At 38.9% G+C, this 60,948-nt stretch overlaps 3 protein-coding genes across 4 annotated transcripts; 2 read left to right on the top strand and 1 right to left on the bottom strand.

Moving 5' to 3' along the window:
• Positions 1-358: 358 nt before the first annotated feature.
• Positions 359-1,746, top strand: LOC137286388 (uncharacterized). Its single transcript, XM_067818226.1, has 2 exons — positions 359-1,013; positions 1,658-1,746. Exons 1-2 carry the CDS (start codon positions 359-361, stop codon positions 1,744-1,746), a joined length of 744 nt encoding a protein of 247 aa, XP_067674327.1.
• An 11,249-nt stretch (positions 1,747-12,995) lies between these two features.
• On the bottom strand, positions 12,996-13,779 carry LOC137287396 (uncharacterized). The gene has a single exon (XM_067819659.1). The coding sequence runs from the start codon at positions 13,777-13,779 to the stop codon at positions 13,069-13,071; it is 711 nt and encodes a 236-aa protein (XP_067675760.1). The 3' UTR covers positions 12,996-13,068.
• Positions 13,780-17,657: 3,878 nt separating this feature from the next.
• On the top strand, positions 17,658-51,366 carry LOC137287170 (17S U2 SnRNP complex component HTATSF1-like). 2 transcript variants are annotated; one of them, XM_067819339.1, is made up of 8 exons: positions 17,658-17,701; positions 18,720-18,888; positions 19,295-19,766; positions 19,972-20,174; positions 21,349-21,518; positions 22,808-22,901; positions 46,354-46,443; positions 48,926-51,366. In XM_067819339.1, exons 2-8 carry the CDS (start codon positions 18,748-18,750, stop codon positions 49,472-49,474), a joined length of 1,719 nt encoding a protein of 572 aa, XP_067675440.1. In that variant the 5' UTR covers positions 17,658-17,701; positions 18,720-18,747; the 3' UTR covers positions 49,475-51,366. The 2 variants fall into 2 exon arrangements, with proteins under 2 accessions (XP_067675440.1, XP_067675441.1); XM_067819340.1 differs by lacking the exon at positions 17,658-17,701 and adding an exon at positions 17,724-17,779.
• The last annotated feature ends 9,582 nt before the right edge of the window (positions 51,367-60,948 follow it).

Here is a 60,948-nt window from a genome sequence, read left to right as displayed (position 1 = left end):
GACTGGTTTATAGTGCCTGCATTTACAAAACATTTCACAGTCTTGTCATTAGATGATCTCTTTATGTCGATTTCACATTGTGGGTAATCTAAAATCCGATACGTACTTTAAATACATGGTAATTTCCACTCTAAAAAATAAACACACATTGAAGATGTCAAAAACAACACGAAAAGAAAGCCCCATTATCCACTACATCACATACTTTCACTTCTCGACTTGCCATTGTGTCTGCTTAGACCAAGGTATGGCGTCTTAGCCACTTCCGCCAACGAGTTACGTCACAATGCAATGACGTCATAGACTGTAACCTAGGCATAGTTGCTGAAAGACAATCAGGTGTACGTAAACTTGCAGGATGATGGAAAGTTCACTAGTATACGTTGAGTTTAGACTCTGGAATTTAGAGAACCGAAGCGACGTTGAACTTGTGTTAGTGGGCAGCAGCCCTGATTTAGGTCTATGGAATCTTGAACACGGAACCAGAGCAAGATACATGAAGAAACTGGATTTCTGGTCTGTGGAAAAACGCCTCCCTGTTAATTCCTCCCATGAATGGAAATGGGCGATGGTTCGTAAAAACGAAGGCCAAATTGTTTGGGAGGAATGCCCAAACAGAAGACTCGAACTAGGAGTTATCGGAGGGATTGCTGATTGTGACTGGAACAGCGGGGGAAGATTCCAGCAGTCTGAATGTCTCCTATTCGCTGCAACAAACTACAAGACAGACAACCCTTCTGATGCCTTAGCGCTCATAGGTTCCACTCCGTCCCTTGGGGAATGGAATCCTTTTAGCGGTGTAGTTGCTGTAGAGTATCCCCTGGGATCTGGGTATTGGGTGGCTCGGGCTGTGGTTGAGAAGGGAACACGACATCAGTGGAAGTGGGCGGTGATTGATGAGAACAGGACTGTGAGGAGATGGGAGGAGAGAAGCAACAGGGAGTTCGAAGCGTCAGACGATATGGTGGAACTCAACGCCCAGTGGAACTGTTATTCTCTTGTAGAGGATTTTGGTAAGCCAGTTTTCACGTTCTTCTTGACAGCCTCTGGAACAAGGGCTTTTATGTTGTTGGACTTGGCACATGACTGAGAAAGTGATGCATGATTACGCAACAGAGACAGAACTGTTTAATCATGGCATCGCCGTTTTACTCCGTTACTAGTTACCCGTGAAGATCCTTGCTTGTCTTAAAAGGCGACTAATGGGATCAGATGATCAGGCACGCTGACTTCGTTGACACATGTGATCGTATCCCAGATCGATGCTCATTATATTGATCATTGGATTTCTCTGGTTCAGACTGGATCATTTCCAGACCGACGCCACATAGTTGGAATAAAATTTACAATATACATCCAACCAACTGAAAGTTACTGTACAACATGCACCGGTCGATAATGAAGAAATAACGATCGGTGCATGTTGGATGGTAAAAGTCGAAAAGTGAGAAGCAAAGATGATTGTCGTTTGAGGCGATTAAATGGATTGGGTGGCCAGTTTCGATGACGTGAGTGAATGCGGACCATACGTTTACATGCATGGGTATGTCCTGAAATATACATCATGGAAAACAATACCCACTCAGCACAGTTCTGTTGCAAGGTCAAGGAAGTTACCTGGCATATAACTCACTCACTCACTCATTTATACTTCCAGAAGGTGACGTGGAACCGGTTACAAGCTGCTACTACAAGGGAAAGGAAGCTATTGACAGCAATGAGCACATGCAACAGTACGGGTACTGATACGGGTAGGGCAGCGGGTACCCAACAGAACTGATTCAGAAGAATAGGGTTATGTTATGTCAGCTGTTCTTGAACTTTGAAAGATTACTTCCGGTGGCCACGCTTTCGCGCACATTGTATGCGTGGTTTTCTTGTATCATATATATCATAGCGTTGTTTTGTACAATTTATGATAACATATGATAGTGGTTTTGTTTCCCGTTGATTGATTATGTTTCTTTTTTCTTTTCTTTTTTTTAATTTTTAGGGTAGGATATATGTTTTATACAGATGTGTATTGTTATACCATCCTATTTGAGAATGTTGTTTTTACGTTTATGCAGTATTAAATATAATACATTGTTTTTGCAACTCGTTGTTTAATACATTTTGAGAGATTCTGAACATGGCTTTAAAGGGAAAGGGTGAGGTATAAAATTTCCATAAACTTCCACCAAGAATATGAAAATCGGTATTCATAGAGAGTTAGTGATTTTGGTCCAGCTTGGTTATTTCAGTTTGAATCGGAAGAAGCACGGAAGAGAAGGCATTTACACCGTTTTCCTACACAGGTTGATGAATGGATTTGATTTAAACATATTTATTGTCAAGAAATGGACGTGATAGGGTGGGCAAGTTCTTCTAGCTTACATAGGTGAGGTGAGTTGAAATAAGGTTCAACGTCGTACTTTACTTCGCTAATATGACGACGCGCATGCGTATATGTACTAGCCCAGACTGATTTTTAAGTGCTAGCTCACTGAGATACCATTCCGCAGTTAAGCATGAACACTCCACTCAGAGACATTATACTGACTCCGACCGACCTGTCCTTGTTGTTCCCATTAATGCCGAGCGCAAGACAGGGGGCAACTAGTTCCAAATTGTAATGTCTTTAGTATGAGATCGACCGGGCGTCGAACCCATCTTCCACTCTAACCACAACACTGCGGAGACGGTCTTCCAGCTTACAATTATATTAGCGATATATAAAGGTATTAGTATGCATTGTTGAATAAACAGTGTCACATCCGACTGTGACTTGCACATGGGCACTGCTCCTCTAAATGAGATAAGTTCACGCCTTCTGCAAGCCAGGCAGTGAGTTTGACTTTGCGCTGCTTTTAGCAATATTCCAGCAATATCACTACTGGGAGGACACCAGAAATTGGCTTCAGACAATGCAAACATAGGATAGGATATTTACATTGCGCACATATCCATGCAAGTTGTGCTTGCTCGAGGCGCTGGTATCTGTTTCCTCGATCATTAGACGTCAGTCTCAACATTACATCGTATTATCAATCTCAACTTCAAGGGTGGTATACAATTCTTGCTGCACCGAGTTTATTGTTGCTCTCTCGTCCTAACGAGGTACCTCATTCACGGCTGAATGGACTGGGGCAAGGTCACAGCATTTTGTCCAAGTTCACGACTCGTTGTACCCGCAACTAGGCGTTTGCACGTATTCATGCGGCCACCATCTGGTTGTACTGTACACTATGGGTTGTGACAACACGGAAAGACTATGCAGCAAAGTTGACTCCAAGGTTTTTACACTCGTGCACAGGTGGGCTTGATCCCATCACCTCAAGCTCGTTGGATCACTAACCTAGTGCTTAAGCCAGCCGACATAGCGCATACCCACTAAACTACCCTACTAAGCTACCCCATCAGCCAAAATGATAAGTCTAAGCACTCAGATCGCTTAGAGGAATGCCGTTTTTGTGATTTTTTCTTGGATCCCCCACTCCCCCAACAATCGAACACAACATACTTTACACATTGCAATATAAGACAAAGAAGAAGTACTTTTATCCCTGTCCTTTATTCTTTAAAAACAGATGTGAGCAACAAAATATAGTAATGGGTAGACAAATAGACTTTGCATGACACAAACAATTTCACAGCAAGAGTTGGCACTGCATAGAAAAAACAGATGGTCTTCAAAACAGGAAATAACATGACATCTAAACAAATCCAAATTCAAATTGATGTCAAATGATGCACACCTGTTCAGAAAGAAACATATATATATGGACATCAGCTTTGAGCTGCTGCTAATATATCAAGAACGTCCTTCCTCAAAATTACATAAGGCCACGAAAAATATAAATTTGTTGTTTGATATCTGTTGTTCAATTCTCAAAAAATCTCTTGTGGCCGAGTTTGTGGTAAGGCACATTGCTGTATTTAACTGACGTCCTGTTATGAGATCTGAACATTCTGAAAGATTTATTACCCCTCATATACTGATGGAAAGGCATATGAGAACACATGAATGTATTCCTCTATTCTTTTCCAGGTTTCTTCATAAGCTATGTATTGCACGGTGGGCGAAATTCTTGTACTTGTACTTTCATGTGTTCCCTTATTTGTTTCCATGAGTATATTTTCACAGACAGTATACGGAGATAAAAGAGACAAAACAAAGACCATTTCTTCGATGTTGATTTGAAATAGTTTCCTATATACCTATATCGTAAAGATAACCAAAGGTGAAACTATAAACAGATGATAAACACACACCTATGACAAAGAATTAACTGATTTCATGACAATTCTTATACTGCCTTCATGACCAAATATTAACAGATTTTATGACAAAGTATTAACTAATTTCATGACAAATCTTATACTGCTTTCATGACAAACTATTTATTGGCTTTTACTGACAAACTATTCACTGATTTTATGACAGATTATTTCACCTATGTCACATCACAATCATCTTCAGAAATCAGGGGCATAACTTGGGATTATCTCTCAGAAAGACTTTGTACACACTCCATCTTCATGGTGCTGTCACAGAACACAACACATTTACCTCCCTTTGATACAAACAGGGCACTAAACTGTAAGTAACAATGGATACCTCTTTCAAGAAATAGGCCATTTATTTCATATTATCTGTCTGATCCATTGATATCTTGAAGCCACAGTCTTGTGTCTGAGACAACCAAGGTACAAACATTTTATACTGTTTGAAAAACTAACAGTTTTAAAATGCCCTTCAAGCCGTTAATAAGAACATCTAAGGTTGAGGTTTTGCATTCAGAAAAAGACAGCTGGTACACTCAGTTGTATGTTTAAAACCCCATCAAAGAAAAAGGTGAAATAGTAATCCTTGGTAATGACGTAAAACATGTTACCATGCCAATAATGCCAGAATGGATTTCTCACCATTGGAGTTCCCAGGATTTATGCATAACTAATACCACCACCAACATTTCTTGGAACACTAAATACTGACTTCCATGTTAATGCTGATTTCCTATGGTTCCACTGCTGTGATTAAGCAGCTATGCACTATGCATATAAAAAAATAAGTTAGTCATTAACCTGAGATAATCCTTCTCTGTTCTACGCTATCTGTTTTAAGTGCAAATGTGTCAAATGTGAGTCAGTTTTGACAGACTAGAAATACATCCCTGATTATAATGCCAAATCTTCCCTTCACAAATGTAATAACCAAAGTATACTATATTGCTGGGCTGGCTAAACAGACTGATGATCTGATAATCGATAACATCGTCGACAATATTAAAGATTACTTCTATGAAAAAAGTGTTATTGATATTATTGTTTTGAAACTTTTGTGACAGAATAAAGGTTAAATTCACTCACACAATGCACAAAGTCAGGTTTTTAATCACAGGCTGCTAAATTATGTTTAGGACAGTTTTGTTGGTAAATCTTTGAATGAGCATTTGGAATTTTTGCTCAAAGTAACTTCCTGATAACTGATAACTGATTGATATGTAGTTAGTGATTATCAATCTCAACGATCTGTATAGACAGCCAGCCCTACTGTAGTGCATTGTTACATACTAAAGAAATAAGTTAGGTACCGTAAATATTTACATTTTGTGAGTGTTTATACTATTTTATTTTTTGTTTAATGCCATACTCAGCAGTATTCCAGGTACACGAACATGGTCTGCAAATAGTCCAATGTGGACCAGACATTCCAGTGATCAACAGCATGAGCACAGATCTACGTAATGGGGATACCATGAAATGGGTCAACCAGGACAGTGAGTCTGACCACCCGACCCAGTTAGTCGCTTCTTACGACAAGCATGGTTACTGAAGATCAGTTCTAACCAGGATCTTCATGGGTCATTAACAGAAGAAGACTTATTACTGAGCTAATGTACAGAGTGCATTCAAAATATATATACAAATACATAGCAATATACAGTGTACTAGACATGCAGCTACAACAGAAGTAAAACTGTTACAAAACCATACCATCCAAAACACAAGCACCTTTCAGTTTAAAGAAAATTAATAAATACATAAATATGTAAAATTAGACATCCCTTTCACTGAGATTCACAGGTGGACTGTGTTAATGTTGGGTTTCTTATCAATCAACATATTGCATGAGAAAATGTTTGCACACATATATGTAAAAATATACATAAACCACAATATAAATGAAAATATTTGATGTATTGTAACAAAGGATCCCTAATGAATCCTGTTTCCGAGAACAGATTTAGAGCAATATCATATATGACAAACACATATGTTGTGCTATGGCAGAGAAGTATACTACTCCAAAGTCTTGTTTATCATAATTATAAATTGACGGAATCTGGTGTCTGTAGACACCTTTGTGAAGCATAGATACTCACATGTCCTCACAGGTACATTATAAAGTAGTTGTAGTCCCTATCTACAGTTGATCAGTATAGTTGTACCACTGTGTTTATTTTGATGTTCTGGAAGCCACTGGACTCAGATACTCCGTTTGATTTTGGTTTGTTTGTTGTTTTATGCCCAATATCCCAATATCAGCAATATCCCAGCTATAAGGTAACCTTCTGTGAATAATCCAGTCTGGACCAGACAATCTAGTGATCTCCTTGCACAGCATGAGCATCGATCTACGCACTTGGGATACAATGACATATGTCAGCAAACCTGACATCCCAAGATATTTCGTTTGACAATCTAACACATGCTAAGATCATCGCTCACTATGAGATGATGAACACTCTCCTAAAAAGTTTCATTGTAATATTCCCCCTTCATCACAAATACCCTGAACCATTCATCACGACAGCTTCTTGTAGTTTACTCTCTGCTTCCAGGGAAGTATCTATTCCAAGGTACCCGTGATATATAAGATAGCTGCTGGTCACATTACACTTACATCCCACTTGGTACCCACTCTCTGCTTGGTGAGCTGATCACTGGATTGTCTGGTCCAGACTTGATTATTCGGTGAACAGGCATATTTCAAACCAGCAGATATTACTGCAGAACGTTTATATATTGCTTTTCAGGTCAGGCCACAAGCATGACATGTGCTTCATTGTGGAGCAGGACTAAAGTCCTAGAACCTACCAGGAATCCATATGTTGCACATGGTCACCCATTTAAGTACTCTCTGCACCTAACAGCTCCATGCACAGGAACACATGTCACAACAGTACCAGTGTAATCCAGAGTTTCTCTTGCTCAAAAATTTCAATGGACAGTATCAAGTACAATTACAATTCTGCAAGACACAGCACAGACTTACATTCTACTATGAACATTAATTCACAAAAAAAACCCAGAACACTTCACAAAAGGATTTCACTGAGGAATCTGTTTAACAAACATCAAGACAAGGTCCTTTTGTTACCATGGTTACTGGTTGCACTGGAAATGCTCCGAGACATGTTAGATATCACAGCTTATTTGATTCATTAAAAGACAGAGTAATTAGATTGGATAGCTATGTTTTTGCGTTGTGCTATTTGAACATGAACTCTGGGCTACATTAACATCAAACTCTTGTGGTTTGAGATTTTGCTTCACAATGTCACCATTTCAACGCTCCAATAACTGTTACACAGCAGCTGATATTGTCCTCAGCTCTACTATACAAGGAGTCTAGGACTATCTGTTTCCATGCTTCAGAGAGTTTGTATCATGTTCCAGACCATGAATATGTGTGCATTTTCATAACCAGTGAAGCAAGATGAGGACCGATGACTGCATGAGTGAAGCAAGCCAGAGTTTAGGGCAGTGAATTCACATCAAACAGTACAAGCATCATGGGTTACTGATTTGTTGGCTTTAATCTCCATATTGCTTACATGACAGCTGATGGTCTGCAGCAGTTCATGTCATTAGATGACATACGTCACAACGCCAGTGCGATGTGGATGTGTGTAGGATGATGCAGGAACAGGTTGTTTATCTGAGAAGTACTGATGAGTCATCAGGAGTAGTTTGATTAGATAGATGGTCAGTGATGAGTGAATAAGTGAGTGAGGACAGGAAATACTTCTACTGGCACATAGATCCAATGCCACAAATGCCACAGATCTTTAGAATACTGTTAAAAATACAACAATTCTAATAAAGAATAAAAACAATCAATAATATCAGAAATAACTAAAATCAATCACAAAACCTAGACAATAAAAAGTGTCTGAATAGAAATAATGAACAAAATATCAGCATTATTTCAACAAGGGTATTTCCATTTGAAAACCCCAGATATTTTAAGAAGAAATCAGATGGTTTAGTTGTCTAAATGCAAATCAACTTGTATCTAACCAACCAAACGTCCAACACACTGCAGCTGTATTACCTACCATATCATACTGAGGTGAATGATCATATTCCATCAATATCAAAGGATACCAGAAAGTGTTCCTCATTTCCCAAGCTGGGGATCAAACCTTTAGCATGACAAGCAACTACCTTAACCTCTGGGCTACCTCATCAAACAGAAGGAAGGAAGTATGAGGGATTTATTTCATTCAATACGTAAGCAACTTTTCCTATTTGAGGTTGCTGTCTTCGAGAGATCTAGCAATAGTACTTTTAGATATATACATACTTAATTCTTCTAAAGGCCACCATTTCTTCCTGACAGGGGCAGTGGTATAGCCAACTGGTTAAAGTGCCACTCGTCACGGCGATGCCCTGGGTTTGCTTTCCCTCATGGGTACAATGTGTGAAGCCCATTCATGATGTCCCCTGCCATGATATTGATGGAATACAGCTAAAAGTGGCATGTAACCATAGTTTCTAGAAAAGGTGTTTCTAGAAACTGGTTGATGAAAATATTAAATGTAGTAGGACTAGCAATAATATTTCTACAAAGACCACCATTCAGATAATGTTTCATAATATGAGACGCTGCATGTAGACATTTTATATACAGATGTGTATTCAGGCATATTTTAATATCATATAGAAGTAACTTTTATGTAGACAATGATAGACATCACAGGAGTGCCTTTGGATATTTCTGTATAGAATTGTCTTAAGGGAATAATTCTACACAGAAGCGCTTTCAGGTAAAGTTTCTATACTGAAGAGTGAGATCAACTAATGAATGCCCAGCTAGCTATCCTCGAAACATTCATAGCCCTACAAACTTCTTAAGTCCATACTTAACACAAAGGCTACAATCAAAGGTAAGAATTCTTAGGGCTATGAATGTTTCGAGAATATTTGCCCTGATGAAGGAGTTGTCAGTCCTGATGATAACAAACCATTAAAAGCAAATATATCGTAAGCAACTGCCCTGGAGGACACAACCAACAAACATGACATCAACAATGGTTTTGGATCACCAATAGTCACATGACATCTGTCTACCCTGGATTCCTTGAATGTCTGGCCTCAGTATTGAGCTATTCAGCTTCCTAGTCTAAATAACACTGAGAGTGAAATGCGGAACAGTGCAATAAAAAATACTAGCACCTGCTACGTCATTCGTGTCAAAGTAGGCTTTGGCTCAGTGTAATTCGTCACACTACTATACTAAATCTAAAAAAACCCTAAAAGGTCATGTCAGGTAACCTTTTGTATTGACCAATCAGAACACAGGTAACCAAATCACAAAAGTTAACATTCACACATACTGTTTGAATTTTTACCTAAAAAATGTTTGTAAAGGAATAATTCTGAATACTATTTTCCGCACAAGGATGTGCCAAACCAGGGTTTGTCAGACTCAGTAAAGCAGTGTAGTGAATAATACTGAGTCTGTTAAAGTTTCGTTGGACTGTAGGCTACTCACAGTATGATAATACTGATTAATTGTTTCACTTCGTACATCTGCTATCTATCAAGCATTTGTAATGTTATATTTGGGATTACACTTTCTCAGTTTCATGCAGAATTCAAGAGTCACTGACAGATAAAGTTAAAAAACACAAAATACATCAGAAGTATGTAAACATGCAATGAAAAGATACAACATTTGCTTTTTGTCTACTGCTTATCTGTTTGTTGCATATTTTCTCCATGAGAAATATTGATAAACACAAGTTATTTTATTCCCATTGTACGATAGTAAACCTGTCTGGGTTGACAGATTAACTTTAACCATACAAAAACGTTAGGGACGTCATTAACTCATTAGCATAACAAATATTCATAGCTTGGCCTAAGGTGTCACTGAGCATGACTTCAATATGCTATAGACACAGATTGGCCCCAATTTTGAAAGTATAAATGACTTTACAGACTGGTTCATGTCAGCTTTGCACTGCATCATCTTTGAAACAAAGTTTTCTTGATGTATTCCACTGAATTCACAGTCACATGTTACATGAATTTGAGATCAAATTGTCCCAACAAAACTGAAAAAATTATTTATGTGAAGTCCTTAAATGGAACATAGAAGTGATATAAACAAAGGTAAGTATTTATGGATGTCAACATTCATATCACAAGATTTCAGAGTATATTCTAGCCTGTATTTAAGTGAACTGCATATAGAAAAGGCAGTTTGCCAATGATGAGTATCATCTGCAAAAAGTGACTTGACTGCTGAGATGATGCAGCTCTGATATTTTAAGATAAACTCACGGCAAGCATAGCACCAAGAAATATCATGAATTAAGGACAAATATAGATTATCTACCAGTACATGAAAATTGTGGGATCAATAATATCTCCCCGAGACTACTTTGATGAAATAAGCTGCTATTTTCACAATCAACATGCAGTGTTATGTCTATATTCATTTGACGCTTAAGTAAATTGCAAACACTGTTTTTTGGTGCAATCATGCAATAACATCATTAGGACATGTTTTTTCTTTCTCTTTAACATTACTTCTCTGATATTCAGCAGTTACTGGTATCCATTGCAGGGGTTAAAAAATCCCATCACCCAATGTCCGGGACAAGTCAGCTTTCATTTCGGTCAATCAAATAATGGTATCCATCTTTTCTGTGGACTACTAGATAATTTCAAAATGCAAATAAACTTGGATTTCATTTCATATCTGCTCATAATGTAGCTATTACATTTCGCAATAATAGTGAAATTTATCACTCTTTGATAAATAATCCAGTAAAATATTGTGTCATAAAATCAGGACAAGTGGAAAATTAGTCAGGACAAGTTACTTTCTTGAAGTCACTTGCCCTGAGGCAAGTGGCTTTTTAAAATAATCGAACTGAGGTACAGATTAGTGATCTCCGTGATCACAATCACCTATCCTGGTATCACAGACACACCACCAAGATGTGATTAATGACTATATACCATGTTTTCTCATATGAAATAGTTGTACACAATATTGATTGCTCTTGGAGCAACCAATTCAAATTACATGTTATACATTGTTGATAATGTGTCCTAAAGTTAGTATGCATAGAAACAGTTGGTTCTGTGGGAAACACAAAGTTCATTCTCTGAGTATCAAAACAAATATAGTCACAACAGACAAAATGTGGCAAATTCAGCAGATCTCAGGTTTAAAAAAACCTGTAAGGTGCCTCAAAAATGTAGACATCCTCCAGACATCCCCCAGAGATCAACATACTACTCCCTTCAGGAATACTCTCCCCAGAACATGAAGTCATTCTATAAAATGTCTGTTCAACCTCTTATTAACCATGAACAGGTCCATAACAATTAACAAACATTCTAAAAGTAACAATGTCAACACATAATGATGTATATACTGCTCAAAAGAAGTTAAGGCCCACAGCTTCTTTCAAACTGATTCAATTAATCTGTAACTACATGAAAGAGGAACAGTAGTAACATGAAAGAATCACATGTCTTTACCTCTGTTGGAGTGTTGCACATGGGCAAGTTTCACAGCTTTTACTGCTTTGAAATTTTTCTTAGTAAATAAATACTATAAGACAGAATATGTTGAAGACCATGAATATTACAAAATGTTTTTTGTTAAGAGTAGTCTCTACCTCAAGGTGAGTATCTCTCAGAGTAAACACAACCTGGGCTCGATTTGTGAGATGTTAACCTGCTTGCACTAGGTGCAACCAAAGACCAAAAAAAACCAGCCAAATTTAGGTTGCGTTGCTTTTATTGTAATATATAGATGCAATTATTCAGGAGTATACCCACTTAAAAATTGACTTGCACTCAGTTCAAGTTAGGATAATAACCGGATTGCACTTTGTAATACTGGGCTGCACCAGTGCAATTAACAAAGCACTTAACCTGAGCCGTGACAACAATAACCAAACAATGATATACAACCCTAATCCAGCATATATCCTGATAAATGTTTCAGGGATGGTGTTCCAACACATAACCTATAAGATTCAAATCTATGCAATTCAAACCAAAACAAACTCTTGTCTTGTCTCTACAGTTTCACAAATGTAACTGTTACGGGACCTCTGAGTTTTATTTATCAAATTAGAATGTTCACTTCAATGCTAAAATGTCAAAAATTCAAATTAATAAATGTTAATGACATTCAGATTCTTTGAAAGGCATTTAAAGTTGAGGCAGCAAGGAGGACAACAATGTAAGAATGAACAGCTTCTTTATGACGATGAGAGCAATGTTGTGACAGTATCAGTACCCAGTGGGCCATCGCTGCAGCCTGCAGACATCTACCTCTGCAGACCCTGAATGAAATCTGCACCCCCATTTTGTTAAAGTCATACCAGTGAAAAACATAATAGACTACACTGTACACAGTTTCACACTGTTTCTACAAAATCAATGAACAAATCCTATCTCACAGAGAGAAGTTTTTCTCTACAGAACACTGATGCGGACATTCCCATACACAAAGTGCTGAAATACTAGGAAGTGAAATTGTAAGTTATCATAACATGACGGATCATGAATGATTCCTGACCGTCAAAGAAGAAAAGATTATGGGAAAGAATCCAGTTAAAAAGGGACTGCAAAATATTTGAAACTACTGGCCCGAAACAAAACCAGCCAGCACTGGGCTAGCAATTATTTCGTATGCTGTTGGTACCTACCACTGCAATACTGCACTCTCTTTAATAATGAAGTTGTTCATTCACACATTGTTGTCCTCTGTTAATGACATTATTCTAATGACAATACTGTAAAGAACTGATAACATATTCCCCACTAACATCCAGGTGGCTTAACCTCAAGCCACCAGTCACTGGGATACAGGTATTTCAGTATTTCGATGTTTTCGTGTGGCACAGGAACGTCTTTCCCATAAAGCTTTGCTGTGGGAAAAGGTGCTTCCAAAAGTTGTGATGGAAAGTTAATGGATTTTTTCTCAAACAACCACATGATGTTATGAACCCAACCTGTACGATACATTTCTCCGTTAATATTAGACAGGAACGTTGTTATGAATCCTTCTGCACTCTTGTATTTAATTTCATACATCCCTTGCTTGGAGTTATACGCCATTGTCATGCCACTTCTTCGGAACATTTCTGCAATTTTTCGCCTGTCGAGTTTCACAATGTCTATTGCGTTGACACAGAAGTCCACATTGTTGTCCCATGGAAGGATTTGCTGATTACGTAAAGTTCCCCAGAGTGTTCCATAACAAACTGCATGCGGAACATTGAGAGTGTTGAGGGTATCATGGATTTTAAACACCAACTCATTCATGTCGTTCATCACGCCAGTGTCGGTTTTGCATGGTGCAGAAAATTGATACCATTTTTTGTTGTGGAATTTCAACTCTGTGAAAACAGAAAACGAGAGCCAAAACATGAGAACAAAAATGGCAAAGATGGTAGCCACCTTTCTCCACGACATGTTGACCCATCTGTATGCCGTGGAGATGGCTCTGTTTTGACAGTCATTTGACACCATGGTTAGCTGATTGAGATAAGGCCAGTGAGAAGTCAGCACAGCTGTCACATCTTAAACATCTTCCCTGACTGAAAAGTAAATATTATGTCATTCTGAATTATGGTTAGAAAAATAAACGTTTTGGCAACAGACATGATTTTAATACATGAATGTGTTATCAGAATTTCATGGCGTATCATGTATAGATTTAAGAAGTATGTCTCCGTACAGATCTTCATGCGCAAACAAGTAATAAATCTCAACAGCTGTCATCCAATCGACCACAACCTATCAACACAACCTGCACTCTTGTCAATCAATGGTCGAGAAGCAATATTGCCTCAAGTTAGTAGCCTAATGATGCACACAAACTTCTATCATGTTTGACATTTATAGCTTCTTGTTAGTGAGCGTCGACCACACAGTGTCACGTCAAACACGTTACCTGCATTACCTTAGTCGTGAACATTGTGTGTATATACACCAAGGATGGGGCATGTCTGTGAGGATTGTGTCCTCAGGCAGTCGGGGATATTAACTAGAGTTATCTTCTCTTGAGGATAATGTCGTAAAATAATGTTTAGATTTACTCGTCGGCATCAAAGCCTACAAACCTACAATACACTTCCTACATAAGGCTATCTAAGTTAATCAACTAGTATTATATTAAATAGTTGTGTTCTCGTAATTTTACAACACATCTACAACCATTTCCGTTAGGGTCGTAAACGGGGAAATGCTTTTAAAATCCGGGAGGCACGAGTATTCCTGCACAGTTCTTATCTGTAGAGGAATCGAACTATAGTGATACTACTGAGAACTTGTTCAGCATTTTTAGCAATAAATTATGTGTAAGACGGGGTTTTCTTATATAACGGTAGCCTTGATAAATTACTACCTAGAAAATACCTGTATCTTTATATCGTTCATGCTAATGGATTTATAGGTCACGTATGTGAGTGAGTGGTGGTGATTTTACGCCTCTTTTGATGATCAGTATGTGCTGCAGGACAATGTGGATAATCACCGAACGAAGGGAAGTCATAGATTCAGCCAGGGAGCCTATACAGAGATAGCCGAAAGCCGCGATGCTGTCCTATACAGTCAAGACATGACCCTGCATCGGCTAATACAGAGATTTTTGAAGATTTTCCCTCATTCAGCGCACCCGCCCCACCCCGAACGCGACACGGGCGGTAACAACAAACGAAGCCTGCTTAAGTGTCTAGATTGATCCTTTTTTGTCAAAATACAGTTCACCAGAAATGAACATACACGCACGCACAGACAAAGGTGTGAAGCCCATTTCTGGTGTCCCCCGCTGTATCATTGCTAAAATCTGCGTAGAACAGAACTAAACCGCTCATTCAATCACGGTTTCAACGTTGCAAGCAGTCTCCTGTGTACTTCCCGGATTCTTGGACAGCTGAGTCGATGGAATAACCCAGTGGTTAAGACCCGGGTTCGACGCACCACATGGACACAATGTGTGAATGCCATGTAATGCAGCTGGAATATTGTTAAAAGCGCCGTAAATCTAAACTCACTCACTCACAGTCTTGAACAGCACGAGGGGCGGTGAGGTAGCCGAGTACTTTGGGCGTCACGAGGTTGATTCCGCACAAGGTGCAATGTCTGGGAAGCTCATCTCTGACGTCCCTGGCAGGCAGCGAATATACCGGGATATCGCTAAAACCCTTCTCAATCATTCACTTGAACAGGACAAAACATTAACACAAACTCATTCCCTTTCAGATCCTGGTTGTAAACCCGTGGAGATCCAGTCTAAGTAAACGTATGTCTCAATGTATTTCGTTACAATCCACCATAGTCTGTCGTACAGACCCTGAAGTATAAATATCCAAGAAAGCCCACGCAAGTCTAGAAAATGTGACAAGTCTAGATTTCCATAGCTTCTGAAAATGAAGAAAGTCTCAGGGCTCCATTTGATTATATTATTTTTTGTTCACTATGGACGTTTTTTCAGTAAAATATGTTCATTTCAGAGACTAGCTGTTAGTCTAACTCCACCACTGAGTCTAACAAAACATAGTACAAGGTCGCGTCGGTAACCTTTGAGCAACCAATGACGGTCCAATCAAATGCGAGACGGTTAAATAGATTTAACCAGTCTGACAACGGCTACTATTTAGGGATCGGAGGGACTTTAAAAATATTGAGGTCACCGACACAGATCTCTCCACAAACAAAAATCCGCATATAACACAGTTATTTGACCTGCAGTATATACGCTTTTGGGTTTCTGTTGACATGGTTACCATTAGCTAATATTTCCGCAAATAAACATCTTTGAATATTGTCAAAAACACTATTTTCAGCGAATGTTTACTCGCCGTTGTCATGGTCGTACGTACGCCGTGTGCATCACCCAGAAGCGATCGTACGCTAAATAGCATTCGGAATCGTTCATGTACGAACCTTTTCGAGATAAAAAGTTCATAAGGGATGTGCGAATGTGCCCTTTCGCGATTTGGTAAGGTGTGTTCTGACTGGTCAATCTCAAAGGTTACCTGACGCGACCTCCCATAAGGTTTTATTAGACTCAGTGGTGGAGTGTAACGAAAAGTACTGAGGATAAGTTTACTTAGACAGGTGGAGATCCGGAGTAGAATAGGTCTTCAGCAATCCATGCTTGCCATTAAAGGTGACTATGCCTGTCGTGAGAGGCGACTAACGGGATTGGATGGTCAGACTCGCTGACTTGGTTGACACACGCCATCGGTTTCCAGTTGCGCAGATCGATTATCTACAGACCATCGCCATATATGACCGAGATCTTTTATGGATATATCTTCTTTATTTTTTGTTTTAATTCTTTGAAACACAACGTTTCGGGGGTCATGCCGCTAAAAGACACCACCGCCATATAGTTGGAATATTGGTGAAGGAGGCGTAAAACTAACTTAGGCTCACTCACTCACTTTTGGTTGCAAGTGAGAGAACTGGGAGTTCCGAACACTCAAAAAAGAGACTACATTTTTATGAACATATACCGATTTGTTACACCGAAGGTTTGAAATGATAGAGATAATAAAGAATTCCCATATGACAGTAGGTCCCATATTATTCGTGTATATAGATGTTACTGGTACCTGTGGAGATCGGGATTAGAGTGTTGAAAATGGTCTTAAGCAACCCACAGGGGCTTGTAACGCTGAAAACTGCCATCAGTGTATATATTGTCCAGTAACTACTATATATGTATATATATTATATAGTAGTTAGTAATACCCATTCTGGACAATATATACCTTGATGGCAGTTTTCAGCGTTACAAGCCCCTGTGAAGCAACCCATGTTTGTCGGAAGAGGCGACTAACGGGTTTGCCAGTCTCACTGAATTGATTGACACATCGTCGTATCCCAGCAAGGTAGATCAATGTTCATGCTGTTGATCGCTGCTTTGGCTGGTTCAGATTATTTACAGACCGCAGTTTATAGATGGAATGTTGCAACAAATAAATATTGCTGGAGGTTTTGCTAGAACTGAGACAGAACTCAACTCACATGCATTCTCCCTTGCCCGGGAAATACACGAATTGTGAGACTCATTTTATAAAGTCAGTACAACCGTCCTATATTAACCTCCATATGTGGTCTCCGTATGCTCCGAATGATAGTGTCATTGAGTCGCCTTTGTTTATGCAAAACAAAATTACGTATGCATATACGGGTGTTATAGGGTCTTGCCTTTCGGCGTCACATTACGATGAGCTGGTTAAATTGCGATCGTAATCACCGCTCCCCGATAACTGTCATATATAATCCACTGATTATATCTGAACAGTCCAGACACGCCTTTTGAACACGTAAAGAGATAGGCTTGATTATTTGCTGGTGCGACTCGGTAACGTTCTTCCGGGATGTTGCGACAACGTAGGGTTTACGACAACCGCAAATTGGCTGAAAGCAGTTGTTGATGGTGTGTTTTATAGAATTTGCTAGTGAACATATTTTTGAATATCTGTGCAGTGAAAGCAACAAACAAACTTTTGTTTCCGTGAGCTGTTTTTTTGTGTGTCTTTTTAGACATTATCTGTTGACTACAACGAATGACATGCCAAAGGCTTAAAAATGAAAGCTTTGAGGTTTTAGGAAACATTGCTTTCCGAGGAGCTCGACATCTGTGCTTCAAATACGTATAGCCCAATAATATGTACATGTTATGATATATGAATGAGAAAACATACCGAAATCCGACGTTTTCACGTTATCGATTCACAAGACAGTCCACACACACACACTACATGTTTGATCTTGGATAGAGGGTCATGCTAATGAATGAAAAACGTGACTCTTGAAATACTCTTGAAATACTTCATTATTGAAACATGTAACGTGATATCTGCCAGAGCTTGCAAATATTGAAAATGTTTTGAAAATTCTTGAAATTTGTAACAGCAAAGTTTCAACATGTTTACATGTCATGATTTCTGTTCATGAGTGTTTGAGAATATTTTGGTTTTCTTTAAATAAGTTATGATATCTGGGTTTATATTTTCCACATTTTATACTTAATTGACAGATGTTTGATAAAATATATGAGGAAATTTTTCAAGTCATTTGAAGAAGAGCGCCCTGTAATTTAAAATCAATTTTAAATGAACGGTTTGTGAAAACTAACTGTTTACGATCCTTGAGTGAACGTTGCTTGAACAGGCGGGAATAGGACAAGCAACATGGTGTTTGTTGTGCTGCCAGCCACATGTTTTATAAGTGTATCTGAACTGGACCAGGCAATAAGTATTCTTGGGATGGAAATGATTGTTTCAGATTGAAATTACTTTAGATTATGTGTGTAAGTAGAGATATTTGTTTCATGTAACATTATATTTTTAATGTTTTATTGCTGTGTATCAGTTGTGCCAAAATTAGCTCAGGTATACAGATTCTGGCAGTGTGAAGATTTTAAGACATTACATTCTGCATCTCATTAACAGTGACAAGACAGTGAGGGAATAATCCAGGATGAGTGACCCAGACTTTGAGGAGCAGCTTCGACAGGAGCAGCTGGAAAAGGAGAAGAATGATGAGGGCCATGGAACATACACAGATAAGGATGGTACAGTGATGGAGTGGGATGCACAGAAGAAGGCATGGTTTCCCAAGGTTGGTAGTCAGTAGGCTGTGCAATATTACTGGTAAACCGGAATGTACAGATATATACCAGTACAGTTCCTCACAATACCAATACTGCAATTTGTTCGGATTAACTACCCTTGATTTCAATAACACTAAAATGTGATCTAAAAGTTCTAAATATACTTTTTATGTGTTGATTTCATGTAACTTTTTACAGTGATTGAGTTATGATTAAGGCTGCCCTAAGCAATGTTCCAGCTTTATGGGGTGTAATTGATCAAGTTTGGACCAGACTATCCTGTGATCAACAGCATGAGCATCGATCTTAAAGGTTGATCTGATCTCATCAGTAGTGGTATGTCATGAAATATTTGTTTATTTGCAGTGAATATTAAGAAATTTATTCAGCTGAACTGTTTTATTCCTTTCCCAGATTGATGCTGACTTCATAGCCCAGTATCAACTGAATTATGGGGGACCACCCACAGAAACTGCAGAGGATGGAACGAAGGACAATGATGGGAAGACAGAAGAAGAAAAGAGGAAGGAATATGAGAAATACTGTCAGGACTACTATAATTACTATTCCTATTATTACAACCAACAAAGTGGGGAGAATGGCAACAATGGTGAAGTGCAAAAAGAAGGGGAAGCAAGTGGTGGTCAAGAGGCAGATAACTCTTCTAAAGGAGATAACTCTTCAAGAGGAGATAACTCTTCAAGAGGAGATAACTCTGAGAATCCAAACAGTTACTATGATGACTATTTTGAATATTATAAATATCACTGTGGAGAAGATTATGACCAGGGACAGAGTGGAGAAGGAGAGAAAGAGGACAAAAAAGGGGAAGAAAAGAAGGTATCACAGACAGAAAAACAAAAGGCAGGAGAGAAGAGAAAAGAGGGTACGTTGAAGAGTCTGTTGTAATGTTTTGTATTATTTCGTCACAACAACAATTACATAAGTTTTCCACCTTGCAGATACAGCAGATGATATTACTTCTTGCTCTGTTGACATCCATTTTTTAGATATGTGTTAATGGATGCACATTTTTTCTTTGCATGAAACCCTCATCTGAACTGTATATATCGATACTGTTTTATGTACAGGCTGGTTTGAGCATGACAGCGAAAAGAGTGCACATGTGTATGTATCCAACCTGCCACTGGACATCACGGATGAGGAGTACAAAGAACTGATGAGCAAGTGTGGACTCATCATGCACGACCCCATCACCAGAAAACCCAAGCTGAAGCTGTACCGGGATCAGAACAAGGATCCAAAGGGGGATGGACTCTGCTGCTACATCAAGGTCAGGGTCAGATGTTTGAGGGAGGTGGGGTGTGTGGGGATCTACACAGGTTGTAGAGCAAAGGTCCATATTAACTTAGGTGTGGTGCGGTGTCCAACTCCAAGCCTCTTTTCTGTATTGTCTAGAAGAAAAAACCTGACTCATAATAGCAAGTGAGTATGGTTTAAAGTCTAGTATTATTCAAGAAATATTGACTCGTGAAGGTCCCCGGATAGAATGGGCCTTCAGCAACACTATGCTTGTCGTAAGAGGTGACTAACGGGATCAGGTGGTCAGGCTTGCTGACTTGGTTGGTCATGATTTTACATATTCCCTAATGTTCCATCAGTATCAATGGGACCCGTGAAGGTCCGGGTTAGAAAAGACCTTCAGCAACCCATGCTTGCCATAACAGGCAACTATGCTTGTCATAAGAGGCGACTAACAGGATTTGATGGTCAGGATCGCTTACTTGGTTGGCACATGTCATCGGTTCCCAGTTGTGCAGATTGATGCTCATACTGTTGATCATTGGATTGTCTGACTGTCCAGACAGACTGCAACTATATAGTTGGAGTATTGCTGAGTGCGGCGTAAAACTAAATTCACTCACTCCAGCAATATCACGACAGGGGACACCAGAAATGGGCTTCATATGGCAATTGAACCTGGGTCTTTGGCGTGACGAGCCAATGCTTTCCCCCACCGCCCCTGACTCATACTGGGAATGTCTAGGTCTCTCAGGGGATGTGATACAATTTGATACAATACAATCATCATTAAAAATGAATATTTCTGAAAACTCCAGAAATTGATATATAATGTTAAAAAGATTAAAAAGTCTTGATTTGAGACATTATGATGTCATTTTCAGAGAAAAGACATGTTAAGTCTAACCCTAGTTCAAAAGATATCTTTCTTGATTACCCTAAGAAATATTGAATTTAAAACATTTTTTCTCTATAGAAGAGAGATTGCAAATGGAAATTTTTGTTATGGCATTTGCTTGGTCCAGACTAAACATTTCTAATTGTTTAACGAAGACAATCTATTATTATAATTGCCTGTGAGTTTGAGGAGTTCAATGGTTACTATACTTATGTTATGTTCCACTCACTCACTCACTCACCCACCCACTCACTCACTCACCCCACTTTATTGATACATAACATTATAAAGTTCTCTCATCTTCCAGCAAGAGTCTGTTCAGCTTGCCCTAAACATCCTGGACGGGTCTGACGTCCGAGGTCACAAGATATCAGTGGAGAGGGCCCAGTTTCAGATGAAGGGACAATATGACCCTTCCAAGAAGAGGAGGAAACTCACCAATAAAGACAAACGGAAAATAAAAGAAAAGCAGGAAAAGTGAGTATGAGGACAATCTGTTACATGTTGAGGGGCTCCTTTCGTGAAGCAACTATTACTAAGGTTAACTTAAACTCCCCTTCTTTCGCATTGCACTAAGGTTACCTTAGTGACTTACGATCACACTATGTTAAAGGAGGCCAAGGTCCTTATATATGATGAAAGTAAGGGAGTTACATTGAAATCAGTTTACTGCATGGTAATTTGTCCAAATCCATGTTACCAAATCAGTCACTTGTGATGCAGACTTTCATGCAAATGCTATATCTGGGATCACATTTTATTAATAGTGTAGTCATCTTGTCAGAGGGTTACGCAGAGTGGACAATCTGGAGTATCAGTTGTCCAACTTTCATTTGTGTGGACCCTCTTTGGCTGAATTGGTTGGATGTCTGTGTGCTGAGATTGGTCTCTTAACTGAAAGTGGGTTTGAAGCCAGGATCTGATAGTCATAGGGTTTTAAAGAAATGGGTTGTGGTTCATTGGTCATTTGGTGGGGTAGCCTAGTGGTTAATCATTTTCTTGTCTTGCTGAAGGCACAGGTTTGATAACCCACATAAATACATTGTGTGAAGCCCATTTCCGGAGTTCTCTGGCATGATAGTGCTGGAATATTCTAGTGGATGGTGGGATAGCCTAATGGTTAAAGCTTTGGCTCGTCACACCAAGACCCGAGTTTGATTCCCCACATGAGTACAGTGTGTGAAAAAAGTTTGTGAGGCCCCTGCTGTGATACGACTTGAATGTTGGTAAAAGCTGTATAAAGCTGTAAAAGACCATACTCACTGACTCATTGGTCAGTTGTTTATTACCATATCAAATCAGAGAAAACGTCACAAACTGTGGGGGTCATTCTTGGGATGATTGGGAAGCCATTTGGTCACCCAAAGGTGTTTGTTCTATTCCCCTACTGTGTGATATCCATTTCTGGTGGTCTGGCTGTGAGATTCCTTGAATGCTAATTAACACAGTGTTCAATTTACACATTCACTCGGCCCATCCTTGCAGAGAAAACACTCATCTTGAATTAACAAGCAAAAATGACCTGTCTATATCAAAACTCTGAATTCACAACACTAAATGTTTGTTAAAAGACATTCGTTGATGCATCTTTTGTTCTTTCAGACAAACACTGAAACAAATCAAGCAAAACCCAGTTCATGTCTATGGCTGCAATTGAGAACGTCTCCTTATTATGTATCATTAAGATAATTGAAGTAGTGTTTTTTGTGTGAAATACATTAATTCCAGAGAAATAAAATAAGTGGATAGTTGTTTTTGTTGTGTAGGTTGTTTGATTGGAGACCTGAGAAAGAAGAGGGGAGGTTGAAGTGTGAAAAGACTGTTATCCTGAAAAATATGTTTGATCCGAAAGAGTTTGAGGTAAGCACAATTATTTCTTTCCTTATGGTCTGTCAAATATGTTCCAGGAGAAAGGGGTCAGGAGAAAACAATCTCTCAAATTCTTAAAATTCTCTCAGATGTTAATCGGTGTCCAGCATCCTCCCCTGTATCTCCAGGGCACTAAATCCTTAATCCCTTCCATTTATCTACCCCGTATCTTCATTACCATTTCGTTGTATCCCAATTGCCTGTAAAGATCCGGGTTGGAACTGATCTTCAGTAACCCATACTTGTCGTAAGAGGCGCCTAACTGGATTGGATGGTCAGACTTGCTGACAAAGTGACATGGTTGACACATTGTCATATCCCATGCTGTTGATAACTGGATTATCCAGACTGGATTATTTACAGACCACCACCATATAACTGGAATATGGATGAATGCAGTGTGAAACTCAACACACTAACTCACCCAATTGCGAAGATTGATGCTCATGCAGTTGATAACTGGACCGTTTGGTCAAGACTCGATAATTTACAGACTGTTGCCATCCAGCAACAGAGTACTGTGGTGTGCAGTGTTAAACAGCCATTCAATCATTCAGTCAAATATCTGTTTCTAGGAAAGGATAAGGGAGATAACTTGTAATTTTTAAACTTATCCTATCTCACAATTTGCACTTCTCTCTTTTGCTTCGACACTAAGTGGAACAAATGAAAACTTTCCCTGTAGGCCTCTCTTGTCCATATGTCCGTGTTCCCCAAGCAGCTCTCCTTATAGGACAGGTCCCTTGTCCCATATGGAGTATGCAGCACACTCCCCTACCCCACATGACTACCTCACAGTGATCATTCTTCTTCTTGTCACAGCACTTTGTTGACATATTGTGAGAGTTCTCAGTTTTTCCTTACAAGTTAATGTGAGAAATTTATCATGAGTAATTAAACCGAAGTTGCTTTATTTTTTTGCACAATCCAAACTACAGTTTCTTCCTTGGATCCCCACTCGTCAGTTGTTAATTATATTGGCCTGTGTACCTGGAGCATGTGTTGTCGGGAATGTGAATCCCCCTTTAAGGTGTTTTTAAGAGCATTTACACATGCTTCCGTTGGCTGGCAGACAGACCTCGTTATATTTCTATAGAGCACGGTTGATCGCCTGACAAACCCCCTGCATTCAACGACCTGTATTAATTGCTCGTCATTCAAAGATTACACTCTTGGAAGGTGATGATTTTTTTTGGGTGTGTGTCAGTACAGTACAGTCAGGCCGCGCTAGTCCGGACCCCGACAATCCGATTCCAGCGATATCCGAACAATAGCTAGCTGTAACCAATCTTGTTTACTATGTAAACTCATTGCCTGTTGATTCAGTAATCCGGTGCTTCACTCTCCGTATCCGAACGTTAATCAGCGGTAACAGATTAGCTAATTACACATAGTTTTGCTTCATTAATCCGGCGGTACATCAAAAAGGTTGGGATAATCCCTTCACACCATGAGCCCCATTCAGTGGTAATTGTTAAGTGACACTTGCGAGTTGAAGATGTCGTTAGTTTGTGATTTTGATCAATTAGTAGGTCTCACTTTTGGTTAGTTGGAGTAATACCTGTCATGCTTACTTCCTGTATAAAACACTGATCGTGTCAAAATGAGATCACCTGACGCTTGTCAGTCATAATGGCAAGTTCCACCCCTAGGCGTAAAAGATGTGAAATTACAGCAGCACACAAAAAAAGAGAAAACCCTAAGGCCAATTTTGATCTAATGTGTAAACATTTTGGTCAAGAATTCGGACAGTCTATCGGCAACTGTAGTTGTGTTCATAAAAGTTCGTTTCAGTAGTCCGTACGCTTCACTATCCGAACGTTTTTGATGAAAAACAGAAGTGTTCGGATTAACGCGGCCTGACTGTACTTGTACTCTTGTGTTGTGTTGCGACCCATACCTATATGATACTGTGTAATGAGATGTCTACTCGTCTTTCCCCATCGAACCCCTCTGTGTTGCCAGCTGACTCATATAGCCAATCCAATCAAACTGATTCACATCAAGTCAATTTGCCATATATGACTGTTTCTTGTTGCTGAAATGGCTCAATTTATCAAGTCGATTCACCACACCAGAATCTGTTCGCCACTCTGAATGGATTCACCAGGCTTAACTGTTTTGCCATGGCGTTTTGGGTCATAACATCAATTCAATTCGCCATATATGACAGGTTCTTATCGGTGAAACAGCTCACACCATCGAACTGATTTACCACACCAGAATTGTTTGCTTCGTTGTAATGGCTCTCTTCACTGAAACAATTCACCTCAACAAATAGGTTCATGTGATTGTATTCCATCGGCTGAGATCATTGAAATGTTATCTAACCAATCCAATTCACAACACCGATTCTGATCACGGAATGATCCAGATAACATCAGCGTTATGACTCACCATTTTGAACCATATCATATTTACCAGCCTGCATCGTTTCACCAATGCGAATCGATTCATGTGTGATGTCAGTAGCACAAACGTCTAGATATATTACTCTTGGCACTTGATGTTCTGACGATTTCAGATCTCACAACTCCCCTGTGACTGAAGTTCATCTTTCTAGACTTAATGTACCGTCCGATCTTCACCTTTAATTACTGATTCGGTGCAATGAATGTACCCTTTCGCATAGATACCAGCTCTACAACCACCTGTTTGGGCGTTACTATATAAGCTTTGCTAACCAAGAATATTCTGCTATGCTTCACTGAGTCAAGTTTCAACAGACTCCTCATAATAACGTTTTAGCCAGCATCACTTAACTCAGATTTTGTGCGTTGTGACTCATCCGGTTTACCAATGACCATATTGTCCATGTTTTTGTCATTGTTGCATCACAGGTAACTTTTGTAAATGGTGGACTACTGATTGTTTACCAGAAACATTGATGATTAGAGTGACCTGAAGTGTCACTACTTGTCGTGGTCCCATATCAGGTCCAGCCTTCAATTGCTAGCAACAATGAATGGTGCCATTCCCTTTAAGAGTGATTGTGTTGGGACTTTGTCAGCCAGCTGAAAGAGACTGCTTATTGAGTGTGACAGAAACACCTGAGAACGGTTTGATTTTAGGTGGGGTTTTGCTGATCATATGAATGTCATCAATTTGTTTACCATGTGAATGTTCCTGTAGACTGACTAGTAATCTCCATGTGCCAAACCTACTACATTCAGCACTTCATTAGTACTGTTATGGTAGCTCGACCAATTGAATGTTCCTATCTCAGGAGATATCCCAGAGTTGCTTGACCTTTCATTTCCCTTGACCTGCAAGACACCTACCTTCACATCCTGATATGTCCAGACCAACGGAAGTATCTTTGATTCTCTTTCAAGGGGCATCATTACCAATAGAGGGCCCTGCTGCTGACGTATATATGACCCAATTGCGCAGATCGATGCTCATGTTCTTGATCACTGGATTGTCTGGTCCAGACTCGATTATTTACAGACCACGGCCATATAGCTGGTATATTGCTAAGTGCGGCGTAAAACTACACTCACTCACTCACTCACTCTCACTCACTCACTCACTCACTCACTCACTCACTCACTCACTCACTCACTCACTCACTCACTCACTCACTCACTCACTCACTCACTCACTCACTCACTCACTCACTCACTCACTCACTCACTCACTCACTCACTCACTGCCCCAGCTCTGCTACCCAAGGTAGTTCAAAGTTAGTTGCAACCAGCAAGATTCATCTCCTCTTGGTTGTGTCCTTTTGGCCAGCAGGAAACTGGTTTGTCAGCTAAAAATAACTTGCAGAATTGAATCCAGTACCGCTACCCACGCAAAACGACCTACTCGTCCTTCAGATTGTGACGTGTACCACGGGTCATCACAAAACCCTCAGTCTACATGTATGTACATGTTCTGGTACTGAACATTAACCTTGTGAGCTTTTCCAATTCAGTTTCGTTTTACCCTCTTCATGATGGGGTCTGGGGGCTGTCTTGAAGCAGATGTGGGTCTGATTACTAGTCATAAAGGGAGCGTGCTGCATGGTCAGCATGGGACAAGGGACCAGTCCTCTAAGGAGGGCAGTCTGGGTAACATGGGCGTATGACAGGAGAGGCTTACAGGGAAAGTTCTTATTTGTTCCACTCAGCGTCGAAGCAAGAGAGAGAAGTGCAAATCGTGAGATAGGAATTTGTATATAAATATGCAAATTATAGCTACAATTACTCGACGACATTAGTATCTAAACGTCGCACTCACTGAAAAAAAAAGTTGTATACAGTCAGGCTGCGTTAGTCCGGACCCCGACAATCCGATTCCCGCGATATCCGAACAGTAGCTGGCTGTAACCAATCTTGTTTACTATATAAACTCATTACCTGTTGATTCAGTAATCCGATGCTTCAGTCTCCATATCCGAACGTTAATTAGCGGTAACAGATTGACTAATTACACATGGTTTTGCTTCATTAATCCGGCGGTACATCAAAAAGGTTCGGATAATAGTCTTACCTCGTGCGCGTCTGTGATTAGCGCTGGTCTACATCAGCTGACTTCAATTGTAATTGTTAACTGAGGTGACACCTCTGAGTTGAGCATGTCATTAGTTTGTGATTTTAATCAGTTAATAGGTTTCACTTTTGTTTAGTTAGAGTAATACCTGTCATGTTTCCTAGCTGTATAAAATACCGATCGAGTCAAAATGAGGTCAGCTGCACTTGACACCTGTCAGTCACAATGGCAAGTCCCGCCCCTACGACACCAGCTCCTACTGTCCGCCAAATGAGAGCCTGTATGGACTCCATGATAAACTATTTCGAGTGTGTTGGAGATGACAAAAACTTGGAGACAATGCTCAACATGCGTGATTCTTTCAAGCCACTCTCCAAACAGACTGTTATTGGAGATTTCTTTCAACACAAGTGAGTGATTGGTATATGTAATACTATAAATAATCTATTGTATTGATTGATCGTTATGTTAATATTCAAGTTGTTATGTCTACAAACTGTAATAAAGTCATTTGATACATGTATACGTTCGTGTGTTCTTGTCTCAGTATGTCAAAGGGAAGTAACCCTCCTGAAGTGGTGTTTGCTTCAGTAGTCCGTATGTTTCACTATCCGAACGGTTTTGATGAAAAACAGAAGTGTTCGGATTAACGCGGTTTGACTGTATCCATAAATGATAGTCCTCTTTCTTTACACCCTGTTATTGATAATACAAGCTCATCACTTAAGCTGATTTGTAACTTGCTGTCTGATTGGTCCGTTAGACCTAGTAGTGTAGTAAATGAACTTCTTGGGATGGTAATCTGAGGCTTGGTGTTTTGGAATGAAAACCCTGGAGATATAGAGAATGGTCATTCATGACTGTGAACAAAGAAAGAACATGAGGAGGGTATATTTTAATGGTGCTTCACAATGTAAGGTCTCTCAAGGGAAATTGAGTGGTCTCCCCTACCTCATGCACTAACAAATATGGTAGAATCCTCAAACTCATATTATTTCACGACATTTGTTTCACAACTTCTCTGCAGTATCAACTTTAAAGCACTAAGTGCTATGATTCACACTTGTGATATAATCAGACATGACAACACTGTTGCGAGTTCACGTGACATGTGAGACCTTGAGGGCAGCAGATGAACAGCACCAAATTAGATGTCATCTAAAGCTGATTTTAAACACTGATACTTTTCTGAGGATCATCTAGTGTGTTTAGAAAGTCTGAAGTAGACTTGTGATAAATGGGAAATAGCTGTGGGTATACATGTACCTGAGATGCACATCTCAGTTTGCCCTGATTCTTTCTAAGTTTGTCAGAGTTATGATACAACAAGGAATCAAGATTTCCAAGTATAAAGTAACGTTCGTATTTGTAACATGTATCGGAGATGCACATCTCAGTTTGTCCTGATTGTTTTTAAGTTTGTCACTGTTGTGATACGAAAAGGAGTCAAAATTTCCAAGTTTAAAGTAACGTTCGTATTTGTGACATTGCAATGATCTGTGTCTGCTCCTTGCACTGCTCATGCACTTTTCAGGGAGAGCCTACTATCAGGTTGTCACTGGGAGTAATCATTGCGCTATACTGTAACAGTTAGCTCCACACATTTGCCCAATGGTTTTAGAAAAAGGGCACAATCTTTCCTCCCACATGCAGCTCTCATGCTGTAATGTTAACAAGACTCACCATGACATGGTTGTTTTGGAAATGGTGGTGATGAAAATATAACTGATGACAGAAACACACCTTCGAATAAAGTAAAACAACGTTTCTTTTCTGTGTCATATTTGTATGTATTGACATTTTCAAGACCCTCAAAGTTTTCTGGTGTCCCATAAAATTGTACATGTAGGGTCCATTGGGCCCATATTTCCCAGAACCAAAAAGGCTGTGGGTATATACCGACAGTCTGTAAATAATCAAGTCTGGACCAGACAGTCTAGTGATCAACAGCATGAGCATCATTCCGCACACTTGTATACGATAATTTGTTAACCAAGTCAGGAAGCCTGATCACCCTGTCATACTAGTTGCCTCTTAAGACAAGCATATGATGCTCAAGGCCAATTCTAACCCGCATCATCATGGCTTGTATGCAGTAAAAAAAATGGTTCAAAGTGGCATTAAACCAGGCTGCTGTATGTGAAGCCCTACTAATGTAGCCAGCTCTGTTCATAATAACGGAAAAATTATGTTATTCAGATGGAAATTATACAGGATAAAAATGTTGTTAAGTCTTTGTCTGTTTCAAACATTTCATGCAGTTCTGTTAGAAATTTGATGCCTAACCTCATGTTCCCAATGCAGTATCTATGATTCCGTGGTTTAGTTGATTAATTATTTTTTTTGTGACTGACAGTTATGTATTCATATTTCATCATGACAATACACGGATAATACATTGACATGACAACATGTCACAACTCTCCTGTGATGCATTTTGATCTGCATCTGTATTGATCAGTGAGTTCAGCTGTGCTCACTGTTATTACTGGATATTTTTATTATTGCATATTTATATAGCGCACATATCCATGCAGCTAGTACATGCTCAAAGCACTGTTACATTTGCCCTCAACGTTGGATGTCAATCTCAAGGGCACAATCAATCTTAACTCATTGGGGATCATACAACTCTTGCAGCTGCTTTCATATCAGGCCAGGTACCTATTCACAGCTGAGTGGACTGGGACACATAGTCACAGCGCTTTGTCCAAGTTTGCTGCATGTTGTTGTGTCGACAACTAGGTGTTTGCATGTATTCATGTTGTCTCTATCTGGTCATATACCAATGGTTTCGTGAGTTCTTTTAAGTGCACAGGGTTGTGTACTGTAGACTGAAAGAGTCTGCACACAAAGTCACAGGTTGACTCGATCCTAACACCTCAACCTTGCTGGGTCACTAGCCTGGCATCTCGCCCACCATGCCACCCTATCTCCCCCTCCAATGTACGCTATAGTATATTCTTGCACTAAAAGGCGACTATGCTTGTCGTAAGAGGCAACTAATGGGTGGTCAGGCTCGCTGACTTGGTTGACACGTCATTGGTTCCCAATTGCGCAGATTGATGCTCATATTGCTGATCACTGGATTGTCTTATCCAGACTTGATTATTTACAGACGGCCGCCATATAGCTGGAATATTGCTGAGTGTGGCGTAAAACTAAACTCACTCACTCACTCACTATGGTGTATTATGATTAGCATTCAAAGGCATATGGATGTCACTGACAGAAACATCATTTCTTATACTCTGTTTTGTGAGCATGTCCACAGTAACATCTTATGGTATTAGTACCTGGGTCGGGTACCACACAAGTCTATTTATGGGTATTGTTGTCTGGATCAGGAACCACACCAATGTCTGCTGACAGGTAATACCATTTGGTTTAAGGGACCACTCAAATGACCCAAGCATACACACAGTGTCAGGTTCAGATGTGTATTTTGTTGGTTTGAAGACTGAGAAATTGCCCAACAGCAGCTGTTACCTAGCTTATCATCTACAGTGTCAGGATGTATCCATATACTACTGTCAACAGCTGGTTGTGATGTGAATGTCACACAGCTGATAACCTCACTGCATTGAGTGCAGTAGGTTGCCTCCACAACCTGCTCTTACCTTGCCCATAGTGACCATCATTTGTGTACCAGAAAACAGCAAATATATTTTGTAATGCAATAACAAGATTTAACTTCTCAGTTTGTTTAGTGTGTATGATTGAACCGACCAACATCAAACTTACTAAATCTAATAAAGGCTTTTGGTTATGTTTCTAGCCCATTTGACATGTCCAAATGAAATCAGTTGAATTAGTCAGGTCACTATTTGAGTGAGCCATTTGAAGTTGGGTGACTTTTGACTGCATGCGTAAGTACATACATGTAGTTTAGAAGGTGCCAATTTTCTTGTGACTTGTTAGCCTCAGTACCTGTTGTTTGTGGTGGTACATGCACGTTAGTAATGAATACATGCAGATTTCTCTTTGCGCTTGACAAAGAACTCTCACAGTAGTGAGTATGATCTGACTGACTGACTGACTGAATATCTTTGGCGTGACTGTTGTGATGACGCTAGGTCCTGAAGAAAAAGATGTTTTAGCACTACAGGCATCATACTTAGTTGGCACTGTTACAGAATGAAGCGGTCAACCTTGTCACTAAATGTACAATCTTGAATTTACTATGCAAATCTATGCAATTACTACCACGGTTCAAAAGAAATAAGTTATATAACATACATAAGTTGTAGGATAAAAGTTTATGATCTCTTATTCAGGAATTGGATGCTGCAGTAAGAATTAATAGACCTTCAAATGTTTTTATTGCAATGTAAACCTTTTAGGTTTTAATTCAATATAATTTCAAATGAAGCTTTTCAAACGTTTGTTGTCACAGAATCACATTGTGGATATCAATTTCTCAATTAATTTTAGTTGTGTTTTATCCTTCTCGGAATTATTTGATGCTCCTATAGGTTATAAAATGTCCAAGCATCATTAATATCTTTCATAATTCTAATCAATTTGATACCACATTAGGGAATTGAATCTCTAGTTGCACACATGTGTTCAAATCTGGCCAAGTCTTGAAATGATCAGTGTCATTCATTCATTATAACCCATCGCATCTGTGTCATCTTGCAGTTATGTAAGCGTTTCTGATATCATGATGTACACAAAACACTGAACGAGCTAATTTTTCTCCAAGATGAGCCTGCAATGTTTTTTTCCAAGGATGATCTTGTTTCGATATTTAGGGAGCACCCCAGGGGTTGGTAATGCTGGTAAGAAATAGCTGATCCCCTTGAGATACGTGTCAGAAACAATTAAGTTCGATTGATAAGCTTGCTCAACAACATTAGACTTAGGTTTAGATGATTGCTTCAAGAGAGCAAACTTAAATGAAAAACACGCCTTAAGCTCTTATGTAATGAGTAGATATCTCTTTGGGATTTTTTGCAACGTTGCTGTCATTCTTGTGTTGAGATGCAGCGGACATTTCGCTGACGTTCATTTCAGAGTGAGGTTGGTGGTCCTTTCTTGATTATCCAGGATCAAACACACTCGGCAACAAATTGCATATTTGGTAGAAGTAGTTTACGTAACTGAAATTTCCAGCACTCCAGGTGAACTGAAATGGTTCAGGGCCATCCTCCATAATGTTGATTGGGAACTTGGGGACAGAGATTGAATGGGATATATTTGGCTGTCATTACTGTTATGGAGATGAGAAATTCTCCATGACTGCATGATATGGCTTTAAGAAACTTTATTTTACATTAATTTTTTTTTCTTATTACATGTGTTTCTAGCTGAGGACTGATTTGATTAAAGAATATTTGATGCAGGAGTTATCAGATATTTGAAAAATGAATGACATTTTGGCAAAAACATATTTGTCTAGTACCATGGGGATATATGGGTTTTCTGATAAACCCTGGAGAGAATGTGATAGTCTTTGTTTACATTCCAGGGGAGAGTTGTGTAAAATGGCTGTGCTGGATGAAGAAAGTGGGTATCTTGTTCAACATCATGTGTTACTGAGATCAGTGTCCTCAACATGTGTTTCATTCCAGAGTTGGGGGGGATAGAACAGGGAAAGTGGGGATGTGCTTGCCCATTGGTTGAAGCCTTCATCTGTCCTGCTGAGGTCGGAGTTCTATTCCCATTGTTACAGTACTGACTTGAGTTTGTCTTAACTGCTTTAAGTTTTCCCTCCACCCTGCCTTTCGTGAGAAACCCTCCCTATGAAACAAAATCCCCAAAGCAAACAAAGGTAAATTGTCTACAGGTGTAAGATTATAGTGTATATATAAGTCGTAATTAGTATTTTCTGTGTCGTAAGTCATAGGGTAATGTTAATGTTTGGCACTTAGAACTATCTTACAGTTTTACTCAGAACTATCTTACCGTCTTACTTAGAACTATCTTACAGTCTTACTCAGAACTATCTTACAGTCTTACTCAGAACTATCTTACCGTCTTATTCAGAACTATCTAACAATCTTACTTAGAACTATCTTACAATCCTACTCAGAACTATCTTACAACCTTACTCAGAACTATCTTATAATTTTGCTCAGAACTATCTTACAACCTTACTCAGAACGATCTTACAATCTTACTCAGAACTATCTTACAACCGTACTCAGAACTATCTTACAACCTTACTCAGAACTTATGACAAGGGGTTCCTTCCTGTTTAGATGAGATTATTTGTTTGTTTCAAATTTGCACTTCAAAGAACCTCTGAAAACAATCAAAACCACCGAAGTGATGACTGCAGACAAACTTTTAGTGATTATTCACTATCAACATGACAAAGTCAAATTACTGGTATACATCATTACGCAATGAAAGAACAGATGCACAACACTGATTTCAATGCAAAGCATGGCCAGTTGTTAAAAAACGTTGTTAGAAAAGACCATGTGCATACATTCAAGCTGGCCTAAGTGAGTGCTAAAAGTTAGCCTTTGTTCCAGATATCTGTCTTGATGACTTGGCACATGTCATCATATCCCAGTTGTATAGATCAATGCTCGTGCTGTTGATCACTGGATTGTCTGGTCCAGTCTCAGTTACGCACAGACCGCCATCTCATAGCTGGAATATTGCTGAGTGTGGCATAAAACTCACTTCACTCACTCCAGATACCTTAGTTGTTAGTCCCTGGGGTAGTACTTCTATGACTGCATACAAGAAAGTGTTGTTATTCTATGATTGTTATGGGACATTTGAAAATGTACTACCAACAACTACAAAAATATTTATCTATACTTGGATGCAAAGATTGAAGGTGTACATTGATATAAATTAGACTAGGATTACTAAACTTGATGGTAAATGAAGGAAGCAAAATGTTCATTCAAAGGAATCAAAGTATCTGTCCAATACACAGTGAAGCAGTAGAAAACAAATTCACTTCTTTTGTCTGTAAATCCTATGCTGACATTAGAAAGAAATATACACGCAATTATTAAAGCCACCCCCCAACCCCTAACTTGAAGCTGTCCTAATTATTTAGTTAATATTAATCTCTTCTTGATCCAGTCTTCTCGGAACTGACGTATTGTGTAACAGATGATCAGTGTCCTCAAGCAAATTATTCACTGTGTCATTTTTTATTGAAAACAGCAAGAAAATCTTTCTCTTTTGTTCCCAAATGAAAACTCTAACCAACACATAAATTTGTTGTCCCCAAAGAAGTAATGAAATAATAAGGTAACCCTGCAGGCATGGAGAGTACTCAGGGGAGATAATTCAGTTTTAAGCAAGAACACTTATCATGTTGATTAGCTGTCGAACAATATCTCACCCTCCCAGCATGATGGAGACAGAAATCATGTGCCATACATCAACACTGACTACCATAGTAGCAAACATGTAGCCAAAATGTCCTCAACAGATGAACCAAGTACCTCATGAAACTAGTTCCACTTTCATCTTTAATTCAAGAAGTAATATTGTGCTTGGATTCATTTTGTTTTATGTGGAAACTGAGGGATATTGGAAGATCATTTGTATCACAGAGAGAGATGGTGTCGTGTTGCCTTTTTATGTATTGGTTGTCATATTTGATGGAACTTTTAACATTGGTCTGTAGTTTTATAAACAAGGAAAATGTTTTGATAAATGAATCTGTTCACCTCAGGGCTATGTAGGATATTGGAAATAGATGTATTATCTTTAATGAGTTATTGTATGCTCTTAATCGCCATGTGTCTTAGAAACCTTTAGTATCAAATTCACATTTCACATGAAGTTCCTGTTCTTGTTTGATTAGCAAGGGTCAGCAAGATTCCATATGTGTCAGAGATGCCTGGAAGTGAAAGACGGTCCAGACGAACCAGAAATTGAGCAAAATCCTTTGTCTTCGTTGCGCAATATATTTTGTGGCTCTTCGAGACTTATCTCTTTCTTCCTCTATTCAAGAACCCCATATTGCTGAGTATGACATTAAACTAAACTCACTCACTCACTCACTCACTCACTCACTCACTCACTCACTCACTCACTCACTCAAGAGCTTTAGTATCTTCAGATTGAGCTACTTGCCTAACTGTGCATAATTACAGACTTCTTGCAGGTTATATATGTAGGAATAGATTTTTGTAAAATTCCTCAAATGAATGTTTTTAATGATATCAAGCATGTTTAAGGGATTTTTTTTCTAGGAAACATTCATTTTTTGTTAATCTTTTCTTTCATTTGTTCTTCTTTGAAAAGCATACACTTATTCATGTGTTTTATAGGGCAGTCAGTCGCCTTGTGGTTAAAGTGTTCACTCAACACACTGAAGGTCCAGGTTCGATTGCCTATATGACTTCCCTCCCACCGTCACCTGACATGCACTGACACTGCTGGAACATACAGTGGCTACAAAGCACTGAACTTGTTTACACTCCCAAAATATATGAGTCAGCTAAAAATAATGTGAAACCCAATCCTTGAAATAATAATAAGTGATAGTTGGCTCCATAGGGAGACAGTGCTCAGTGAACATTCAGAGACAATTCAGGAGCTCTGCACCACCATTACTGGAATACTATCTGTAATAACATCCGTACTGTGGTCACAATGCTCATCAGGTTTGGAAACCATCACAGTTAAGGAAGCAGATCCATGAAGTCGATAAGGAAGTTGTTCTGTATCCTTTGTGTGAATCTATGATTGGGAGATAACTGACATTCACGTTGAAACTTTAAAGTAGGCCAAACTATTGTTTGTCTGGTTTCATGTAAGGGCTTAACTGTTGTCTTCATTATTTAAATGTAACTGCTTTATGCTTTTATGGTCTTTTTTACACAAATCGTTGTGTTCTTGTGTTAATGTGTATTTCAAGCATGTTTCAAAGAGAATAAAAAGTCAAGAAAACAAACCATAAAAAATAATATTTCCGGTAAATCCATCTTATTTTCCAAGAAAATTTCCAAAGAATTTTGTCTTTCTTAAGATGCAGATTTGATGTCTCTAAAATCTCAAAAATGTTCCCTAAAGAATAAGGACTCAAGAATGTATTCTACAAAACTGTTATACAAAACACCCTAATGAGCAGAGCATAGTCACACAGACCCTGAAGCAGATATACCCGAAGCACACATTGTAAGTGTGTAATAGTTTTCATGTAGATTGCTGTGGTTTCAGGCGAACGTAAATAGAGTCTCTTTGCTCCTTTTCTTTTCTGTTAATTTTATGAAGATAATTTGAAGCTTTGTAAATCTTTTTGCTTCAAAGTATGTTCCTTTGAAAGTGTAAATGCTACTGTAAGTAGAGTGCAAATGAGTTACATTTGGGAGTGACTATATTTGATATGTTCCGATGAAATATTCACACTTCACTATGAAGTGCATATTTTGATGTGATGTTTACAAATGAAATTAAAATAAAACATTGTTCTTTTATTTATTTTCATTTATGATTATTATTGTAAGTAAATGTGACATTGTTATAAAAGAAATATGAAGTTCAATGTGATTTTAGAAAAATTCACACTATATTGCGAGTGCTGATGTGAGCTGTGCCCCTCAACAGTTGACATTAGCAACATTTAGGTCTGTCAGAAATGTGACATTATCAGCAATAATTATATAGTTATAAAGAAATGACAGAAATTCATCATTAATTTGTGTGCATTAGATTAGATTAGCAACATATCTACAACACTGTGATAATTTCCTGCAATTCCAACTAATACTTTTGAGGCCAAGATTTAATGTATTGGTATTGTTGCTAATGTCATATTTATGACGGTCCTAAATGTTGCTAATATCTGTCAAATTCTGACTCTAACATTGTGGTTTATTTTTTTCAAAATAACATAAAAATAGAGGGTGGTGCTATATTTTTCATATTTTGTGCACAAAGTAACCACATACCGTTCAGTCATGTCGAAAAATATTTTGATTTTAGTCTTGTTAAAATTGTTATCACTGATGCGGTTTTTAAGAAGATGGAAGATGTAATTTACAAACATTAAAGGTAAGTATACACATAATTAAGATTGATATTGTATACATTAAAATAGATACCTCGACTTAATACACTCCTGAAATCTGGCAGCTTGTGAGATGCCAATGATCAGCTGTACAGTTGTGTAAAGAACACATGTTCATTTCAAGGTACACTCCCCTCTACAGCCCTTCAACAACAACCACAGGTGGTGACTGGTGTACATATCACCTCGCCCAGATACACACAACTGTTAATGCTGATTGGCCCTATCTCCCATGTACAAAACCTCCACCATTCTCCACAACACAAAACAATCATGGGATTCACAAATTTATTTTTTGGAGGTATGAGACAGCCGTTAAAATAAACCCACAGAGCTGTGCTGCACCTCAGTGTGGCCTCTGCCTTCTGGGGCTGCCAGACAGCTGTGTCAATCAGTCCGTGTGGTCCAGGAAACAACTAATCCAGAGTTCATGGACCTGACAGGTCCTGGAAGGGACTTCCATTAGTGGAGTGAAGGGGAATTGGGATATCAGATTTACAAATCAAATTCTGATTGAATCTAATGCCATAGAAGAAACCCAAACTGACAATCATGTTAAATTTTAATTGTCAGCTGTCTGATTAGTCTTCCATCAAGTAGTATATTAATACTCAGTTAAACTTGGGCAAAGTGTCATTACCAAGTCAGTGACTTCAAGAAAGTAACTTGTCCAGACTAATTTTCCACTTGCCCTGATTTTGTGATGCAGAGCGTGATGTTAATTGTATTATTATTGCAAACTTTAATAGCTTCATTGTGAGCAGATACACAACGAAATCCATTTTTGTATTTGTAGTTTGAAACCATAAGTAGAAATTATCTAGTAGTCCACGGACAAGTAAGATACCATTATGTGATTGTCCGAAATGAAAACAGACTTGTCCCAGGCATCGGGCAGTCAGATTTTTTAACCCTTGTATGCTTGCCATAAAAGGTGACTGTGTTTGTTGTAAGAGGCCACTAATGGGATCTGGTGATCTGGCTACTATTAAAAAATCGAAGAAAAGTAATTAAGACTCTTTCAGGATTCAAGCCCTCTACTTCCTGATCGATAGGTAGGCATTCTTGACCAGTTTCATTAGGAGCTGCCAAGTTGATTCATGTTTATAATTGAGATATATATTAACTGAAACTGCCATTTCCTAAGAATGTCATAATGAACTTTTATACATATCTAACTAATATTGATTAGAGTTGTTCACTGGTGCACAGGCCGGGGTAACACACTCACCTGAAGTTATAGTAAAGACAGCAAAACGTATAGGCATCACCAACCTTGGCTGTTCCGTTTTACCAAGTTTTACTAGTTCAGTCACTGCTTCCCTCAGGTTTTGCTACGTTTCTCTACTATGTAACAAATGGTATGAACTCTCACGCTGACCGACATAAAAAGTGGTGATTTTATTTCTGGAATAAGATAATCAACTGAAATCATCTTCATTTAAATGTAAATATTACATTGTAACAGTACATGACTTTCTGATATTTGAGCAGTGAACAAGTCATACTAAAATCTTCAACTTCTCTTCTCTAGTCATTAAGCAGAAAAAAGCAGTTCATGAAATGTACCTTTCATGACAGAATGACAAGCAGAATTTTAATATTGTTTGCCACCATGCTTTGTACAAACAGCCCCACCCCATACCAGAGCCTGGAACACCAGGTAGGCCAGTACATCAGACCCAGAGCATATGTTCTGACCCAGAGTTTGTGCAGGTGGCTGTTCAGCAGCATGAGGATTATTTGTCTGAAAAAAGTGTTTATATGCAGGAAGAAATGACAGGAATCAAAGATATAGTTATGTTTCATGCTGTGGCCTGTTAAATTTATTCTGTGAAATTTATCTTCTTCAAACAAAATTGAGATATTTCCGTATTTACATATTTGAGAGAATTTCTATTTTTGTGTTTGTCTAAACAGAAGGTGTTAGAAGGTGATGAATATGCTTTTTGCATTATTTGTCCTCAGCAGTGCCTATCACCTGATCTGAAGATTTGTGGATGCACACATCTCTTAATTCCTGTATGGTGGCCAGGGAAGAAGAGCATGATGATTTGATTGTTGGAGGAGAATGGATAGAATGGAAAGAGAGAAAACAAGGGAGAGATACATGATGGATGCGAGAAGGGCTTTTCATGTTTTGGCTTGTTTTCTGTTTGTCTTGTAATGTATGTGTTGTTAGCAAGTGAATATTAACAGCAGAAGTTGAAATCCTTACTTTGCCTTTTGTTTCTGTACATTCTACTCAGAGTTGAAGAAGTTTTTATATACCTAAAATAAGAGTGAGTGAGTTTAATTTTATGACACACTCAGCAATATTCCAGCTATGTGGTGGCGGTCTGTGAATAATCGAGTCTCCGGACCAGACAATCCAGTGATCAACAGCATGTGCATCGTTCTTCATAATTGGGAACCAATAAAATGTGTCAACCAGGTCAGCGAGTCTGACCACCTGATTCTGTAAGTCACGTCTTACGACAGGCATAGTCGCTTTTTATGGCAAGGATGGGCTGCTGAATGCATATTCTACCCCGGACCTTCATGGGCCAACTAAAATAAGATGATAAAGCTCGTCCTAAGCTTAATTAAGTATTTATGTAAGTAGTTATATAAAAACTGTTACTTTTTTCCTCTTACTTTCACTTCCTTTCACTTTTTTTCCTACTTTTGATGTAGCTGGTGACATAGAAGTTTTCACAACTCACTAACACCATATCAAAACATATTTATTATTCAATCATTCATCTACATGCTATTTTGTCTCAGTATTATTCTTGTGTTGTCAGATCATTTCAGTTAGAACATTGTACTACAGCTGCGTTAGAGCTGCATGTGTAAGCCACTAGGCTTGTTCACCTATCCAGAGGTTTCAGCTTTGATGGAATAAAACTATGTTTAAACCACTCAATATGCATAGCTGCAGAATTGCTGATGAAGAATTACACAGTTTTCACTCACTCATTGTGAAGGCAGGAGTTGGAGGTAGGTGTTCAGATGTCACAGTCTGACCAGGAAGTGGTTTATGGAATCTGTCAGCACCAGGTGTGGGTGACCAGCTGACACATTCCTTGGGGCCCAGGCATTGCCTGCAGCCTGACCCAGCATCTTCAGTCTGTCACCAGTGGTCAGCCCAGCAGCACATGGCAGTCCCTGGACGCTAATTGAGTAACAGTGGAATGTGGGACATGTTTAGTCTGGATGATCCATGCTCACAAGCCTTTACATGGACAGAAACCAGTGAATTATGAGTTTTGCATAATGTTTACGTATTTAGGACATTTCTTCAATTGTCACTCTTTACATAGAAATCTAAATAAACGATCTCTACCTTGTAACTACCGATCGCTGTCAAGTAAAGGGTCAGTTAGTCTGAAGGGGTCGTTATCATTATCAACACAATTTTTTCAGTTGTGTACTGTAGGTGCATTTCTGTACACAGAATCGGACCCTAGTTAAAAACTGAGTACAGAAGCATACACATATGCTGTTTTCTTGAGTGGAAGTGTCTTACTGTTGTCTTAGTTACATTTGATTGTGTTACATGAGAAACCTGCATGTACAGTAACAAATAATTTGTGATGTACCACTTGCAATCAGTTGAACAGGAACAGCGACATACAGTTTATGGTTTGGGTTGTGGAAATGGCCTCGTCTGTTGTTTGTGGTAACAGGTATAGTCATTTCTGTCTTTTGACTTTGTTGATGGTACAATTCTGTAAACCTGGGGTACTGATCTGTTGTACCTGTGCCGACAACATCTCCTTCATCTTGAGTTTCACATTGGCAGTCTTGCTGACAATGATTTATTGGACCTGACTCGGCTGACCTAGAGTCTAACTTTGTGGACCTTTGGCTGATGGTCCTTGAAGTAGATTGGACCAGTTAAAATTTTGGGAGGATGGGATGAGGAGGAGGCAGATGATGCTGGTGTAGCATATTCAGGTTGCAAATACATGATTGATGAAGCAGTTCCTGGATCAGGCAGGTTGTCATTCTTGTACTATATAGAATATTGACATTCCTGCACAGAATGCAATGCAGTAGATATGTTATCATATCTATCTTATGTCAGAACACATCCGAGGTAGTAGTTATTAGCTTGTCATGCCATCACAGGCTGAAGTAACAGTAGATTACTTCACTTGCCCACCCTGTTGTCAACCTGTTAACAGAGACCGTATAATAGATCTATTATATGGCCTCAGCTGTTAATAATTGTTAACTGAAATTTAGGACTAACTTCCTGTGAACAAGATGGCAAAATATGACCATTCCTGAACAGAAGGTATAATCTGTGATATAAACAGATTTGAAATCTGTCCTTATTTCAGTCCCCAAAGAGAAATACATTTTATTCTGACAAAATCTCAGTTTTCATTTGATAGTAATGACTATTTTCATTTGCTGGAACACAGGTGTATTTTCTGCCAAAGTTCATATATCAGTCAGGGGTGGAAATGATTTTAAGATTGCTAGTGTACTCAGGTACTGTGGCACATATAAAATCACTTGCCCTGGTAGTGTTTCCACTATTCCGGCTGATTTTCATGTTGATTTTTTAAATAAATAACTTAATTAACATTGGAAGTCAACTGGATGCCCAAGTTTGTATTTCTGACAGAAAAAATCCCTAGACTGGGATATCTGGCAGTGTGTTATATCCACCTCTGTCGGTTCTGAACTAATGATAACCCTGTGTCACATCATTGCCCAGTTTTCCAGAACACAGAAGAAATACTGCAATACATCATGTACGATAAGCATATTGCACTCAATATTGTGAAGGTATACCAGCAAAACCATGGAGTCCCAAGTAATCTTCTGGTTACACCATGTGCCACAAAGACGTGGTTTGATTCTCCACATATATTTAAATTGTGAGGTCAGTTACTATTGGTTTTAGTAACTACAGCATCTTGGTATTTAAGAAACAAATGTTTAGTTATTGTTGTGCAAAACATTGAAACATATTGAAACTTGGGGCCCATTCTAAATGGTACAACTGAAAGTTTGAACAAGCAGGGTAAAATCCACTACATCAATGAATAAGACTCAATTGTTGATAGATGAAATTTCAAAATTTCGAAAAAGTGAAATCTTAATAAAAGTAAGCATTCGTGTTAATGCCTTCTATTTGAAAACAGAAAAACAGAGTTGCTGTTCAGTATATATTGTCAGTGTCTTTGCATCTAAAACCTCTTTGAAATTGAAAAAGCCATGACAATTATGTTCATGCTCCATTTTGATGATGACTGAATCCAGGTGTTGGTGCGAGAAATACAGCATAATAAATCACAGAAATGTGATTGTGATTCAACATGTTCATTTTGACTGGTACCTCGTACCTACAATTACATCAAATCATAAAAAATTCTAAAAAAGGTCTTACACATTTTTTTATAAAATAATATCTTCTTGTAACATATGGTTATGATTTTTTGGGGCAGTTTAGGAAAACTGATACCCAGGGGCTTGTTGATGGTTTAGTAATTGAAGACTATTTGTCTGTTAACTCAAAGTGTACACCTCCCATGGTGTCAATTTATAAATGATAAATGCACGACTTGATTCCTGAATCCTTGGCTTTCATTATAGCACACGGCATATGTAAACAATCAGCAACCAGTCATTTATTGCCAAGCTCAGGGGTGTCTGATGGGTGGCTATGAACAGCAAGTGAGTTTTACAGCCTACGCCTGTCTAAGGAGATTGAAAACAAGTCTTGTATATAGCTGCTGTTGAGCTGTAGTCTGCCATTTCATGTTATTGATTACATCGCAGATAATGGTCAAATATGTTGTAATACAAGTTAGGTGAAATTAGCAGGGCAATGAAAGTATCACTCATGATAAAGCGCAGCCATGGAAATTATGGCTCCTTCTGGAGTTTTTCATGATATCTAACTTTGAGTTTTAGTTCCTTTGCTTGAATGAACTTGTTTTAAATTAGTGATAACGTTGGAGATAAGATTGAAACGTGAGTCTCTCATTTTCAGTTGAATTATTGTAAGTTAACAGGACAGTGAACATAGCCAGTCCCAGAAAGATGTTTTGGCATAATTAAGTGAGGAGTTGAGTTAGACAAACATCAAACATAATTATTTTCATAATTTGTGAAGACCTGTCTTGGTTTGGTGGAAAACAAGATTTGTAGTGTTGGATGTGACAAGCTGTCATGATCATTAGATTGAAGTTTGTGTTCATAGATCCATCATTTTCTTCATCTTGACTGCATCATCAATCAATCAGTCGATATTTACAGTACTGAAGAGGCCATAGGCCTGTTGTATGCTTTCACATTTAGTAGCAAAAGGGTGCACAAGAAATAAATATATCGTAAATGATATCACATCTGTGATGCAGAGGATGTTGTATTCACTGTATAGTATCTATACTTTGCAAGATACTTTATGACTGCATCCTTGAAGATCCAGGTTAGAACTGACCTTCAGTAACCCATAAGAGGTGACTTACGGAATTGGGTGGTTAGGCTTGCTGATTTGTTGACACATGTCGTTATATCCCATTTGCTTGAATTCATGCTCATGATGTTGATCACTTGATTGTCTGCTCCAGACTCATTATTTACACACTGCCTCCCTAAAGCTGGAGTATTGCTGAGTGCGAGATTAAATAACAACCAACCAATCTTTGCATTGTTCATGATTTTGTCATTTCTTCACCAATTTGGTTCACATGTGAAATTAGTAGGTGGATTTTGCTGGCAGTTTTGTTAGATCTTCTCAAACGGATATATAAGATGCTAAAAATATTCAACTTCCAACATGTTGATGGGATGGTTGAGTAGGTTAGTGGTTAAACTGTCGCTCGCAATTCTGAAGGCCCGGATTCCCGACATGGATAAAATTTGTGAAGCCCCTTTCTGGTGCCCCTGACGTAATATTGCTGGAAAGTGGTGTAAAAGCATACTCACTCAACCTGTTGGTATACAGACAAACCAACATTTTGAGCGAGTGAGTGAGTATGGTTTTAGCAATATTCCAGTCATATCATGGTGGGGGACATCAGAAATGGGCTTCACAGCTTGCACCCATGTAGGGAATCGAACATGGGTTTATGATGTGGCAAGCAAACATTTTATCCACTAGGGTGCCCAACCAGGCCACCAACGGGTGGAATATGTATAGAAGACACATGAAACCTTTTCTTAAAATCATGGTTCATTTCACACTATCTGCATGCTTGTGTCATCACAAAAGTGAATTCATGAAATATGTTTTCAGAAAATTACCGCATTTCTATTAAGACCACAAGAAGCAATCTGTACACAGTGTATGTTTTTAAGAAAGAATATGATGCCCGAAGAACTAGTCATATGGTTTTTTTTCACAAACTGGCTGCTCATCCTTCACAACGGCAATATGGTTGTCATGCCTTGTTCTTCAAATTAAAAAAACATGTTATTTAATTAAATATAACACTAACATATGCCCATTTTTCTACTCTAAGACCATAAAACTGTGGAGGTTTATTCTTTTGAAACAAATCCATGTAAACTGTCACAGTTAAACAGCTCTTAGGTGTCTTTTATGATATATCATAAACTGAAGAATCTCTCAGATGGTTCTGATGTGAAACACCACTGGCATGTGAGATACTTTACACATGAGATTTTGGCTTCCATACATATATCTTGTGAACTTTGCAGTTCATATTAGTAAGACAGTATGAAAGTTATGAGTTATCTTTTGTACTGTCAAGGAACTCTGGATAATGGTGCAAGAAAAGTTCAAGTAAAGCATGATTTATGGAAAAAACAACATTTGTATATCATCATGTTGCTGTCATCAGAAGTACTTAAAGTTAAGTCAAGCAAAGAATTTTAATTTAGGACTTAGTTATGACTCACTGTGTGTTGTGACATCAATATATATGAAGATGGACAGTCTGTGGTGACCTTTTGGCAAGACTGACTGTTTGTGGTGACCTCATGGCAAGATAGCGTGTCTGTGGTCACCACGTGGCAAGACAGACAAACTGAGGTGACCTCATGGGAAGACATACTGTCTGTGGTGATCTCATGGCAGGACTGACTGTCTGTGGTTACTTCATGGGAAGACAGACGGAGGTGACCATGGAAAGATGGACTGCCTGTGGTGACCTCATGGAAAGATTATAAGTTTATCTGTGACCTCATGAGAATACTGTCTATGGTCACCTTATGGGAAGGACTGTCTGTGATGAACTCATGGGAAGATCGATTGTCTGTGACCTCATGAGAATACTGACTGTTTGTGGTCACCTCTTGGGAGGATGGACAGTCTGTGACCATTGGATCACAAACTGTCTGTGATTACCCAAGATGGACTTTGTGTGGTGACCTCATGGGAAGACACATTGTCTATGGTGGCCTTTTGGGAAGATGGACTTTCTGGTGAGACACAGAAACTCACAACAGTCTATTTTGTTATGATTATACCTTTAAACTTTGGAAGATTGTCTATATTTGTGAAGACTGTTCCATGTGTGAATGGAAACAGTGCTGATATTAATGGAATCCGTGAAATCTGGCTTTAATGAACAATCAGGTCATTGCAAAACAATGCAAAACCATGCGTTAAGGAACTTAACTTCCACCATCCATCTAACAAAGGGTACACATGTATGCATTCCTATGAATGCACAGAATCCAAAACACATTTAATTACAAACAATGTCAAACCAAAATGTGAATACTTTCTTTGCCATTCAGTGTAATTTGTAAGCATTTAAAGAAAAATGGGTTAATAATTCAATCGCATTCAATAAAATATTACAGCGTACAGAAAAGCAGAGTGACCTGGTTGTGTGGCTGTGTCGTGAGACAACAGGGTTACAAAGTGTCCACACACTCCCAGCACCCTGTGTTGCCCAGAGCAGGAGGAAGGCATGGGAAAGTCTCATGTTCTCATGCCTGTCCTGTCCATATGCCCACATATATATTGTAGTAGATGTTGGTTTGTTGCAGGAAAATCCCATGGTGATTAATGAACTGCGTGATGATGTCAGAATGGAGGTTGCCAAGTTCGGAGAGGTCAAGAAAGTCACAGTGTACGATGTAAGTAGACCAAATGAATGCTGTGTCAGTTGAATGTTTTTCCATGCACTTTGAGATGCAAGACAGAAGCTACACTTTGGGAAAATTTCTGTTGGGAGATTAAATGCTACAATGCATGTAAATGTGCTGTGCATCAGATATTCTGATTAGGAATGAAGGGAGGATTTCACTGTAATCAGGTGAATATTTAAAGTTAGAGACTAAAGGCTCCCGGGATTCAAATATTGTGGAGTAAGATGGAACGAGCCCAGAGATCCCAGTAGGTATGAGCAGTAAGGATGTGAATAGGTAATACCAAGTTGAAGAATTCTAACGAGATTGTATTCTGAATCAAAGAGGCAGGGTCCCAATCCACAAAGGATTCATAATGTTACTCCATACTTAATCATTGGCTTATGAATGGCATAGTGCTACAAACATTTTGTGGATTGGGTCTATGGACATCTGTAGATTGGGTCTATGGACATCTTTAGATTGGGTCTATGGACATCTGTGGATTGGGTCTATGGACATCTGTAGATTGGGTCTATGGACATCGGTAGATTGGGTCTATGGACATCGGTAGATTGGGATCAGATGGGGTTATTGTCACAAAGTGATGCTGGTAGTAACATGAACAGTGCTTCAATATCTAGACATAGACATGTAAGATTCATCATGCTAAGATTCGGCAAAGAGATGCATGTCCCATTTTTTCCAAGTTGTAAATATATGATTGCCATGGTGAGGTTCAGGTAAACCTGGGGACTACTGATATATATAGGATAATACAAGGAGTTTGGGTATTTTTGTGTGTTTTCAATGCTACATTCGCCAATGTTCCAGCAGTCTGCATTCACTTGTGTGCTCTTGTGACAAGTATTCCATTTCAGTGCACACATTGTAGACTGTTTCTGGAACATAAAGATAAGGCAGCCTTTAAGGAAATATTGCACTGTGTCAAATGTGATAGTCAAAACATGGTGTCAAGGTGAAGGAGGGGCGGTGGAGTAGGCTTTTGGTTGAAGCATTCGCTCGTCAGTGCAAATGATTGGGGTTCAATTCCTCACATGGGTTCAATGTGGGAAGCCCACCCTTAGCACTGAGATTGGTTAGTGAAATGAGATCAAGGGCATCTTCTCAAGGTGTAGGGTGGCCTAGTGGTTAAAGCGTTTGTTCATCACGTTATAGATCCGGGTTCTATTCACCCACATAGGAACAATATGGGAAGCCTTCTTTGGTGCCCCCAGCAGTGATATTCGTGGTATAGTGCTGAAAGTCACATAGAAAGTGGTGTAAATCTCACTCACCCACTCACTCAGTCACTCACTCGACTCTTCTGCCTCCTATCTAGAAGTAGCCCTTTAGATGTGTTTACAAACGATGAGGTGTTGTCATCCATTAGCAAGTTTTGTGTCTGCGTGTTCTTTAATACTTCTAGATGCCAATGAAAGACTTCCCCAACAACTGTTTTCAGTTTAACTTGTCTTTGTCAGTATTACATACACATTAACACAGTTAATATTCTGTACATCTGAAAAAAGTGTAAACACTTGCGTTGTCAGTGGCACTTTAATGTAGCCGCAGTAGGACAATTACTGCTGTCATAATGGCCAATTTATTCACTTTTTGTTGCATTGTAACCATATGGCCTGTTGTAATTGATGCACCCAGTGGGTTTCAGACATGTGGCTTACCTCACCACTGATCATGTTTGAAGCTTAGTTAGGGGACTTTATTTGACTGGTGATGCCATGCCACGAAATGAAGTGCAGGTCAGATGTGACTGTAAGTTGATATTGGGTGACTGTAGATTTCACTGGGCTGGTGATGTGTGTGGGTTGCTGTATCATGTGAACACACCTAGGGGTTTGACATCTGAACAGGGACACGTTCTGGTTCTTTGGTGTCTTGTTAACAGTGTTTATGAGATTCGACTTCATCAAGACTTTCTGTTTCAATTATCTTGGAACTAATAGAGCTAATGTGCCTTCGTATTAATTTGTTGTTTTTTAGGTATTAATTCATAACTGAACTTCAAACCTATCAGTTTTGATGTTTGGAAACTTCATTTTCAAAGATTTCTGTTGTTTTGGGTTTTTTTCTTCTTTTTTTTATTGTTTTTTAATAATTTTTTGTAAATAGTGTAGTTTCAGCCCTATACTGTGATTATCTACGGAACATTTGACATATGCCTGTGGCTAACTGTAATATTTTCATACATTTTAATGCATGGAATAGTGTGTAACAGTTTTGCAGTTGAGGCATGGTGCATTGTGTGTTTACAGTTGAAGGCATGGTACACTGTGTTTACAGCTGTATGCGTAATACATTGTGACAGTTTTATTGTTGCATGCATGGTATATTATGTGTTTACAATTGTATGCATGACAAAAGTTATTACAGATGTGCATTTCTGGAATGGTTTCTGTGGTATTCAGCAAGACATTGAATGTAATATTAGGCACAGTGTTGAATACTGTAAAGATTGTGATTGTTTCAGCGTAACGCTGACGGAGTGATTACCGTGAGGTACAAGGAAGCAGAGGAGGCAGACAAGTGTATTGCTGGACTAAATGGACGCTGGTTTGCCCAGCAAAGAATTATTGCAAGTGCCTGGGATGGAGTCACAAAGTTTGAAGTCGAGGAAACGGAAGAGGAAAGGATTGCAAGAATAAAAAAGTGGGAAGGTTTCTTAGAGAAAGATTCTTCCACTAGCACTTCCGGTGCTTCTTCCTCAGTAACATCAGATTCAACAGCTAGATCAGTAGTTGCCATGGATACATCACCAGTGTCTGCTGTGACATCATCAGTTCCTGATGTGACATCATCAGTTCCTGTTGTGACATCACCAGTTTCTGCTGTGGAAAGGTCAGAGTCTGTAGCAGGGACCGCTACTGAAGACATTGGGGGGGATGTTAAGGGTGCAGGGGGTGAGAGGAACATGGAGGGTGGGGGAAACAAGGAGGAAAAGGAGGAAGGTGAGGAGAGAAAGGCGGATGATGGGGAAATGAATGAGATTGAATGCAACACTGTGAAGACCAGTAGCTGATAGATACTGGAGGACTTCTGAAATGAAGTTATGATTAAAAAGATGGAATGATAAATCTGAACATATTGTTACATTTGACTTGTTATGTGTACAAACTTTTATATTTACTACTGGTAAATAGGATGTATTTTGGGGTAAACCACAACCTGCCAGGTAGTTGTTATGGTTACTCATTGTATAGTGTGGGCTACATTTGTGAATGGTTATCCTTGAGGAACTGAGGAACACTCCGACATCAGACCTGGAGAAATCACATCAGCCACAACTGCAATTTCATTTGATCTGAAATTATGAATATTTAGTAATGATTACCAGTCCAACACATGCGTTCCTAGGCTGTTTGGAAACAGCCATTAGTCTAGAATCACTTAATTGCAATTACTTTCCAGGCTCTAACCTAAATTACCACTGTTTTGTCGATTGTCTGCCATCTTGACAAGCTGTACAGCTACAGCCATCATTATGTAAGGTTTCATAAAAATAATTAAGTGTTTCGCAGGTACATTTTTTTCAAAAGAGACATTGAAGGTAGGGCTTTCTTTTTTAAATTTTGATCGAAAATAAATGAGGAGGGAGGAACACATTTTTATTTTTTTCTCTCAGAAATACAGTTTGGAAAGTTTAGCATGTGTTAATGAGTTGTAGATTGAGTCACAGCTGTTCTTACAGACATTCATTCTTATAGTGGACACATCGATGAACGGGACACGGCCAAGTAAAATTATTTTTTTAAAATGGCAATAAAAATTGTTATGCACACAAATAAAAGTTATTCAATGCCTGAGAAACATTTCACTTTTTTATCCCCCCGACATGTAATGCCCTTGTCCGTCCGTCTGTCCATCCGTCCGTAATCATTTTGTTTCCGGAGCATAACTCAGAAAACGTTCAATATTTTTAGACCCAGCTTGCTAGATATAGAGTAATCTCAGCCTATGGTTTTGCCTTTTGCTATTTACAGATTTTTGGCATTTATATATTTTTTTTTTTCCATGGAATATTTTGGCATTAGTCTTATGGTGGGGTGGGCTTCGTTTCCAGAGCAGAACTCCAAAGCCGTTCAATATTTTTCTGCAAAACTTGGTAGATATATCAATCTGAACCTATAGTGGTGCCTTGTGGTATTTACAGGTTTTTGTGATTTATTGTTTTCTTGGTTTCCATGGAAACATTTCGCACTTAGTCTCAAAATGGATGGATGGGCTTCATTCCTAGAGCACAACTCGAAAACCATTTCATATCTCTCAACAGATCTTGGCAGATATATGAGACAGATCTTGATATTGTGACTTTGCTGATTACAGATATATGGCATGTATAATTTTCATGAATTCCATGGAAACAATTCAAACTTAGTCTAAAATGACAATGAGTAACTGTGAGATGATTTGTCCTTTCAAACATGTAGGGGCCGGGGGAATATGTCATCTTCTGATGACTCTTGTTTATTTAACCGAACAGTTATGACATATTGTTGAGAAGGAAGTATTGATCCAGACACAGAAGTTAGCAAGGTCTTGCCTTTAGGGCTTGTCTATTTTTTTAAATTTCTGTATTTACTGTCGTAATTTCAGACTTATATTTTGGAATTTATAGCATCTATTGTCAGTTGTAAAATATTTTTGGAACATGCATGAATAGAACTTTTGGGGGACTGGTCATATATTGTTATGTGGGTTGGGATAAAGGAGGGCAAGTGACAGAGAAAGATGGAGGTCTGAAATGTTTATCACATCTATATGGAGGAAACCATGAAAAAAGATAGTTGTAGTTTAGTATTGATTTTTGGAATTAGAATATACGGGGGGTGTTAACTAAATGTTACATGAAACATGAAATGGGTTTGTGTCATCTCTCTGCTCTAGTAATAAATGACTTTTCACTTATCTCAAGACACTGAGCCGTTTGTTGTTCATTTGTTATGAGCTTTCACTCAGACTCAGACACCAGCGAGAAAGGTGGTCACTGGTTCACTAGACTACTCCCATGCTTGCTGTAGGAGCGAGTAATTGGATTCGGTGGTCAGGACTTGGTTCACACACATTAGCATATCCCAACTGCAAAGATCGATGCTCATACTGTTCATCACTGGATTGTCTGGTTCAGACACAGTTATTTATTTACTGCCATATAGCAGGAAATGTTTTTGAGGATGGAAGAGAGAGGGTTTTTTTGACACAATACACCAGTGTCACACACTCATGCATACAAAAAGTACAGTATGAGCATGCAATATCAAAGATTCACATGAACACCGATAATAAACTGGCTACTGTTGATCCAAACAGTGGCTGCTCACAGTGAGTGAAGTCCCGTGCTTGTACAGTGATACAATAAATTCATATTACACTCATTACAGAGAACATTTAGAAGATTAATGCATAAATTAATGCACTGACTGTATCTAGTGATAAATTATTTCACTGTATTACCTGATCATTTAGTCTCCCAAAATATGCCAGTTCACAATTTGAACAAAAGACATGTTTTACAATGAAGGCATGTAACTTCTTAAAATGTTAGAGATATGTACCGATACAAAATGATTACCTGTATGTTTTCTCATGGTGTTGGAGAAATGGTATGCAGTGCTGTAGCGTTTGAAATAACCGCAGGGCCAGCGGCCCAGCGCTGGTTGTTATTGTATCAGGCCAGCAGTTTCAAATATGCACAGGTCCTTATGGCCTTCAGTAAATCAGCTGTCAGATATTTTTCAGCAGGAATGTTTCCCCCTTTTTTTCCTTAGCGTGGGGGAAAATTCACGATCGATCATGTTACAATAACTTACAGTTTCACTTCCTGCACTGTGGAGTAGGATTGTCAACACCAGTCTGACAAATAAAAACTCCTCTCTGTGTCATAGGCTGCGCTTCATCTTGTAAAACAGTGTACAGTGTAGTCTAGTTTGCTTTTATTGGGCCTGCAGATTTCATTTAGGGCCTGTAGATTTTGAAGCCTGCAGGTAGCAGCAGGCCCTGATGGCCAGCTGATAAATCAAAGTATTGCAAACACTGCAGTGATGAAACACACATTTAATGGTGAATATACATGACAGGAGGAGTTAATGCATTGCATATTCCACTTTCTAGAAGTTGATGAATCACATATGAAACATAAAACATAAGGAGTGACTGTAGGTTCAAGCAGTATGTCATCTAGCATCAGGACCTTCCTTTGTATCAAATATTGAGATGTATACTAATTAAAATGAGTATATTGTTTTATATATAGTTGAAGTATATTCCTATTGTGTTAGGAATTATAAGTTATAGTTGTATTATATATTGTACTTAGTATTGTTTTTTGGGTTGTTTTTTTATACTGACTTGACCTGAACTAAACACAGTCAAGGCTGCAGTTTATTGGGCTCTGCTAATTGCACTCATTACTGTTCATGCTTTTCTTATCTTGTGTTCTCAAGGCTCGATTAAGTATTTAGAACTTGCACTTATGCAACCTAAACTGCGGAAAGCAGCCTCGTATTTATGCCAACTTGTTAACATTTGTCATGTTATCCAGAAAATAATAATTTAATTTTGTTAAAGTTTAAATCATCAACAATACAACCTCAATATTTAGCAGCAGGTGCAACAATGTTATTACCCAAGGTTGCACTGTGTGCAAGTTTCATTTGCTTTAATGGAGCCCAGGGGCCTATGCTGTACAATAGGTTTCTTGTGTGGGGTTACCATATGGTACCCCCATCTATATCCTTTGCTCTTTTATTCTGAGGAAACACCTGTTTATGTTAGGTGCTTCTTGCCAGTCAAATTTACAGTCCTTTGGGCAGTGTGTGAAACTCCTAAAATACCCAGCAAGCCCACAAGGCTGATAACTGAAAAATGTTGCTGGCCCTGTTAACACATAATCAGCCCTGTATTTAAAATTGAAAACTGAGATAAAGTGTTGAAATAGTGTAATTAATGATTTGATGTGTGATTTTTACATACAATCAGAAAAGAACAATAATGTTCATTTATCTGAAAGCATCCTCTATACCAATCACATTTAGTGTTAGATAAATGGGTTGACTGATCTGTGGAAGTTTTGATTGATCATGAAGTAAATGTCGTCTAGCTACCACATTTGTAAATTATTTTTGAAATATTTTCTGTAGTTAATGACCTGGTCAAATGTATACCCTTGGAAAATATATTGGCCCACAGCGCTGACTATAAAATAAAGTTGTAAGTCCACCATGTAACTAGCAAGCAACAGATAGACACTATCTGATACACTGCTGAGGGTTAGGATCTTGTTAGGTTAGAATCCTTTTTGGGTTAATGTTGAGTTGGCCATGGGTTATTTTTATCCCATTACCTTTATGTAAAAGTAACATAAATTGAAAATGATCTGTACAATTTTTATGAAGTTGTGACTTTTACAGATAAAAACGGCTGAGCCCCTCAAGTTAAATCATCCATTGATTCTAAATGAGGACTCATTGTTCATTATAGATTCTGTTGTTAAGTGTTGTCTAATTTGATCGACTTGTTAGCTTTGATTGGCTTTCTGAGATTGGTGCTCCGATTTATGCTACTTGAAATCCAAAACATTGTGCTGTTAGCCTTATATTTTTGTCAATCGTGTCATCACAATGAAATTAGGGAACTGTTTAATGCTATAATGTTTATAGCTTGAGTTTAAAATACTGTTATGGTGTATTTTTTCTGTACTTTCTCTAAATTGTTATCTTTGAAATTGATATATATATTGATATATTTTCTGTTGGTCATGTGAACAGGGTCAGCTATCAGAAAATAAGTGTTATACTTCCTTCTGGTTGTGGATTTGAACTGTTGCTATGGGCAAAGCAGCAGAAACAAGACATGACGCTGTCATGATTTTAAGGCTAAATAAAAAGAGTGAAATGTTTCTTGGGCATTGGTGCGTCACTTATATTTGTGCATGTAACAATTTTTTATTGCCATCTAGTGAAAATAAAAATTTTGACTTGGCAGCATCACATTATCCATATTTGTCCACTTAAAGGATGAGTGTCTGTAAGAACGAGTGTGACTGTACATGTATTTCAAATTAAAAAAATAGAAAATATTCCTCGCATGTCACTTTCATTTTTCTATCAAAAATTAAAAATAAAGTCCTACCGCCGTTGTCACTTTTGAAAAAAATGTGCCCGAGAAACATTTAACATTTTGTATGCAGCGTAAGTGATTTATTTTCATCATATCCATCTCCTGCTAAGACAACACGGATTCCTAACTTGATGACGTTTTGAATGCAATGTACATTTTTCACTTTGAATAATAAATTGTTACAAAGTTTTCTTGTGTTTTATTTTTGCAAATTTGTTAGGTTTTACAGAACATTATGATGCAAGTTGTGAAAAGACATTGTTCAATTCACCAAAATATGATCTTGAACTCCAAGAGGCTACCATTTCCTGCTTAAGGTTAGGACTCCCTTTATCATCCATTGGTTCAGTTTTGAATCACAGCATGGGTAAGCTATCTCACCTCTTTTATTAAAATAATGTAGATGCCAGTAGACATCGGAGAGCTTTTGTAAGTTTGGAAACACGCACTTGGTTCAATATTCTGTAATACTGATTGGATCCAGTTGAACATCTTTTGTCTCATCTACATGCTCCTACAAAAGAATACAGTGCTGACTTCCTTTTTTTGAGTAGCAGAAAGTTGTCAGTCCGTGAAATCAGTCATTAGTGAGCCTTGTTCTCTGGCTGATTGCATTTAACGTGTTTCATGAGCGAAATTAATCGACCAACATTGGATATTCCTGCACATAATTTAAGGATTTTCTGTTCTTGGAGATACACGCCATTAAGGAGTTTCACCAGTAGCAAGTAGTTTTTTTAGGGTTTTTATCACATAATCTGTGAATTGAACTTTTTATCTTTATTGTTTCAATTTGTTATAGCACCTGTTTCAATGTCCATGGAATCCGTCAAATCCGGATTGTGTGCAATGCGGTTTTCTCCAAAATCCCGACTCCTCTCTGAGTCCTGGCAAAATTGTTCTAAATTTATCATTAATGCGTGCTTTATATTGCGGACTCTCTCAATTACGGATTACAGACTAAAATAGCAGTCCCGACAAGCAACTTGCTATCAATAATACTGTGAAATGCGATTGTAGCCGATTGAATTAAAATATACGATACGAACAGATTCAACTGTGTTGCTCAAAGGCTATTCTGAACAAGTGGGTTTTCAGTTGTTGTTTCAACTGGTCGAGATTGAAAGTGTTATGAATGTGTTGAGGAAGTCTGTTCCAGAGCAAAGGGTCAGATTTGAAGAAGGATCCATCCCCATAGTGTCTTTTCTTTGTCACAGGAACAGCAAGTGCTCTTAATGATCTTGACCTGATGTTTCTCATTGGAGGGTAGATGGATATGAATTCATTGATGTACTCAAGATCTAGTCCATGCAGTGCTTTGAATGTAAACACCACTATTTTGAACTGTATAATAATGTGAATTTGACTCTAATGTGGTTACCAGTTATAGATGTGATAAATTAGCACAGTCAGAATGATGAAGATGTATTTGTTCCCCAATATTCCTGATGGGTCATACTTGCCAAATAGTGGGTTTTTTGCATTCCATATTTTCATATCCTAATTCTGAAGCTGTAAGATATTCAGTTAACTGGGAAAATCACTGTCGTCCATATACATGTCACAGAAATAATGAAACATCCATTCTACAATCATTATTACGACATGGGCTTGTAATTTAAATATGATGGAAATATTTTATGGTTTGGTCCGGACGAATGTAATCTTAGTCCGGTTTCGCAGTTTTCCTTGGACATTCATCACTTCCGTAAATAATGCGTCAGGTGATGCTCTAAACATGGAATTCCCGTTACTTCGGCCTTACGACCAACGAGAAATGGGTTGTCGTAACTGTATGCTTTGTTTTAAATGTAAGGACTTTTGTTAAATAATCGTTCTCAGCGCATTTTAAGCAAACGGTATTTGATTTACAGTTGGCTGTATCGATTTTCTTTCCTCGACATTATAGAGAGCAAAACAATGGGAGATAATCCATTTGATCACGCTCGGCTTTTCTGAACGTTTTTATGTTACTATATATAGGCAGCGGAAAAGACCAATTGGATCCGATCAGTACATGTATTCCAGTTCCCACAGCCGTGTCCTAATCAACCAGTTGTCACAGATGATCACAGCTGTTATTCACTCTATTGGATACACAGCTTATGCAACGATCGCGTTGAAACTAAGCTCTTTTCAGCGCTTGTGTGTTCGATTTTCATGACATTTGTCAATATGTTTTTATGACAACGTGTTTGGCGTAGCATGCACGACATATTTGTATATTTGAGTAACGTACACAACACAATTGGATGGGCAGTTTCATAACTTGACGTATACGTGAGTTTGCTTCTACGTCTCTTTTAGCAAAAGTCTGGCAATATCAGATCGACGATTGGAGGAAATATGAAAGGCCCGTAGCATAAGGGGGGGCGGGACACTTTTTTTCAGGAGGAAATGTGATAACATAAAACAAATTTGATGCCAAATAAGAACCTTTATTTATGAAAAATCTTTCATTGTAAGAAGTCATTTATTATCCTTCCATGCAGAAAATTCAGTGAAACATTGTGAGATCTTTTAAAGGTTCCATCATAGCAATTAAGATAAAGATAACAAACATTTTGAGATGTAGACAGCCAGCCACATCAACGACAGAAACTGTTTCCTAACTGTTTCCAAAATTTCCTTCTTGATATTATGGCAAACACAGTCATGCGAGAGGCGACACAACCTGTTCAAGAACATACTTTCCTTTCAATAGTGATAGCCGAATGTGCTAATGTGTCTAATAAAGATCAACTTGTAACTAGTCTGTGTCAGATTGATTATTAAGAACAGCGAGGGACATGGAGAATTTGTTCGATTCTACGTGCAAACATTGAAGCTAATACAAATTTTTAGGCAGTCAATGATGTACATGTAATAACAATTATAACAAGAAGAGAGCTAAATACTTGAGACAAGGTTAAAGCCACCAATACGTATTCTGTGCCAGGCCTTTCCTATCTTTTGGGAGTAGTTGACTGTACCAAACAGAACACCAAGAGTCTTGATCGCCAGACTAGAAGGATCATGTCTGATAACACATCACCACCCTCGTTCCTCTCTCATTGGTTTAGACCCGTGAAGGTCCGGGGTACCACAGGCCTTCAGCAACCAATGCTTGCCATAAAAGGCGACTATGCTTGTCGTAAGAGGCGACTAACGGGATCGGGTGGTCAGGCTCCCTGACCTGGTTGACACGTCTTCGGTTCCCAATTGCGCAGATCCATGCTCATGTTGTTTATCACTGGATTGTCTGGTCCAGATTCGATTATTTACAGACCGCCGCCATATAGCTGGAATACTGCTGAGTGCGGCGTAACACAACTCACTCACTCTCACTGGTTTATATGTACCAGTCAATTCTGAAGGTCGAGGTATGATTAATGTGGAGACTCTTCATGATAGAATTGTGTACTTATCTGATGATCCTCTGGTGATGCATGCCAAGAGACATGATGAAAACAAGGAATCCCACAGCTATCTTAAGCGTGGCTAGGTTGTTGGATAGAATCAGAAATTTGAGATTGATTTTGTTGATGGCTATGTACTACTGGACCGTACAGCAATGGGGGTAAACCAGGTGAAGCCCTTCACCACGTCTGACCAGAGTCGGTTATTTGTGGAGAGGCTGTCTCAGAAACCATTTCATCGTGTGGAACAACAGTATTCCAACCGGCTTTTTCGCCTGGATGACATCAGCTGGTCGCAAATGTGAAACTGGGCGTTTTCATTTTGCTTTCTAAGACTACTCACTTCCCACTCGCAATCGCCTAAATGTGATTCTAAAAGAAAATACTTACATGAAATGTCGATTGTGCAATGAATTCATAGACTATCTAGCATGTCGTCAGTGGATGCCCAACTGTGGCACAAACAGCATATCTTAAAAGACATGGTGGAATGGCTCGTTGTTGCTGCTGTCGTCTTCGACATGCCTGTGGCTTTGACTCCGAGGTCCATCCATGGTGCGACCCTGAACATGTCAAGGGCGTCATGGAAAATTATGCTTTTAAAACTCCAAACTTCTTTGGCATAGGCTTGTATACAGCCTCAGAGGAATTCCAACCAACAAACCTGATCTTGTCCTTTTTGATAAAGCTATTGAATTCATATATATCATTGAATTTTCTGTCCCTTCTGACAGCAACGTGATTGGTAGCAGTCAAGAAAAACACTCCAAACATGCGGACATCGCCTTTGAAATGTCTCGTTTGCATGGCATGTACAATGTCGTCAGACTCCCCATTGTTCTCGGTACCCTTGGCGCAGATCGAGAGAGTGCCTAGGTTCTCCCCTGGGAGCACGGCCCTTCTGACACTGTGGGTAATGCAGAAGGCTGCAGTGTCGGGGAGTCTATATATTCTCTGCAAAGTTCTTTGTGGGATCGACTAAGCAACGTTTCCCGTAGCAGTCCCATGCGCTGTCCGGGCTGCATGTGGAGGGTGCAAGGATCCTGAGCTGATGATGAACCTTTCCAGCCCGTCGACCCCAGGATCACCCGAACTCTGTCTGCTACATATTTCTTCTTATTCTGTAAAACATAATAATGGTCCATTTATCACGCGCGCCATGCGTGCGTAAAACACCCAGACAATATGACATTGTTTCATCGAATTATTACAAACATTCGGGGGTGAAAAGTCGAATTAGTGTCTGCACACATGAGAAAATCTCATGTCCTCGCTAACTTATGCTGCATTTTGAGAAACAGTGATGCTGTCACCAAATCTCTACAGGGAAACATGTCAGCTGTGCGTGGACAGCAGATGACTTCAGCAAACTTAGCCATCTTTGAAAGCTTCAGAAATGATGAAACTTCTCTCTCTTCTGGCAAAAGCAGAAAATCAAAACCACACAACTCCATGTGTCTGAGCCAGTTCTATCAATAACGATAAGGCCACCCAAAGATGGAGCACCTACCTACGTACCTCAGACTATAGAGGAGTATTACAGACCAGTGTATTTCATGGCTCCAGATTTGGTCACCAGCTGCATCAGAGACGGGTTGATCAACCTGGCTGTATCCCCTACCAGAGCCTGGAGTCTCTACTCCTTAATGATCCTGCAGGATAAGACTACACAAGCGAATTTGACTTTGTTTCCAAATCTTATGGATCAGATATTGACAGCTCCGCTTTTGAAACGCCGCTGAATAATCTGTCAGTGAATAATGTCGAAAAGCAAAGTGTTGGATGGCTCAGACATGATGGCTCACGTGAAGGAGATAGGTGCCGTGTATGTGTGTGCGTGCGTGCGTGCGTGCGTGCGAGAGAGAGAAGATGGGGGATGGGGGGAGCAGGGTTGGAGCGGTAACTCAGCATTTTTTTTATGTAAACTGCTGCATACTTTCAAACGCTACCCCCCCCCCCTTTCACACACACACACACACACACAAATGCTCATAATTTGAACCAAAGTAGTAAAGTAGTTACAGTGTGAATAAGGATGAATGTGTAGTAGTGTACAGAGCTTTTACATTGTGCTTTCCTTAGAGAGAGATTGTGAGTTTTTGTCATTCTACAACCTGAAGTTGATTGTAACGAAACGGAAGTATAATATAATAAGATACTTAATTGTACCATACATTAATCAAACCCGGAACTCATCTAAGGGGCACTACTTATGGCAAGGAGAATCTGGCGGCAGGGCCTGTTGTAAGTAAGGTCGGGTCCAGTGTTGCTCTTTGTGAGGTATTAAACCTTGGAGTTGCAACGACCGGGCTGAGTGAGTGAGTGAGTCGTGTTCATCACCGCTCTCAACAGTGCCAGCGTGTTGTGAAAACCAAACTGATGGAAGTATGCGATGTTTACCGCCTTGGCGAAACCCACTCTCTGGTGTATTGTGGTGACAAAGCTAGAAGACCTAGACAGACTGGGATTCAAACAACTTTGATGACTGAACCCACTGTGCCACCCGATATATGTTCCATATACAGTAGACACTACAGTTTCATAATCAACTAAAGTATATGTGCGTATGGCGGTTTTATTGTGCATTGACACGGCACAAGGTCACATGACAGAAGGACGCCGGGGTAGGCCGGTGGTTAAAGGCGTCCACTTGTCACGCCGAAAACGCCGGTTCGTTTTCCTACATGGATATGATGCGTGAAATCCATGTCTGGAGTACCCTGCTGTGATATTGCTGGAATGTTACTAAAAGCAGCGTAAAAGTAAACTCACTCGCATGGTGTGAGGCACGTACGTCCATACATGCATGCATGCATCCATCCATCCATCCATCCATCCATCCATCCATCCATACATACATACATACATACATACATACATACATACATACATACATACATACATACATACATACATACATACATACATACATACATTTCTTGACAGAAACAAGCATTAGCTTTGCGGAAAGGAACTTGTA

Source organism: Haliotis asinina, chromosome 6 (genome assembly GCF_037392515.1).
Source record: "Haliotis asinina isolate JCU_RB_2024 chromosome 6, JCU_Hal_asi_v2, whole genome shotgun sequence".
NCBI lineage: Eukaryota > Metazoa > Mollusca > Gastropoda > Lepetellida > Haliotidae > Haliotis > Haliotis asinina.
This window is presented reverse-complemented; position numbering and strand designations above follow the sequence as displayed.

Coding starts and splice junctions, on each gene's coding strand:
- LOC137286388 (XM_067818226.1), top strand. CDS start 359: ATGATGGAAAGTTCACTAGTATACGTTGAGTTTAGACTCTGGAATTTA. Junction 1,014..1,657: donor TTCTCTTGTAGAGGATTTTG/GTAAGCCAGTTT, acceptor TTATACTTCCAG/AAGGTGACGTGGAACCGGTT.
- LOC137287396 (XM_067819659.1), bottom strand. CDS start 13,779: ATGGTGTCAAATGACTGTCAAAACAGAGCCATCTCCACGGCATACAGA.
- LOC137287170 (XM_067819339.1), top strand. CDS start 18,748: ATGAGTGACCCAGACTTTGAGGAGCAGCTTCGACAGGAGCAGCTGGAA. Junction 18,889..19,294: donor AGAAGGCATGGTTTCCCAAG/GTTGGTAGTCAG, acceptor TTCCTTTCCCAG/ATTGATGCTGACTTCATAGC. Junction 19,767..19,971: donor AGGAGAGAAGAGAAAAGAGG/GTACGTTGAAGA, acceptor TTTTATGTACAG/GCTGGTTTGAGCATGACAGC.